This window comes from Eurypyga helias, unplaced genomic scaffold (genome assembly GCF_000690775.1).
Source record: "Eurypyga helias isolate BGI_N326 unplaced genomic scaffold, ASM69077v1 scaffold1389, whole genome shotgun sequence".
NCBI classification, from domain to species: domain Eukaryota; kingdom Metazoa; phylum Chordata; class Aves; order Eurypygiformes; family Eurypygidae; genus Eurypyga; species Eurypyga helias.
Genome location: NW_010273698.1, coordinates 1 through 64,012, shown reverse-complemented (window position 1 = coordinate 64,012; position 64,012 = coordinate 1). Strand labels below are relative to the sequence as shown.

The 64,012-nt window shown below is 42.3% G+C and overlaps 1 protein-coding gene across 1 annotated transcript; it reads right to left on the bottom strand.

The window, feature by feature from the left end:
• Positions 1-32,920: 32,920 nt before the first annotated feature.
• Positions 32,921-62,307, bottom strand: ADAMTS5 (ADAM metallopeptidase with thrombospondin type 1 motif, 5; the record flags this gene model as incomplete). Its single annotated transcript, XM_010159549.1, has 7 exons — positions 32,921-33,500; positions 37,064-37,239; positions 38,142-38,317; positions 38,729-38,912; positions 41,258-41,541; positions 47,613-47,780; positions 62,175-62,307. Coding segments are annotated over 7 exons (1,701 nt in total), but the record flags the coding sequence as incomplete, so codon positions are not given.
• Between the last annotated feature and the right edge of the window lie 1,705 nt (positions 62,308-64,012).

The following is a 64,012-nucleotide window of genomic DNA, read 5'->3' as shown; positions in this document are numbered from 1 at the left end:
AGGGAGATCCCGGTCGCGTCCCTGGCTTTTCCGTCTCTCCTGTTTTCACTTCTCCTTAAGCCATTCCTGCCCTTTCGCGGCCCTGACGGCTGCACTCAGCCGTGCACCTGTACTTCTGGGAAGCGGCCCCTGCTAAATCACTTAAACACAGACATTGGCGTGGGTGCAGCCAACATTTTCCTTTGAAGCCATAACCCACCGTAGAGGTACAGCTAATCCACTTAATTCTTCGTATGCAGCAGGCTTGCGGTGCGCGCGGCCCCCGCGACGCTTCCCTCTCCTCGCTGGGGCCTTTCGGGAGGATCGGGGCAAAGAACAGCGAGCGAATGCGTAAGGCAAAGAGGAAGCGCTCTACCTGCTGGGCACAACCCCCTCCAGGCTGCCACATGAATCCAAGATGCTTTAGTGTTGGTCGACACTGCGCTTTCCACAGGCATAAAACTCGGAGGTGGAAAAGAGAAGTAAGAAAACACATCATCCTTGTGGCAGAGGGAACGTTTCTAAAATCTTGCGTACCTGCCATTCCTGCCACTAAATCTAAACCAAAGGGTTTTCCGCCTAATTTAAACCACATCAGATAAACTCGGAGCCACGCGTCTGTGTCATCTGCACGGCCCCATTGCCCGCTGAGTTCCGGTAATGCATGCATTTCCCATAGCACTCAGTTCACAAGTTTAGGAACACATGGTTTTTGAAGTTGGGCAACAAACGTGTGTAAAGATGAACCCAAATTTGCAGTTCCTTATTCCACAGAAGTGCTGTTGTCCCACGTAGCCATGAGCAAAACCAGCACTGGACCTTCAATAAGGGATATTCCTTGGCATACAGCAGGAAATGCTGGGCTTCACGAGAGTGTCTGTGCCTGGGGGACGCTGAGACAGCCTCCTGGTGACAAGGCAGGAGAGAAAACATCCATTCAGTTACAGCAGGGGCCTAATTATTCTCTTGAGCTGGAGATGTGTGCCAACCTCTACCCTTATCTTTGAGGTCTGGTAACATGCAACCAACTCTGCCCTGCTCTTCCTGGGGTAGAAAACCCTCAACAACGCTACGGTTGCTGTTCATGTGGTGTTACATGTGATACGCACCTAGAAGTTGTATGTGTTTTGAATGAACAGGGAATCACAAGTTTAAAAGTCTAGAAATATGATGTACAAAGCCTAGAGATGAAAGGAAAGCTGTTTTATAATTGATTTTTGAACTTAGGTTCCAAACAGTTACACTGGCAAGGATACTAATTAGAAATAGGAAAGCCAGCTCGCCTGTCGGCGTAATCGGCGTAACGCACAGGTCGGCAGTGCCTGGAGCGAGGCCGGTTCCGTGCCCGCCGTGGCCATGCCCACCCCGCTGAGGGTGCAGCTTTGGGCTAACAATTTTGCTGTCACTTTCGGGTTGAAAATCAAGGATTTGAAAAGGCCCTGACCACCTTAAATCAGCCTTTTTTTTTTTTTTGCTGTGAAAAGTCTTCCTGGTTTTCCAGCAGGTGGCACTCGCCTGCAAAAAATCCGTCTCCACGGGTGTTTCGCGGTCCCTCTTCCAGTTTTCCAGCTGTGCTCCGGCGGAAAGGCGTACCTTTTAGTCCCATTCCCAACAGTCCCGTGCTTAAGTCAAAAGTTTTCCTGGCCTTGATGTACTACCCAAGGAAGCGTTTCAAATAAAGAACGGGGCGACTGCCTTGTCCCTCTTACTGCTGGCCGCGCTGCTGTGGAACCCGTTGCCCTATGGAAAGGCTGTGAAGGAGCACGTACAAGAGGTTTGCTCCGCCGAGAATTCGCGTGGAGTTGCTACACACCGCCCATATAGATCTGTGCATCGGCCTCTTTCTGTGAGCGAGCTGAGCCGGGCGAGTTCAACTGGATTATTCAAGTCTAGGATACGCATATTTGCAGTTCTTACGGAATCTGACCCAATTACACTTTATTATCTTTATTATTATCTACTCCAATTATACTTTGTGTAGATCAAGATTTACTCTGTCTTCAAGGCCAGGCTGGATGAGGCTTTGAGCAACCTGGTCTAGTGGAAGGTGTCCCTGCCCATAGCAGGGGAGTTTTAACTAGGTGGTCTTTAAGGCCCCTTCCAACCCAAACCATTCCGTGATTCTATGATTTAGAAGTTTAAACATACCGAACTTTTGCAGGATTTCAGTTAGTGGGGTAAAAACCTAGAAAAGACATAAAACTTGTGTTTTTAATAAATTTCTAGTACTTCTTGGGAAAAAAAAAAACCCAAACAAACCAAACCCAAACCAAAACACTATCGAGATACAAAAGGTTGTAATGCAAGAGTAAGCCACCAGATGGAGCAAATAGATCATCGTATGTCAGTTTGCGGTGCGAGAACAGTTTGTTGTGGATAAGTGCTACTAGTATCTAAGCAGTATTAACCACGGTTAAGTTCAAATTTCTTTGCCAGCATTTGTATAAACTGCTGTTTCCAAAGTTAAAACAAACGCCCGCAACCCCACGCTTTTTCAGCCCATTTGTTGGAATGCTGCAGAACTAGAGCTGTTCGCCAACTGTTAGAATTTAGAATTAAACCAGCAGGTGGCACATTAGGCCCGCTGAATAGGGGCTGAAAGACCTGGTGCTGTTCAAAAAAATCCTCAAAAGAGGGCCAATAGCCTTAAACCCGTTTGGTTTGGTCGGAAATTCATCTGATTTTGCAGAACGCTTTTCCCATCGTTGCTGGTGCCTACTGAAAGGTTTACCCATGATCAACACTTCTAAGCGCTCCCTTAGTTGTTGAGCAGCCGGAGTGGTTTGGCTTGGTGCAGAGGAAGGGCATCCGTTGTCATTCAGGGTGAACGACTGTAACGCACAACATTGTTTATGGAGGTCGTTCCCCTGTGATGCCTTTTGTGATATGCATTATTAGCTTATTGTTGCTTTTCATTCATTTATTAATTTCGATGTCATTAAAAGTTGTTTTTTGTTAAGCAGGATAAGAGAGAAAACCTGTAGCTTTCCCTAAGTGTTTTGATAATCGGCAGTAATGGGAAAAAGCAAAACAATGTCCATCGTTACTTTAATGAGAAGTATGCTTTTTAATTTTTTTTTTTTTTTTTTTTTTTTTGAGGAGGAGAATCATGTGGTTTAACGTTGTTATGTTTCCAAATAATTGCTTCTTTTACACGGGCTAACTAGCAAAGCTGCTGAAAAAATAGATGCAGAAATTTTTGAGGCACTCAGATTTTATTCCTAAATAGCCTACATAGGCCTGTATGCACTCAGAAGGAAGCACTACCAATTGTTTCTGCTTTCCATTAGTAAACTTCTATTAACATTGCATTCAGTGGGAATGTGGTCTACCTTTGGCTGTGTGCGTCAAACATTTTATTCTTCAGCAAATATAATGCACTGGACTTCGGGGTTCAGGATTTAGATTAGTTCAGTTTTAATACAGTCACAGGCATTATAACTGATGGCATAATTTGTCTCTGACAATTTTTTACGTGGCACAGGTAGGTGCAGATCACCTTACGCGTCTCCTGAAGACTGTGCCACCAGCTGTCAAACTATCTTTCAGCTGATTTTCTTGTGGCTTCTTCATACAAGTTTTTACATCTGGTCTATCCATTCACTCCTGAAATAAACATGGTGAAAAATGTGGGGAGTTTTGTCCACAATAAAATGTTTTCCATCATTTTATCATTGGCAGGAATGGAATGAAATGATAAACAGGCAGCACAAAAGTCAGCTACAGAGCATAGGGACTGCAGCTGTGGGTCTTATCACTCCCTTACTGTTTACTGGGCAGCAGTAAAATCCCCCCCAGCCCCCTGCGGCTCCCGGCATCCTCCTTGTGTTACAGCCATGAGCCATAGTGTTCTCCTGACACCAATACAGGAGAGAGATGGTGAGGAAGAAAATGATGTGGATTGAGCTGGGACGGATGTGGAGCGCCTTTCCTTCTGTCGCTGCCTGCATCCAGCGGAGGATGGCCGTGCATCACTGATGGTCTGCGCTGGCTGGTGCGCCTGAGCTGCACCTACGCTGTCCCGAAGGCCGGACTTTGGTCTTGACTGGGAGTTGGCTGCGTCCATAGCCACGCGTGTGACTATCTACTGTAGCATCCCTGTCTGATCCGAGACATCAAAGGCTGTTAGCACCTCCCGGCTGTTTGTCGATTGATGTGCTTGTTAGGACCTGCGAGCTAATGAGTTTTAAGTGATATGTTCTAAGACTACCGGAGGCAGAGCTGTGCATATGTTTAATACTAGTTTTCTGGCTAGATCAACAACTAGGGGATGGCCTAGCATTTAGTTTTACATTAACCTCTCCCCCCCAGCGATTATCAGTCACATACCGTAGCAAAGGTCTGTTATCACAGCAAGGTAAGCCTGAAGAGGGAGGTTTGCGTAAGGATGTGCATTCAGACATGAGTCTGTCACACATAAATCCACAGGCAAGTGGTCTGAAAGTCTGTTGAGGCCTGACGTGTATCCCACTTTCTGGTGCTGGAAGTATTCTTACTGAAGAATTTGTGCCATCCTCTAAATTGCTTGTGAACAGCTGACCTAAATCCAAATTTTCATGGCCAAAACAACTGCTAGTGTCAAACGTACAAAAAAAGCTCCCTGGAAGGAAGGGATCAAATAAAAGGAATCAGGCAAAACAAAACGTTGCATTACAGTACGCCTGCAAAAGTGTTTCAGAAGTTAAATATAACTGTAACGTTGGCTGCAAAGTCCCTCGGCAGCTGGCAAGGAGCACGTGCATGCATACCCTGAGCTCCATGACATGCTGGTATTTTTATCGCGCTGCCGTTTCAACAGATACGGCACTTTCTCCGTGTACTTTGGACAGAGGATTTCTCAAGTCCTGCAAGAAGTGTTACAGTTTCCGTGAAAGTCCTCATAATGAAAACTCATCACTGTACCTATTAATAGCATTTTACCTTAGGGATGTCTGTGTGAGGTAGGAGACAATTACCGCCACTTCGCAGGTGTGGGCATTGGCCACGCTGGTGCCGGGGAAATTTCCATCTTGCTAGTCAGTGCTCTGCTTATTGCTGTCCCGGTCCACCCGGACACGTGCTGGTCATTCTCTGTGACCAGGGCCTATATAACGATGACACTCCCTATAAAAAGTATTGGGAAATTTGGACGAAAACAACAAGTATTTTCTATAGCATTATATTTCATGCCAAGCAGTTCCCTCACCTTGGTTCTAGCACAGCCTTGCCAACCACGGTGTCGGCTTAGCAGAGGGCCTGAAGCGTCGCAGCAAGCGGTGGGAATTGGGCAGCTCAGCCTGGAAGGCGAGGAGGGCAGGAAACGCTCCGAGCTGGAGTTTCTACCCGACCGTTATGGGGTTTGGTGGCTTTTTGCAGCACTGCTTCCAGGCCTGAACTGCCACATACGCATCCTGTTGTACTGAGCTTAACATGCATGAGGACGTACTAACGTGAGGATCCGTTTTACTAACCTTCTTTTTCTTCTTCACATTCTTCCCGTATCATTTGAATAGCCTTATTTACATGCTTTACCTTATATATATTTTTGTTTCATCCCCTCTTACCCCACCCTTCCTCCCTATTATGCTGGATAATCAGGAGTTGGCAGTAAGTGCATTTAACAAAGGGCGAAAAACATGAAGGAAAGTGATTAACCACTCTCCGCTCCCCAAACAATTTATGTACATGTTTAGACTAATCTAATCCATACTTTGCAAAAAGCTGGATTAGATGGGGTTTCCTCTTGGTTTGCAGGGATGGGGCTGGCTCTCTCAAACTGCAGTTCTCAGCGTGCCTCTGGATCTCAGATTACTTGTTCTGAGGGTTCTTCTCCCTTTCCAAAAAGCCTCACCTTTCCCAAGTGTTTCTGAAGATGGCCGCTGTTGGATAAATGGTCTTTGTTGTAGCATTTGTGTGAAAACTTTCTTTTTACCTGGCACAATTCTTTTCCCTCTTGATTAACCACGACATCTAGGGACAAAAATTAGACCTTTTCTAACTGTGGTTATAAATTCATCTATTAGGGGTCAGTGTAATGTCTGCTCTCTTTTCTCGTGCAACACACTTCTTGAGGTTACCTAAAAACACAGGTTAAAGTACAGGCTTGTATTCATTATCAGGTTCTTCATCACCTATGAGAGATATTACACTAATCAAAATAATCAAGGTAGTGTTCATAATGTTAGATTGCCATTTCCCCCTTTTCTTTTTCTTTAGACATGGCTCTTGCTTTTCTACACCTTGTGAAATGGTTTTCTGCACTTAGTGTAATGAAAGGGAATTCGTCAGACACTGGTCCCAGTGGTATTTGTTATCCTTTATAAAAATTAGATATCTTGCGTTTTAACATCCAAATATCTTAGATCACTGCCACATTTGCTGATATTAAATCATGTCCAACTGGTGCCCCGCTGGTGTCTGTCACACAGTCAAAGCCCTGGTCAGTACAGCCAAGGGTAGACTTTGCTGTACGAGCAGGCTAGAAGCCCTCCACCACCTTCTAGAAAGGGTGAAAAAGAAGAATAATTCCAATTGTTTCAAACATGTGAGCCACCTCTGTGGTCCTCAGTATGCCGAGGACATGGCCTTCGAATTTATTGAGGCACTGACCTGTCTTCCTTTGCTTTTTGATAAAATGGCAATATGTTCCTACCTTTTTGGTCCGACATCTGGATTACTAAAACCAGGATATCTGCAGACAGTGTGGGACCAGAAGATGCTACTCTTTCCGTCAGCATTGGCACAGAAGCGGATGTTATGAGCAATCTTATGCTTTTTTACATGCATTTTGGTACCTACCCTTGCATACTAGGTCACAGTTGGTATTTTCCATCTTAAATCCTGTTTTGATTTTAAATAAGATCCTGTATTGTCTGAGCAACCACTGACTTCCTTGAGACATGCGTCAGAAATGGAAAACAATGTTTATAGTCTCCTCAGCTTACTGTTGGAACTCTTTCTCTGAAGAATGAGGCTTCAAACCACCATAAAACAGTAGCCACTTGAGAAGTAAATAGGCAAATGCCTTTATTACTCAAAAAGTAGTGTGGAACTTTGGGGTAGAAAAAGTACAGAATTGAGTAGCAGTTACGCATTTCTGCATCAAGCCGTTGAATAAGCCTCCACAGCTCTGAGCTTTCCTCTTGTAAAGAGTGGGTTTTGATATGTCAGTGCTACTTTTTTAAAGCCAAAAGAGCTGCTAGTCCCAGCATTTTCACTGATCTCTGCACTGCCTGCAAGCAATTGTAATGGAGATCGTCCGTTAGCTTCTATCCTGCTGCCAAGCTGGACCTGTATCACAAGTGGAGGAAGTGCTAGCCAGCCGAGCGTGAAGTACTCTTGCCTGAATCTCTTTTATTCAGAACTGATGGAAATAACGTGTAAGCAAGGAAAAATCTCAGCAATACATACCTCAAGAGAGAGAACCTTAAAAGGCATCTTCACTTTATAGCAAATTTGGGGATTTGCATCAGGATCTTTATTTAGATGCTTTAATCCAGGCATTCATCAATTTATCCCGTGACCTAAGCAAATATTTCAGAAATGCTCTAAGAGATTATAATGCGCAGTCATGGTTTTAAGTACAGTTCTATGTGTCTTTCTTTAATACATGCTCTATACCAAAATAGGGTGAGATGTCTGTAGCTTTTGGGAGACCAAGCTGTGCTACAGACTCCTTTTGAGACAAGGAGCAAATCACTGAAGCTTAGGTCCAACAAAAGCCATAAATGCATAAGAATCAGCTACTGAATCCAGTGGCTGGGTCAACTTGGATTTTTTTAAGAGCTTGTTAGCTTTCAGGAACCCTCATTAATTACCTCCTTCTAAACATTCTATTTTTGACTCCCTCATGTTTATACGCCTCTCAAATGGACAATTTGCAGTCATTGTGGAGTATCTCTTCAAAAGCCCATAGCAAGCGTTATTTTATTTAACATGTAGAAAACTGCGGTACAAAGATTCAGAAATTTATCAGCAATAAGACAGAATGCCTTTGGTACATCAGCATAATTCACAGACATTTGCAGAACCTCTAGCTCTGACATAACTTGTTTCAGCTATTTCATTACAAAGCTCATGATGTTGCTAATCTGTTCTTGCTTTTTGACCATCTTATCCGCATTTTGAACAGGATGGGGGGATGGCTACCTCTTACTTTTTTCTGCTTTTGATCCTCCTTGTTTTTTAGCGTTAGACTGGAACTTCAGATACTTCTTTACACTTCTGTATTCAATGTTAGGGAAACAGTAAACCAGAAGGCCTTGTTTAGTCTCAGGTACAAGGGCAAGTAAGGCATTAAGACTTGTTTGGTTTGTCTTGGGATAGAACAGACACCTGAAAGGTCTTCTCAGTTGTGGATATGTCTGTAAGTCGACGCTGACATGCTGTTTTAATCACAAGCTCAGCTGAGCTGGAGGTGAGGCTTTGCCACAGATTTTGTCTGACCCATCAAGATGCTCATTTTATCAGTGAAACAGGTAAAATACGAGGTCATAACACCAATCTTAGGCAAAGAACCATATGGTATTGTGGGTTGACCTTGGCTGGCTGCCAGATGCCCAACCAGCTGCTCCCTCATTCCTCCCTCTCAACAGAACAGGGGGAAGAAAATAAGATAGAAAAGCTCATGAGTTGAGATAAAGACAGGCAGATCACTTATTAATTTTTGTCATGGGCAAACCAGACTACACTTGGGAAAAATTAATTTAATTTATTGCTAATTAAAATAGAGTTGGGTGGTGAGAGACAAAGACAAAACCTAAACCCCTCTCCCCTCTCCATTTTTTCCCTAGGCTCAGTGTCACTCCTATATTCCCAACTCCTCTGCCTCCTCCCCAGGCAGCACAGGAGGATGGGGAATGGTCAGTTGGGTAAGTCCATGACAGCTCCCCTCTGTTGCTCCTTCCTCCTCAGATAGTGTCCTGCTCCAGCATGGGAGCTCTCCATGGGCTGCAGTCCTTCACAGCAAGCCTGCTCCAGCGTGGGTCCTTCCCACAGGATGTGAGGGATCCCTGCTGAGGCACTTGGACCACCTCCTCTCCCCCTCCCCCTGTCCCCTCAGGGCTGTTTCTCCCACTTTGTCCCCCACCCTTCGCTGCCAGTGCTTTGCCCTTCCTTACAGAGGCTTTCCCGGAGGTACCACTGTGGTGGCTGCGGGGCTCAGCCATGCCCTGCGGTGGGTCAGTCGGAGCCAGCTGGAACTGGCTGTGTCTGGCATGGGGCAGCCTGGCTTCTCCTCACAGGGGTCACCCTGCAGCCCCCCCGCCAGCTCCTGGGCATCCTCACCCCATACAGGTATTCAGATTAAAAATGCTGCAGAAAGGTGCTGCAGAACAATATCCTGTAGTTCTCCCTTTCTAGCTCATTGTCTTTTTGCCTGGCTTCACTGTCTGTCACCTGCTGCCCTGTGCCTCTTCCCTCCCTCTGCTTCCCTCCCTGTGTATGCACCTGCTGGTTTCCACCCCCAAGGGGCTGGACCAGACTGATAGCCCTCATCAGGAAGAGCCTGGGCCTCCCTTTGCTGCTCCTTCCAGTTTTTGGAAGGTTTTAAATCGCTGTCCTGGTTCACTGTGAGCCACCCCTCTGGCGTATAACCTCGCTTGCACAACTCAACATTACGACTATTAATACGCTTTGCCCGCGTGAGCAACCCTTGTCGCAGCGATGTAACACATAGCTCAGTTCCATAAAGTTAACAAGGAGAACAGGAGCAGACATGTAGGCCCAGTCCTGGAAATATTTATAGTTAGGCTTAACTTCTAGCATCTTGCTAACCCCTCGAGTATTCACAGGATTGAAATGTAATAAAATGTTTGCTAAAATATTCTGTTTACAAATAGTATCAAGAGGAAGTGTGTGCAACGGCTTAGACAAGAAAGAAAAGGTTTAACTCAAAACACCTTTCCATCCATCTCTGTGTCAGTTTATACCATGTAAGAGAGCACGGCAAGAAATAAACAGACACTAGTAAACCAATACCTGGATTAGCATTTTCACTCTTGTTACAGGTACGTCTTTTGGTAAAATATCATTCCTGCTTAAGACCACACACCAAAAAGCCAATCAACAAAACTTTCCTTTTTAACTTCCATTCAGTATCACTAAGTTTCTCCCCTCGGCTTTAACACACAAACACTTATGCCAAGTCTTTGCTGTTGTGGTGTAGACAGGCTCCTTGATTTCCAGTGGGTACAAAGCTAAGCATGTGAACACCAGTTTTCAAGAGATGCTCAGGACCCCTGCTGATGTGCTGCCTCTGTTGTGCCACCAACTCTTTCTTGCATAGTGTGGGACAAGGTATGTTACTGTTTTGGGTGATAAAGAACTAAAACCGGGGAGCATGGGATGTTGATGAGACCTTTTCATTCGGTCTTATTGCCATGAATGTCATGGGGAAGTCACAGTGTATTTGACTGAGTGGTTCAGGTTGCCAAATGTATGGTTTAAAGTTAAAAGCTATACTTAAAGCAAAAGTAGAGGTTTGAGTATATGATTAAGGTTGATCAAGGAAAAAAAATCACAGGTTTTGAAATGATTATTCTAGGAATATGTGGGTCTAAGAAGAGAGGGAAGAGGTAAACTAGGCATGGGGAAGGCTCTTCCTGATATTATTATACCTACCAATTAATCTCAATATTTTGGCTCATTCTCTTTTTTTGCTTTTTTTCAGCAGAATAATTAAATTTATTGCCTGCACAAACTGAGCCGTCATTTCTGATCACGAGCCAGGCGTGACTGGAAGGCAGGCTCCATATACTCTTACCCGCTGGCAATGCCCTCTCCTGTTGTGAAAGAGGCCGGGGCCTGATGCCTAGTTCAGCTGCCGGCTCCCTAGGATCCGTGGGGAGTACAGCTGAGGCAACCCCGAATTCTTTGGGTTGCAGTCGCTTCTGCAAGCCTGAGGCGCACACTGAAGCCTGGGCAGAGGGCCATCTGCGTGTCCCTTGTGAAATAGAGTGGGTGAAGAGGCGCGAGAGGGTCGTCCAGCGTCAACCCAGGCTGTTTCGGGCTCTGCAGAGCTGCAGGCCGAAGCCATGGGGGCTGCTCCTCAGTGGTGCGCTGGCAAGAGCGGGGCGGTGCTGGGCTGGTCCAGGGGCAACCCGGGATAAACCCGTGGGAGTCAATGAGAAACATGGACTGGGGGACACTTTCTGCGCTTCTGAGGCTGACATCCCAAAGGGAAGCATGGTCTGGCTACACATTATGTGGCTCCAAAGGCATAAACAAAAGCAACTAGGGAAACCCCTTCCCTGAGACCTCCAGCATCCCCACAGGAAGGCTCCCTCTGAGGCTGGACTTCTTCTGAAACTTACAAAGTAGAACAGCAAAATTCCTCATCAGCTGGAAAGAAGAAAATCAGTGTCATTCTGTGCTGCTTCTCTCACCAACACTTTCTTTCTTGATTATTTAAAAAATCTCACAGGTTGTTGCTCAGTAACATTTATGAGAAGGATGTAGTATAAAAATCCTAGCTACAGCGCAAATATGCACAGCCGTCACATGTAACACACCTTTTAAAACCAAAGCATTGTCAGGTATTTTAGCAAACAGAGAGGCAAAAAAGTTCCACTTTAAAAAAACCATGTATTTACATAATTCTAGTGATGCCAACAGAGCTGTCATTGCTTTATATGGTAAATACATGAGCTAAAGTGGGCTGTGTAAAGAAATTGCTAATAAGAGGAAAAAAGTGAAACCAAATTTAACTGAGAGGGCCCTGCCAGCTTTATTCATTTGGATTTCAAAGCTCTCCAAGAAAAATGTTCTCTTTTCACCTGTTCAAAAGAATTCAAACTCAAACATAGTATTGGAAACAAGCCGAAAAACTATAAATGCTCAAGCTATGACATAAGCCACTAAAAGCTCAGAAACTGTAAGAAGCGACAACATTAACTCATGCTGTTTGCTTCAGGGAGGGCAGAAAAGCAAGAGTCAATTAAGGTGAGGACATCCGCTGCTAAAACTGCCAGTGTTTGTTGCTTTATGTTAACCTCTGCGGCCCCAATCCCGCAGTGTTTTTCACTTATCGGCAGACAGCTGTGCTTGAACAGAGGCCCATTGACTTCTTGTCATTTGAGCATCTCTTTTGCATTCAAGGGCTTTGTTCTGTGTGGCTGGAAGTCTCCTCTTAGGCTCTGTCTACAGCAGCGTCCCAGCACGCACCGGCCACTTTCCCAGCACAGTGCAATTCTCCTTGACTACTGCCACCTCTGCGAAGAACTACGGAAATACGTTGTGCGTTTGAGTCCCGTTAGATCGTTTGATTGTACAGTTAGGATGGGAGAAGCACCACAAGCTCTAGCTGCGAGCAGTATAAACGGTGGTTGTCCACAAGCCAGGCATTTAGTTATTAGTGCCAATAAAAAGAGACCAAATTATTGGCGTCGGAATCCGCTGCATCCGTAGCCTACGTGGCCTCTCACGGGTGCAGTTTCATGATAAGGACTGTTGTAGGTGCTTTCCAACAGGAGGGATGGAGACAAAGGGCACAACAGCTGTAAAACTGAATGTAATGAATTTCTGAACTGAATGACACATATCTATCTCCTACCACGGCAGAGGAAGGGATGCCCCGATGAAGAAAGGACCTTCCAGACTCATGTCCCTAAAATGCTACAAACCATACACGTATAAACTCCCCGCTTGGGCTTGTTTCAACATCCAGACAAGCTTGCGAGCAGGGGAATGCAAACCTTGTGACATCTCCAAAAAGCCTCCAAGAAGCACTTGGCCTAGGAAGCGGTGCCTGGGGAACGCTTCCTGCACAGAGATAAGTTTAATTGCAGACATCAGCATTTTGTTGGGGAGGCTGCCTTGTCCAAAATTCTGCTCTGTGTGCATGTGTGTTTTCAACCCTAACAGCTAGCAAAAAAGGATCAGCTGGTGCTTTAGACTCCAAGGCCAAACACTGTAAATGTCTACAATAAATGCTCTTCCACACATGAGTAATTCCTTTGGCTCTGTCTGTGCTGTCTCTGGGACCATGAGTCAGGGAGCACAGTGCAAACCTTGACCTGCTCTTTGTGTGCCTATATTGCTGGCAAGGGGGCATCCAAAGCCCAGCTACTTTCCAGCCCTACTCTCCCTACCACACATGAAATTAGGCTTTGCTAGAGGAATTAGCTCGTTTGTTGTGGGGTATAATGGGATAAGAGGGAAGAAAGGCCTCTCATCTCATTAAGGGAAAGGAAACCCTGCTGAAGGCATAACCGACTTGACTACACTGAACTTGTTCTTGGCGCAGGTGAAACCAGTTGTCTCCCGGCCTTTTCAAAGGGACGTTGTAGTCTAGTCCTGTTTTAGACCATCTGTGGAAAAGGCAGGGTTTTATGGCTAGATTTGGTTATTATTTACCATGTACCAGGTACCATGGGCTTAGTATTTCATGTATGCTTTTAATTCTGTGGCATCAGTGTAGGTGTTAAGTTGGATTTTTTGGATGCTTGGGGCTTTTTTGGTTTTGACATATGATCTGTTCTTAGAGCTAGCAAGGAATACAGAATAAATGCATAATATAAACAACCAATTTAATGAATCTAACTGTTGGCCTTATGTTAGGAGTCAGAAGAAAGAAATTTGGTGACATAGGGCGTGACAGGGATAAGTAGATAATTATCTTATAAAATAGCATGAACATTGGCCAAAGTTGGAAAAAACCCCAGTGTTTCTAAATAGGAAAATATTTTGCTGCTGGGGGATTTGGGGATTTGTGTGCTAAGAAAGGGCTGGGGGATTTCTTTATGCAGCATGGAAACACTCCCAGCAATTCATCCTCACTTGAGTTTCTTTGTCATCTGACTACTGCCACTCAGCTGCATAGGGTCTTCACTTAACTGTGGCTGTGGGGAGGCCTGGAAGCATTTTGATGTTGGAAGAAGACTGGAATCTCATAAAGGCACATACCTTTTTTAAACGATTCTCCCTGAAAAATGAAAAAAAAAAAAACAGGAAACCTGAGCTGTTTCCTAGGTGTCTGCTGCCTATCAAGGTAGTTTGCAATTATCAGAAACTGCACAGTGTAATCAGAGGGTGAAATTCGACTGATTTGACAAGTGTGTGTGCACGTGTACTCCTGCACCACAGGAGTGCCCTCAAGAAACTGCAGTGTCTGTCCTGTTTCAAAGGGCTACTGCGGGCAAGGTTCTCCCAACACATTTTCCATTCAGTTCTGAAGGCTTCTATGAGATTGATGCAGGCGCTTCCCGTCCCCAGCAGCTCCGCAACAGCCTCCTGCCAAGCAAGGGAGGCTGAAGCATGTATTTTCTCAGCCAGCTGTTGAGCATCAGACTGTCTGCATGGTATAATTACCCCTGCTGTCACCGGTTGTACCTTCTTGCCTTCATGTCACTGATTCGGGTTGGTCCCGCGGTGGCAAATAGAGCCCCGGTTCCTGCAGAACCGGCTGGCACAGCCTGGAACCACCAGCGCAGCCCCCGGCATCTCGGCCCATTTGGTCTTTAGGGAGCTCAGAACAGTAGGAAGCAAAATATTACAGGGAGATATAATCTAGGATCAATCCCTCAAACTCTAGAAACAAGTTCAGGGAACTGGTAACACATGGCTTCTCCGCCACGTGAATGATGGCAGATGTGCAGTTGATTTGATTAAGCTGTTCTGTAGTATTAGGACCACCCAAAAGATGGCACTAAACAGCCTTTAGTCACACACACACACACACGAGAAATTCGCTAATAATACGCAAAGAAGTAGTTCACTACCTTAATTCTGTAATTTTGTGTGCAAAAGTCAGAGTCAGATAATTTTGTGTCAGACCAACAGGAAAACTGAGGACAAAAATTTTTATATAAGCAGACAAAATTTGTACTGTAAATATTACTTTTCTAGACCCACATGAAAGCATTCATATTTTTGTAAACACAACACCGTGACATTTGGTGAGCAGCGCAAATGTGTTAAAATTACCCGGAAGTTAGGCGCTGCACCTAAAATACTTGTTTCTTTAGGAGCGACTGATGCCAGTGCTGTATACTGACCTTGGTAAATCTGTGGTTACTGGGCCAGAAGTGCTTTTATTTATGCGAGTGCAATGTGGAGTCACTCCAGCAGTGCCCGCAGAGCTGCATGGAATAACAAGTGTTAGCAAGGGGAAGCTTCGTCCCATTGTCACTGCCTTTTCTGATTCTTTAATTAGCTTAGTTGGTTTGTGACGGGAAGAATAAGACACGTTTCTAGTAGTCCCCTTCCATTTCATCATGGAATAGTTGAAGGGAGAAAAAAATCACTTTCGTATTTATAACCTCTGAAAAATCAGTGATGGGATCTAATTTATAATAAACTCTAAAGATGAGAGTGTTCAGGGAAAGTGCCGGTGAAGGAATCCTCATATCCTCTACGAGTAATATTTTTATAATGACTTTAGTTTCGTGATTTTAATCAAATACCACATGTTAATAATAAACGATACAAATGAAAGAACACCACCTTAGCTTAGAGCAGAAACCATCTGGGTACCAAAAGGCATTGAGCGATCTGATGCCTTCCACAAATGTTAGATTCCCCTGCCTTTGAGCCTTCTCTTTTGAATGTGGTTGCCCGCAAACCTACAGCTGAAGTAGAAGGATAAAAAGAAACCTCCCAGGAACCAGGAGAGATGTAGCAGGATCAAGCAGTTAAAGTCTGCCCGGATACAAAAACTTTTCACCACTTTTGCCAAAGCTTGTCCCCTTGATGAGTCTGGTATTTTGCCCCCTTCTGCCTTTCTTAGTGTCACAGCCAGCAAGGATGCCTTTGGAATGTTGAGCTCTCCAGTTCTATGTACTCATGAAAATAAAAGCATTTAGAACACTTGTGTCAGCTCAAAAGGGAGTCAAGGTTTTACATTTGGGAAGGGTTTTTTTTTTGTTTTTGTTTGGTTTGGTTTGGTTTGGTTTATTTTGACAGCTCAGGTAAGGCATTTGGCTCATATAATATTTTGGGTATAACATGATTAAATTATAACCACTATTTGGTTATAATCAATACAAGAAACTTGGATGTCGAGGTGACACTTGCGGAAAAACCGTGCACAGACATGGAAGCACCAGCTGGCCTGTTCACATTTATTCACCACGGGGTAAAGAAGCCAAAAGAGAAGAGACAACGGAAGTATACGCACAATGAATGGGCGAGGAGCTGGGCTCTCTTTGTGCTTGTAGCACAGCAACGAGATCGCTCACGGAGAGATTCTGCACAATGCGTGGCATTCAAAGCCACCATACATTTCCCAGTTACATTTTGGATCCTATGGTCACAGCTTGTTGAAGCTAAAGGCTTACCAATATTAGATGTGTAATAGGGATACTGGGTTGTAATAACCAATGCTAATATATAATTCAACAATTGACTTCAAAAGCTCTGTAGTAACATGTGGTTTTAGCAGTGTATATCAAGGCTTAGTGAAACCAATACTTTCACGTCTCCTTCCTAATTTGATTTTAAACAACTTCATATTAGTAAAAACAAATCTGCAAATGAGTCTTAGCATAAAAATGAAATAATTCCACAGAAATATATTGAGGTTGGGGGGAGAGGAGCAACGTATTTTTCTGACAATCATTGAAATATGTATAACCTTCACATTCTGAGGGTTTTTGAATTTACTGCAGGTATTTTCTGTACCAAAGAGGATGTGCAGTTTCTTACTCAAGCTTAAAGATAACTTTGCAATGAAGTAAGAGCTGGAGGACGTAAAGGGGAAGGATGATAGGGAGGGAGAGAGACCGAACTGAAACATTACTAATTCTCACAATGGTAGCTCAGTGAAAAAAAATGCTGCAGAACAAACCTGCCTTCATCCAGTCAATTTTTGGAAAGAATTATAGCCATTTGGAACTGAGTTTTTACTTGAAAACTCTTTGGAAACAGGATACTGCTCCCAAGCACTTTCAGCCCTTTTGAGACCTGGAACGAGATTCATCTCACTCGGCTTCAGACATCTGCACTGTAGCTGTCTACAGCTGAACCCTGTGTCCCTTTGTCGCTGGAAAGAAATACACATGCGTCATGTGCGATCCATCCGACCTACTGGGGATGGCTGCTGTCAGGTGAAACGAGTAGCATGCGTGAAGTGCCCATTTGCTCTCTGCTGAAGCTAAAAGGCACCTATAAAGACTGTTTCAGATGCAGATTCTTAAGTCCAGTGAGAGGAAACCCCTCCCCAGTGTCAAAATATTCCTTTTAAATTTTTGAAAGACTGTGAAACTGTTCCTACAGTTTTATGTATTTAGACTTAAAATAAAGTAATAAGAGGAAGAGTGTAATGCACTCTTGGCAGGCAAACTGCCACTGGAATAGCTTACGACGGCAGTGTTTGTCTTCATGGACCAACGTGCATGGAAGTCAGCCATGGTACCACAAGGCAGCCTGTGGAGCAGTCTGAGGCCAGGGGTGGGTTTGTCTGGTCAAAGGTGGGAGCCTTCTCCACATCTCATAGCCCAGACACCCTCCACCCCCTTTGTAGTCAGCAGAGAGGAACAGGAGCCTGTGGCGCACACTCACCTTATCCCAAGGTCAAGGGCAAAACCCCCAAGTCTCGGACCTTTCAAGTGCTTACTTTCCTCTGTCAATTAGCAGAGGTGCCTGGGTTGGCTAATGAGAGGCACTTCAAGGGCTGCTGTAGGCAGGACCAGTGCTTCTGTCTGCAGTGGGGAACTGCTTCCATGGATGCAGCTGCAGGAGGGGACTTGCATGAGAAAAATGGGAACGTCAACCTGATGCTGAAAGCAGCTGTAAAAAATCCTGGTAGAAGAGGAACAGTTGTTTTATATCACTGTTTTGGAGCCTAGAAGCCCACGGTATGTTCCTGGCTGTGCTTCTGCTCACTGTGTGACTTAAAACAGGGTAATTATGACTTTTATGTCTTCCAGTTGCTTCAGCTGGCAAAGAGGGATAAGGATATCTTCTGGTGCCGCTTTGCTTGTCACCGCTTCACTTGACCTGCGGACGCACAGGTAAACTCTGAAACCTTGCCGCTCAACTTCGCAGTTAAAGGAAACTTGGAGATATTTGATGAGGATTATGCTTTGAATGGCGACGCTTTCTTTTAGCCAGCTTAGTCCTGGATCAGCCCAGCGTAACTGGTTTGGGAGAAAGTCCAAGCAATGAATCAATCAGTGAATCCTTGGAGATACAAACTTTGTTTTATTTTGCGGCATCATGCGTATATGGCTTGCCTTTCCTTCTCATTTCTTGTCCTTCTCCTGTTGCTGCAATGCACGCTGTCTCAAGTTTGGGAACTGGAGACGAGAGCAGGGAGCAGACGGGGAGCAGAAGGCTGCTGATGTGCAGCCTTCCTCCTTTTTGGAACTGCTCCTCAGAGAGGGCTCGGGTAACCCCACCATTAGCCACACAGCTCACTCCAACACCAAGGACGTGCGTGAGGGGGCCACTTGATGGCTCCTGCCCTTGAGCTAACCAGCGGGAAGGGCTTTTAAAGTACTCTGAAGTGCTATTGTAACTGCTCCCTGTGTTTAGAAAAGAAGCTAAAATGCCTAACAGCTACACAATACATCACTTGCACGGAGACAGTGAACATCATTTTGAAGGCAAAAAATCTCAGTGAGGTCGGTACCTCATGGGGAGAAAAAAGGTTTAAATCAGTGAGGACTGCATTGACACCGAATACGAGGTGATGCAGTCCCGTTGCTGAGCTTGGAAGGAAAAACCTTAGTAACACTGGCCTCACGATTTTGAACTGGACCTGTGTCTCTGCTGTTGATGTTACATTTACTTCCCCTCTATTTTTCATAATTTCAGAGTTGTGTACTATGTAAGCTTTTGGGTGCTCATACTGTCTACACCGTGTTTCTGGAATTTGCTTAAAAAAATGTCTTGTAGGCTGAAGCTACTGTAGTGGAAATTATTAATGACCGCAATGTGTGCAATGCCTAATTAGTCCTGGAACTCGAGCCTTATCTTCTTCTCATACCCAGCCAAAAATCTCACAGTGACCTGTATCATGATGGTTGGGTTACATTTTAATAAAACTTATAATTTCCTGCTGTGGAAGTGGCTATTTGTCTCATGGCTGTCATGACTCTTGACTCATTCCATTTTCTGACATTCCTGTGTGTTTGTACTCATTCGCTCTACAGGGGCTTGAAAGAGCAGCACATGAGGCTGTTGGCTGAACTGGTCCATTAGAATGTTTTCTCATAATAAGAGAGCATGAAATCATCCAACTGTCTGTTGGAAATCCTGCTGTGGAAGTGGCTATTTGTCTCATGGCTGTCATGACTCTTGACTCATTCCATTTTCTGACATTCCTGTGTGTTTGTACTCATTCGCTCTACAGGGGCTTGAAAGAGCAGCACATGAGGCTGTTGGCTGAACTGGTCCATTAGAATGTTTTCTCATAATAAGAGAGCATGAAATCATCCAACTGTCTGTTGGAAAATGTGCTAATTATTTTCTGCGTGGGTAAAAGGTCACAGCCAATGGGGCAAGGGAAAGGCAAGCAAGCTCCACATAACTGTGCACTGGAATTACGCCTAGGGAGGGAAAATAATAGTTATGAATACAGCCCATAAAAATAATTTTGAAGCTTTTCTAAAAGCTTTACCATGTTGTCAAACAGGAAATCGAAGAACTATTCTATGTCAAGACCAGAAAGGCCTACTCATAGAAGCAGAATTTTGGTGCTAGCAAAGAATAGGAACATTTTATTTTTAAATTCATAAAGCAAACTTTGATTTTTGTGCAGGAAATATACCAGACTTAAGAAATCCTGCCACTGACCTCCATGGTAGAATAAAATGAAGAGAGAAGGGGAAATAACTCATCAATTTTTTAATTACTATTATGCCAAGACTTTAAAGAGAGTTTGGATCCCAAATCTGAATTCCAAGAAAAGAAAACATTTTCTTTCACTGAACAGCCCTGAGGGGTGACTGGCTTTTTCTCCCCACCCTGCATCTTCCCAAGTGGGTTTTTTTCCCTTTTTTCTTGCATATACGTGTAAAAATACAAAGTAATTTATAAGAAGTTCACTTAATTCCTCACTCTCAGCTCACATTTGTTACAGATTTTGTTTGGCTTCCAGTTTGCCAGAAGGGCAGAGCGTGCTCCAGCCAGGGAATGCTGCTGTCCACTGAAAAATGTGTATGGATGGAGGAGCTCTTTTTCATGGATGGATTGTGGCTTTTGGCAGCAGAGGTGGCAGGAAGCAGTTGCCATAACTACGATACCATTAAAAAGAAAAAAAAGAAGCTTTAAGTAAAGAGGCATTTTTGAAATTATGCTTTTATTAACAATTCTGGTAGAATCAATCAGTCCAGTGTGATGGGTGACAGGATACTGAATGTGGTCTCTTGGATGTATGCTAAGGATATGCTTTGAGGGCTATATTCAGGCATTGGCTTGTAAGGTACATAGGGGAGGAAAATATGTAGACAGCCAGAGACCTGAACATAATCTGCCTTGCGTGGGATTTCAGGGCTCGGCTAAAATCATGCTGTGGTGTTAAATAGCAGACTAAAAAAAAAAATTAAAAAAATACATGTTTTTCAAGAAGTTTAAGGATGGGGTTTACAAATTCACGGAAGTTATTTAGAAACATGAATTACTTTTTAAGTCAACACTAAGGACTCTGCCTTAAGTGTAGATGTAATTTATCTGTATTTGAGTGATAGACGCTACTCAGATAAAAAGCCCAGATACAACTGGTTAACACTGGATGTTACTGGAGTCGACCCAGGGATGGTTTATGCTGGGTCAAACCCAGCCAAAGGTTTTTCATCCTCAACATTACACCACACATTATTGTCATTGGCAAATTGCTTTGGCGTTTTTTAGTGTGCTGTTGGAATCAGAAAACACTTCACACTGCTAAAGTAGCCCTTGTCTATTGCCATATGGATACCAAAGTAGTTTTTGTGGTCCTCTAGCTACTTTCCTTCAGTGTTTTGAGATGTGTCCCAAATGACCGAGCTATTTATTCACTCACAGGACCTTTACTGAACTAGTCAGGTGAATTGGACTCATACCCCTGCTGAAACACTGGTTCCCAGACAGGCTTTATCCCTTCACTCTCACAAGTTTCTGGGGTCGGCACCTATGAGACTGTCCCTCAAGGAGCCTTTGCAACCCACAGTCATGGTGCACCTTCAGCCAGGACTCCCGCCCTGGTGCCACAGAGAGGAGAAGTGCTCCCACGTTCCTATTTCGTTCAGCCGGTGACTTTCTCACGTGTAATGACACCAAGAGCCTTTGGGACATTTGTGGGTCAAGGTTAAGGCTAAACCTCTTGTCTGTGAGGTGCATTTCCTATGGTGCATCTCACAGTCTACTAACCCTCTGCTTTAAAAGCCAGTGTTACCTTGGGAAGTGCATTAGGAATGACCGATTCACTCCCACACCTTTGTGAGCTGTAATGTATGTTACAGCTACAATTGCTTCCACCCAAGAGTAGGAACCTCCTGGCCTGTCTAATTAAATAAATCAACCAGGAGTTTGTTTTAAGCTTTGAAAAGGCGTAACATGATAAGCCCATCTGGGCTGCATATTTTTAGTAACAATACCCACATTCTCACAAATAATTGGGCTATGAAGTCTTCAGCTACAAGTTCTAATGGAAATCCATATCCACCCTTACAGAATCAACAATTTTTGTTCCTTACATTTATCTTTTTCATCTCATATGAAATTACCCTAAACTGTCTGAGCTCCCAGTTACTTCTTGCCTCTCACTTTATCCAACTGGAAAGTAAAGCATGTCTTCCTCTATCGATACTCCATTCTCTCATTTGCTGCTTTGAAGTTTACCCCAATATACAGATTTCTACAAGATTCAAATGAATTCCCTGAGTATTCCAAAGTGTTTGGATGCTGCCTGGTCATGGCTTACATCCAGATTTGAGATAGAAGAGAGACTGTTCCTTCTTGGAGATTCCCCCCCCCCCTCCTTTCTCTTTTTTAGTTGTAAATGAGAAGTAACTATAGATTTTTTGACAAGGTCTTTTGTTTCCTAATCTACTAGGTCGTTACCATCCTCTTTTACATATTTCTAGAAACCTGACTAGCTGCCAACCAGGTGATAGTTTAAACATGTATTATGAATGCAGCCAAAGGAAGCGGCTCCTGAGTTGGAAGATGCCAACTTGGAGGAAGAAGAGCCTGAGACAGGAGCCATACTGGAAAGGCCTTCAGCAGGCTGAGGCAGGCAGAAACCTTTTGGAGGCAAAGTTGTTCCACAGTAACTTCACAACTTGGTTTTGGTCCTGACTCGGTCTCTACCTTGTCTTAAGAAACTGTTTTGGGGAAAAAAATAGCCAAAAATACACAATGAACTCATCCCAAAATAATAAAAATTTTGATGGAGAGGGGAGTAAAACATCCTTTGCTTCTTCCTCCTCTCCTCTGAAGGTGAAGTTCTTCATGTACCCTACTTCAGTCACCGTTTCATTCTAGCCCGAGGAAGAGCTATCATTTTGGCAGTGATGTCCTGCACACACGAAGAGGCTGGGCCTTCCACGAAGTCCTGCAACTTCCTTTCTCCCATGGAAGCGGAGCTGAAGACCATTACAGCGTGCCTGTAGGGCCCAGAGCCTGACTGTGTGTTTTGGCACGCGAATGCCAGACTGGTTGGTAATTTCCCCTTAAATCCTGCCATAGCTCAAAGTCCCGTCGAAAGAACCTGTGCCGCTGTAGCTGCTGGCTTACCGTACGGAGCCTGTCTCCGCTCTGCTGTTGGGGTTGCCCCTTGGGTTTGCCCCTCGGAAGGGATGCCGTTCCACGCACTTTCATTTGGTTGTGTGCAGCTCATGTTTTAAGTGGAGCATTGGCCGAAAGCCCCTGTGGATGGCTGTCAGATCTTAGCATGCCACATAAATATCAGTGTGAAAACATTCCTCCCAGCCCACACAGAACGCATCGAACACTGTTTTTTCTGGACAGAACCAGCCCTACGCACAGCAAGGCCTTCAGCAGAGGTCCACTTCCAGTGGGCAGGACCCTGTCTTAAACTGACCACTTTAAAGTGCTGTGAAAGTTTCCAGTATAATTTTTTGCTGCCCTGTAGTTACAGACCACCTTTACTAGGTAACTGAGCTTGTTTGCCAGCCCGCTGGGTAGCTGCCATCTGAGCAATCGCCGAGGTGGCCCGCTGCCAGCTTTCAACTGTTTCAAGATGTGAGTTACCTGATGCTGGCAGGCACTACGGGACCGGAGCGATGCTCGCTGCGCCGGTGCCCTCCTGCTTACCAAGCAGATGTTTCTCTGTGGTACCTTCCTTAGGGCTGCACAGGGTGGGTTTCCAATGGGCCTCTCTGCCAGATTGATCGTGGAGGGTAATCCACACTTTTTTTTGCATAGATGTGCACTTTATGTGCAGTAACACCTGCGTATGGCCCTTCTGTGGTTACCGGCACGGCTAGAGCAGAATTTACGTCTGGAAACCTCACCGGGGTGTACGCCCTTCCATCATTGCAACAGATAAGCAAAACGATCAGTGGCCGTGAGAACAGCCAGCTCCCGTCAGCAGGGAGCTCGGGCACACCACCTGCTGCCGCAGCAACTTAAGGCTTGAAAAGCACTAAGTGCCTCCAGAGCAAAAAGCGTAACATCCCTTTTGACTGCGCCCTCTCAAAATAACACCACATATGTGTGAGGGGGAAGAAAGGCGACTAGCAGAGCCAGCGCTGTAAAAGAACTCATTTCTGACGCACAGCTGTGTGAAGTGTGGAGCTAGCGATAGGCATGTCCTTGTGCATACGCAGGATCTGAAGGTTCGGTCGGCTTCAGCCCTCGAATCGATGCCAGCAGGCTCTGGCACGCACCCCTGCCCTCCTCTTCGCCTTCGGTGCAGCTATTTACTCACCATCCACTGGAAGCGTCGCTACTAACGTCAGCCAGTTTAGCAGAACCGGGGCTGATGCAGAGACGTGCCGGCGGGGGGTTGGCTTTACTCCTACAGATTCATGTCTTTCAGGTCAAGTCTTACTGGGACGGAGGAACGGATGGAAGAAGTAAAAGAAAGACACGACACTGACCCAAATTAAGGGTAGGCAAAGGTACATGCTTATGAGTTTCCTGTGGCAAAACGCATTAAAGCTAATGAAGATTATGGAATGCAAGGCTTCTTACCCCTTACACCTTGAGGCCCCCCTTCCTTTCTCTCCCATACCTAAATGCACACGCATTCTCCAGAATTTCATCCGACTATCCTGTCCTACTGTATTTGTTTAGAAACACTCGGAGCAGCGAGACGGTCATGGCAATAGCCACAATGGCAGTTTCAATGAGCTCATCCTGAGGTTGCACGTGACAGCTACAGCAAAGCTTCCTTCAGCAGCTGCTAAAGGAAAGGTCTGTGCGCCTTCACTTAGCCGTACTTTTCCCAGAATAATCATGGGGAAGCAAAGAGATTGACACCCTGGTCCTCCGTGCATGGAAGATTATAGCTTTTCCTTGGCTTTTTTGTTAAAATACTTTTCCCACACATTTTCTCTTCAATCCTGTCCTTGGGTAAGTAGAATGCCAAGTGGTCTAAGCATGATGAATTTATTACTTTAAACGTCGCAGAGCACAGCGTAAGGAGCGTGAGGTAACGGTGTAAGCCATGTGGAAAGACTTGAATGTTCTCTAGTTTACTTACTGGATATATTTTGAGGCTTCCAAAACCTACTTTTTTTTTAAAAAAAGGAACAGTTTGGCTAAAGGACTGCAACTGGATCAAATCCATCTTGCATCCCCACCCAAAAATGAGATTTGGGTCTACAAGTTGAGAGTCTTGGGAACAGAAGTCTCCCTCCTCGCATGTAATGACGTACAGTTTCTGAAGAGGTGAAATGTCACATTATGAAGGGATGGAAAATACATTAAGAGAGAATGAGTTCATCTTCCTGATACAGAACAGTCCCTGCGCAGTAATGGGATTATGGCAGCGCTGGACGTTTGAGAACGTCTGCACTGCTGTCTCCGCTCTGTTTGATTTGTATACAAATGGTTTTCCGTTCCCAGTAACGGCTTTCTCCGAGCTACCACAAACTCTGAAATGGGAAATAGAAATGGAATTTTGGGAAGATAGGACCTGCTGTAATCGCTCGGTGACAGTGCAGCTGACTACGCAGACAAAAACACAGAGGAGGTGCCGCAGTGTCCCTGAGGGGGTGACACCCCCGGAGCTCTCTAGTGGGCAGAAAGAACTGGGCAGGAGGGGACAGAGTGGTGGCACAGTTGGCACGGCTGCCATTTCTACCTGCAGGTGGGCGGGGGGAGACAAGGAGCTGGTGGAGGTTTTGCTCTCACCAGCTGAGGAAAGATGCAGGGAGGGATGAAAACCTGTTGCTCAATTCTTAGTGAAGAGAGTGTAGCACATGACTCGTCTCCCTAAAGCCTTTAGGCAGGACAAACGGTAGAACTGGCCTCCAGCAGAGGTTTTCACTGCCCCTTCCTCCGATGTTGACCGCTGTATTCTTCCTGAGGGGCAGCGACCAGTTTACAAACAGCTACTGTAAACGAGCGAGCAAGGTATTCTGAAGCATCTTCACGCAGGCTATATACAAATACGTAACGTTGTGCATATACGAGGACATACACCGTACCAAGCAGTAGCAGGACAGCTCTCTGGCTATGTGGTTCAAGCAGATTTAGACACAAGAGTAACAGACCATGAGACAAGGTTTTTGGAAGACCGTGGGCCCTTCTGTAGGTACTGGCAGGTCTGTAAAGCTTCACTGCCATCGTATGAACAACCTAGGAAGAAAAGCTATCCCTAGGCACCTATAAAAAGTGTCCGTAAATAAGAATCAATTTCGTTTACAATTTGTAAAACAAAATAAAGCAAAAATTCCACATTAAAAAAAGGCAAAATCAAAAGGTCGTAACAATGCCAGCAATCGAGAGTAGACACGCACCCAGGGTAAGGTTTAGACAGGATGAGTTTGCCTTCGCTGTTGGAAAGAAAGCCTTGTTTTCCAAGGCTTCCAACGCCAACTTAGTGCTGTGGAATGAGAAAAGATAAGCAAGAAATCGGCATGAAAATTGAATTATAATGCATAGTAATACGGTTCCATTAGAAAAGTAAGCGGCGGGAATGACACACTTCAGCTGGAGCATCTGTCCCACCAAGCCAATCCCCCTTGCTGCTCTTGCCTTTCCTGCGAGGCCTATGCTGTACCACCGCTCCTGCGCTCATCGAACACTGGCGCTACCCCTTCCGGCCGGCTTTTGCTCCTCTTTGGCTTATATGGCTAATTATGGATCTCATTCCGAATGTCTCAATCCGCTACTTCTGCAGGGCGCTGCTTTGGACAGACCCCACGGATTTCATGGGGGCATTGGGGAGGCTCAGGAGATCCCATCTTTCTGAATTACAGCACACAGGAGCTTTATCTAAGGCTCCGGAGAGGCACCGAGAGCTGCTTTCTGCACTGCCCTGCTGTATTCCATGAGTCACGGAACCGCTTTGACAGAACTCCACCCCACCCCAACTAACGTGCGACGTTTGCATATAGAAAGAGTATGTACGCCTTAATGCAGGGATCAGCTCCATCCCTTTTAGCTCGTCTGCCTCTAGTGGGACACAAATGGCAAGCAGCAGCCCACAAAGATACCATATGGAACAAATATTTTGGACCTATGATACAGTTTGTATTTATTACTTTTACTGAAATCACAGAATCAAATCTTTTAAGCTTACAACTGGTAAATTATACATACGTCATAGTTTACAAACCAAAATATTGGCCTTCAATGTGTCAAAGTTCAGTGTAGACCTTGTACAATTCAGTTCAAATTAATTTATATTTTGTATAACATATTATTTATGATGTAAACTGGCTGACATAGTAGTGCTCTAAAAAGGTTAACTCTCTTCGATCAGACACAGACTAGGATGAAAAGAAGTTGTGTGACACATCTTGGTTTTTCAAAGGGTACTGGTGTTTCAGCCAAGCTATCCGTAATGCACAAAGTGACACTTCCCGGAATACGCTGACGCCAACAGAGTGTACAAAGAGGCGCGTGAAATAAACTCAGCAAAACCAAACATCGTGCTTTCCCCTTAAGCCTTCCCCACAATACCTCTCTCACTTTATCTTATCTGATCTCAGGCAGATGACCTGGCAATCGCGATGGAATGGATTTATTGCTATACAGGAGAGTACGCTGCCTCCAACTTGGATGAATTCAGTATACTATTTCCTATGCCTGATGGGATTTTAACAAGGCATGTATGTTTATCACATGAAACACACTCACTGGCAATCAAACTATCTGAAAATTTCACAGTTCATATGATAAATTGTGTAAACCTGTTCCTATAAATTAAAAGACAAATTATGCTGTCACTTAAAGTGGTATAAGTCTGAAGAAGCTCCTGCAAAGCCAAATGATGTAAAGAAGTTACTCTGAATTTACACAGGTATAAGTAAAACCGGTGTAACTGTTCTGCCCTGTGAGGGGGAGTAACGGCGACCCAAATATTCGTTTGTGGATATACACACATTTGTACGTGTTTGCATATACACAATTACACACAGGCACACACGAAAAATACGCATTTGCACTTAGCCACAGTTAAGTTCTACCTGTGCCCACGTATGTGTTTCAACATGGGCTCAGCAAGGCCGATGCCCGTGGAAATGACTTTAGTGTCCTTACAGTGAGCCTGAGCCTCTACAGACAACTTGCAGGGCAAACGACGTCGCGAGGTTCGTTTTGGACCTGCAGCTCTGCAGGGCAGAAGGCCCGTACCAAGATGCTTTGCACGGCATGTCTGGCGGTAAGTTTTTACACCACTCGCCTCCAAGACTGTGACCGGAGTGTTTCAAATTTTGTACGCTGTCACTGAAAACTTGCACTAAAATCTCTGAAACCCCAAAGCTACATTTTGTGGTGCCAGCTGAGGCCCTAATTAATTCTCTCACATTAAGAGACAGTGCATGTGATAAACCAGAAACACCTGCATTTGCAACGTTATTCAAAACAAGAATGTTGAACTAGCTCTACTATACAAGCCCGTATCAGTGTACCCGCAGCAAAAAACTCTCTTGAAAACGTTACCAATGACAAGGTATCAATGCAATGATGTACTCTAGCAACTCTATAAAACCTGATCACTTGATTAAAAAAAGGAACAAACCCCTCTAAACCAGCAACTTTTGTTCTGAAAATTGCAGCCCATGCTCAGAGAACCTAATTTTGCCTTGTACCATGGGCTCCATCTTCCTCAGTGACAAAGAACAGCACAGCATTCATTGGCACGAGGAGAAACACTCACCTAAACATATTGCTGAAACCCCACAATTGCTAACGCTTCATCCTTACAAATCCTACGTAAAGCCAGCCCCAGCCATCATCAAAGTCAAGGTTTATAGTCATTCCCTGGCATTTTGGAGCAGGTTGTAAGTGAAGAAGCATCGCCCAGCGGCCATCACAAATTCACCTAAGGCTTTGCACCTGGCTCTGGGTCTTTGGGAATGCCTGGAAGGCAGCAGACACTGGGCAGGGAGGCTGAGCTGGAATTTAACTCATGTGAACGTGGGCACTGATACATAAGATCAGGTTGAACAGCTGGAAATAGATTACAGCACTTCCTTGACAGTGAAGCGGCTACAGAAGTCATTTGGACTGTTAAATAAACTGATTGCAGAAAAGCTGCAGGTCTGCCTGCATTGCATTTTTTTTCCTTACACTGGGCCCGATACAAGTTCCCTTGAGTGCAGCAGTAGTTGGACTGGATGAAACGTGGAAGCAAACAGATATTGTTATTGACGGGGAACACAGGCTTGGCTGGCTATTTTTGCATCTAACTGCCTGAAGTGGTGCGAAGAGCTAGATACAGTGGAGTAAAACATTGAAAAGCCTTCCAAATCAGGCTTTTGACTTTTTATAGCCCTATATACATATTTATATATGTATACAAATGGTGGAAAAGCTGAAAAAGTAGCTTTTTAATGGCTCAGTCTTCACAAACCAAATCATACATTGTTTCAGCTACAAAGAGGCACACAGGAGTTTCTCGGTAGTGTTTTCACTTGAAGAGGAGCAGCTGCCCAAGAGACGACTCGCTTGCTACCCTGACAACTCAGAGAAACTTCACTGCCCTGCAAAGGTCTCCCGTTTGCTCCAAGCCCCAACCTGTTCCCGCTGAAGCAAAGGGTAGGAGTCCCACCAGCTTTGGTGGTCAGTCACCGGGGCCTGCAGCGGGAGTCGCGGGTGCCTGTGCGGAGCGAGTCTGATGCCTGACCGCTGTAGGAACTAGGACGGGGGGTCTTTTGGTCCACAGACCTTTACGACCTGCTGGTGAGAGGTTTTCTAAGCCAAGTGTAACAAGAAGCTTTGAGCATGAGGTGCCACAAAATTAAAAACTCTACAACTTCTCTAAGAAAAAGATAGTAGATGGTAGCAGAAAAAGAATATACATCTATACAGTGTGCACACATGTATACACATATACTCCTGTTCCATGCAGAAAGCTTTCTAAGTCAAAACATACAAAAAATAACCAGTGCCATACATTATGTAAACTCACAAGGCGTACTTTCAACACAAATTTGAAGCATAAATTAAAAGAGAGCAAGAGAGAGACAGAGATGATAGCAAAACATTTTAAATATAGAATTTGCACAATTGTTTTTTTTGTTAAATAAGAATAAATAAATTCATTACATCCGTTCACATACCAGTTGTAAAAACAATAAATTATTTTATTTTTTTCAGTGCTGTGTTGCTTTTTTTTTCTTTTTTTTTTTTTTACAATTGTGATTAATCCACAAGATTATTCCCTCTCCCCCTTGTGATAAAACTGTTTCCACAGGAGGGCAGCTCAATTTAATTTCTTGTTTACAGTCAAGCCAAAGATGATTAGGCTTCTTCCTAATGAGAATGCCTCATCTGAAAAGCAGATGCTCTAAAAGCCACCAATGCTTAGGGGTCCAGCTCCAGCTAAGAGCACGGGAGATGTGTCCCAAAAAGTCAGCAGTGAATTTAACACTGAGAACGGTTTCTTCCTATGCAAAGACCAATACTCCGCTCTTCTATCCCCTGGATGTATTTTATGAAACCTGTGTGGCAACACTCGTTAGTAACGTAAACAATGACATAACAGTGTGAGTGACAAGGAATTTAGCTGAGAACAGAATCTGAAATGACAAAGTCATCCTTGCACCAGTTTTTCATTCATCAGTTACATGAGATAGCTGTGCCTGGCAAAAGCAAGGTTTGGAATCGGAGTCTGGGTAGAAGGAACATCCCTAAAGCAAGAGCTAACTAGAGGAGGCTGACAGTTTATCTTAGGCTGCTGGGGTTGCTTCCCTTTGCCCTACAACCATATAAATGCAACTGCTTTTTGCTCATGCTGACTTGCTTCATGACTACACTGGTGAAAAGGGAAAAATCACCACAGTGATTCTCATATTTCTTTCTTTTTTATAAATAAACTCTTTCTATGAAAAAAAGATACTCTTGATCTAAAGAGGCTTTAAATTTATACCCGTGCATGGTATTACCCTTCTGGAGCCTGAACAAAAGCTTTACTCATTCTGTTGAATATATAATAAATTATTACTAGGATGAAAACACAAATACTTGCACATTCTGTTTCTGTCATGATAAAACACAGGAAAAACAAATGCCACTTAATACGGCAGCTGTATGCTGAGGCAAATATTGTCTATGCTGAGAGACATTAAGTCTCCTTATTTTTCCTCTCATGATGGTTTCTATTTGTTACAGACTTTTTTGAGAGGTTCTAGAACATGTGTAATACACATAGAAATATAAAAATTAGGTTACTTGAAAGGAAAATTAAGACACTTCAAAAGGATCTTATGTTAATAGGCAGAGAAGGCATAAATCTTAACTTTCCAAATCTCTGTAAATATTCAGTTCTTAGGGTGGGATCACAGATTAAGTGGGGAATTTTCCTCAAGATCCACACTTTTGCATAGGACTACTCCTAATAAGAAGGCCACACCATGTTTGAAAGCTGAAGATGACTAGCAACATTCACTGGTAATTCATTTTGACAGACGAGGCCCTGCCCCTATTACTGTTTATTTAGAACAGGTTACAAAACCAGATAATTCGCCAGGTTTCATACTTGTAGATGTAGCAATGCTTTGCTGTTTCGAAATCATCACATGCTTTCTAAGAGTTCATACAAACATGCCACAGTTGCAAAAACATGTTTGTGTCAGTCTGGAGCAAGACCTGCCCTTCTTGCTACACATATCAACACGTTTTCTCTGCTGATTCCATGACTGGGGTTTTCAGAAGAGCCTGGGGTATTTCAGTGCTTGAGTACCACTGACTTACAGCTGTGAGGCTCGTCTGAAAATCCTCCTGCAGTCTCATACTCTCTGTGGATGAACGGAGGAATAAAAGACAGATGGGTTTCTATTTTCATCAGCATATTATAACCATTTCTTTTGGTACCTGTTATTTTAGGGCTTACTCCAGAGCCTGCTGATGTAAAAGGAAGCAATTTTAAGAGGGTTGCTATCAGGCCTCCACCTGTTACCTGCATAAGGTGAAATGTCCATCCTTGGTGACAGCATTTCTGCCAGACAATAAGGGGATTCAGAAGTTGCTGCCAATGAAAATTACTACCAGCTACTGCCTGCACTGTGGAAACAGTCTTATTGATACTGGGAAAGCCCTCCACATCCTGATGTGGTTTGACTTCCTAGGGACCCCTCTTCCTCCCAGATGTGGTAGATATACAAAACATGAATGCCTTCTATAGCTTTAAAAATAAGAACCCAAAACACACACAAAACAATCAAATAAAGACAAATAGTTACAAACTTTTGCTGGTAAGATGAATACCAGAGTTAGACATGATGGACAAAACAGTGATAAAATATTAACTGCTTGCTGTGTTTTTTGACCTTTATAGCCTCTTCAGAAGATGTAGGTACATTACACATTGTTAGATTCAAGGTGGAAGCCATAGAGAAAATAACAGAGAAAGCAGTTGAACACAGCCTCAGAATATCTGAGTTAGAAGACACTTGAATTATCTTACCTGTAATTTTTGGTTCTTTAACTAGTTTCTACAAAATACAGTATGCCTTTCTTTTATGGAAAGAAGAAGCTAGCAGCTCTTGTTCATCGACAAGGACCCCAAGCTGTCACACAGCTGGAACTGGTGGAAGGTTTACAAGCAAAGCATACACAAATTCCTTCTAGCAGCCAAATCCTCCTCCTGTGCGCGTCTGACATAGGCGCGGTGAGGAGCCGCTGGTGGTGCTGGTATTTGAGCAATGTACATGTCGGGGGAGGATCCCTGGTCTGCAAGCTGCTGCAAGTGCTCCTTCTGAGAATTTCTTGGTGGAAACACAGTATTTGTCATAGAATAATGATGGGCTGTCAGGAAATCCCTAGCATGAAAATGTTTCCTTTTGTCAAAACCAAAAGGTATTACTTTTTAAGACCAGCAGCAAGCTCTTCATTTTCCAGTAAAACATCTGCGGCCCTCTCTGAAGAGTGGAGCGAGTCCACAAGGCTGCAGATATACTTTGGTCAATCACTCTGCTTATGGAGCTTGTCTTTTGATTTTTTAATAGAACCAAGTAATATAAAGTGACATGCCAAATGAAAGATATTTACAAAACAGTATAAAATAAGCTACTGTGGTATCATGGGTCCAGGTGACGTTTTCTAAGGACATACTGTATTAGAGGTAGGTGAAAAAGGGGAGATGATTCTGTAACCTTCAAATATCCCAGGATCCTCCATTCACTAGTTTTTCTTCTTTTGCATTATTTTATTTTATATTTTTGCAGACACAGAGGGCTTATAACAACTTTAACGCTTAGTTTTTTGACATATTAAGATCACCCTACTATTATTTAAAGCAGTGCACATCTTCATTTGGTCCAAATAGGCAGATTCTGCCCGTAATTTGAGACTGTATGTAAGTATATTGAAGCCTTTGCTTCTCTCTGTCTGGGCAGACCTAATACCAGTATGTCAACAATGGCTTAATCAAACCTCTTTTAAAGAAGATCACCACCACAGGTTAACACTTTTTCAACAAGCACTGTTTAAATGCTGACGGTCTCTGAGAGAGAAGACATCCCTTAGCTAGTTTTCCGTGCCCGTCTTTGCACTGGACAGTCCTGGTGTGCCATCCTGTGTCGCACGTTCGAGAACAAGAAAGCCATGGCCCCGTAACCCAGCGGGGTTGCGTGAGCTGTGGAGCTCCTCTGCTGCTGCTGCTGCTGCTGCCACTGCTGGTGATGGAGTTAGTAATTTGCCCTTGCTTCTTCGGCACGAAGAAACTATAGCGGACATCCACTGGCTGAGTTGGATCCGTCGCAAGTATCTGCACAATAAGAACCTCTTTTGTGGCCGAGTGTCCCATGGCGTGCAAGAAATCGTCTTTGTGACTCCAGCCGCTGTAGTTCATGACAGTCCCATTGATGTCAATGATGGTTTCTGAAGTGGAGATCATGTACTTCCCATTGACAAGGTACTCACCGTTTTTCTTCTTCAGGGCCAGGTAGGCAGTGAATCTGCTCTGGTCTTTAGTCTTGAACTGCCGAACTTTGATGTGGGTTGCTCCTTCTGGGATTTTCACTATATCTGTGTAGCCCTTGCTGAATGAGGGGAAAAAAAACCCCAAGAGTATTCAGTAGCTGGTGGGAAATAAGCCTCAAGTCTTACTGCAAAGTCTAATGAGGACACGGGCATGACACATTTTGCTTTGCTTTAGTTCAGGCCCTGAATCCATCTGGCTTGAGGCTCATCTAAGATTAATTTAACCAGGTTCCACAGTTTGTCTACTGTACTTTTCTTTATGTTCTTAAAGAAATTTCTACCGCATTTACTTCAAATTGCCTAATCTTTAGCTTTAGTAATGATTTTATGTGAGTCAGACACAAGAGCAATGAAAAATAACAGATAGCTCATATATTTCAGCAAAGGGTGGGATATATGAAATACGATGCATGCTTTGCCTGCCAAGGAAAGATAATGAGACATGCATTGGTTACAGCTGTTTCTTGCTGTCTTTGCTGTAACGATGATTAAGGAAAGCATGAGCAGAGTTAGCAGCTGGATAGAGGTACCTTGGGAACATTTAAAAATAATCTTGATTATTGAAAAAAAATTTTGTTTACTTTGAAATTCATAAAGCCACAGATTAATTGTCAAGTGTCCAATATGAGCTGTACCCAAATGTTTAATTTGTACCATCAGAGTCCTCTCAGTTGCTACTTATGAAGTTTCTCAATTCAGATTTAGAAAAGGATGTTTAACTCTTCTACCGCAAGTGACCAGCCTTCAAAATCTGCAGGTGTGCTGGAACGTATCACTGTCGCGAGTATGTCATTTATTTTAATCTTAACTGATACATAGAAAAATCTCATGACTATACATGGCTACGAGCTACCAGCTGGACTTCGGAGACATGAGTTTCCATTTCTAAACCTGTGACAAAACCATCCGGCAAGTATCTCATATCTGAAAAATGTAGTGCTGAAACTTCTAGAACTAAGGGATTGAGAAAATATATTAAAAATATATAAAAGTGAAGGGGTCTCGCTTGCGATCGTTTAAAGAACAGACTGATAACTTCGAGAATTTTTGGCTGCACAAGCAGACACTGCACAGACTACAGATTAAACGCTGTGCCATTTCTCTGCTGTTTCCAACAGTTACGGGACAATGACTAAAAGTATTGATTTAGCACCTCCATCAACCTGAGGGAATACGGTGCGAAAAACAGGCTGCTGGGACTCTGCTCTACAGCACTGCACAAATATTTTTACATAACAGTTGCCAAGATAACTTTGTTAAAACATGTTATCAAAGCCACAAAATCGTTTGTTGAAAAAGGAAAAGCAATTCCTGTCGCCTGCACAAAGAACTGTAACATTCCACAGGCACAAAGAAGCACTTGCAGCCTTAAGTCTCCTGTTTCCCAACTTCTGACTATTTGATATTACAGCCTTTTAAAAGAGTTCTGAGGAAACGAGTTTTCTCTAAGATCATGTTTTGACTGCTTTAAAAGAGAAAAGTACAGACCAATGTTGTTACGGCAACTGCAATGGGAAATACTAGTTTCCCCTTGTACGTTTAATAGTTTCTCTGTACATTTAATGTACAGGTTGCTGGAGTTGGGTTTGTCATGAAGAGCAGTGCAGGAGCTGCTGGTTTTCATTGGGGGAAAGTAAGTGTTACGGCATCCACTGCCCTCTCATAGGTGAAAGCAGTCTACAGACAATTAAGATTTCACTATGGTAATGAGAGGTTTATCTTAAAGTCAATTATTCACATGAGGGAATTGTCTCAAACAATATTTCCAGTAAAAATAAGTCCTTGTCACCCCAAAATTCAATCAAAATCAAGTTAGAACATACCTGTTGCTTACAGGTTAACTATTACTTTCTAAATGGGACAGGTTTTTGAATGCATTGAGTTGGGTTAATATTTTACTCTCTGACCAGTCTCATTTCTGTTAAAGGCATGATCGGAGGTGTAAGATGGTAACTTCATAGGCATCATTTTAATAGAAACTCACCATTTCCATGTGTATCTATGCTAAAAATCCAGTCTCACTGAAATTCACAGAGTCCTTTCAACATTTTTGCTGGTCTGGATTCCAGCACAAGGATCATTACTGAATCCCATGAAGTGTATCTCACACTGTCGTCTTCATTTAGACATCCCAGACATTTCAACGTTTACAAATTGGACAACATTTGGTTTATATAATTACTAATTTGGATGGAAACTAATTCTTTTTGGCAGAGACACTTTGGCATCCTTAGATGAGTAATCATTGGTTTACCAGGAAGAAGATTAGTTATGTTTAGTTTTAGAATAAATTCACTCTCAAAGCCACTTTTGACTGCTATTGATCAATATGCTGAAATGTATAGAAATAAAAGGTTGTTTCAGGAGTCAGATTTCAACTTCTGGTAGCTTTCAGTATACTATGTAAGAATTTGGAAGAGAGAAACCAAAATCCAGTTACGTACATTTGAAAAGATGGTACACTAATGCAGTCACAGACACTGAATAGAAATTATCTACTCTTAGAAACTTTCAGTGGACGACAACAGCAGTCCTGTGAGAGCTTAGTATCTATATAAATGATGATTAAAAATCCTAATTTTTCTCTAATCATAGAATCATAGAATGGTTAGGGTTGGAAGGGACCTTAAAGATCATCTAGTTCCAACCCTCCTGCCATGGGGGGGAATCTTAATAATTGAAGGAGGGAAACGAGTTCAGACAGAAGGAAGACTTACTTGATATTTGTATATCAGTACAAAGCTTATAGATGCCCTCAGTGTGGTCAGGGAAAACCACAGGGGCGATTCCTTTTATTGTATTAAATCTTACTATAGTTAAAAGCTAAACTCGGACAGGAAAATGTCTTACGGATAACTCCTATAAATATTTTGATTTAAACAAAAAATCCATCTGGAGATTGATATTATGCCAATGGACATGAAGGGATAGAGCAAGTGCTACGTTCAAACCTGTGTTTGCTTCTGTCATCTCATCTAGCCATCTAAGCTCCACATACACTCAGCAGCGTGAAAAGTATTTTTAGGGTATAATCCCTCTCAGCTATTAAGGAAGACTTTTACAGCTGTGCTCTAATGCTGTCTGCTTCTTTCCACCAACTACACAAGCAATCCGTGTCACTAAATCAGGTGGGATGTCCTCATTGTCACTGCAAGCTAGATGAGATGTTCTCAGCACGTCACTTGCTAACAGCATCGTCTGGGAAACGCAGAGTTTCAGAGATACCCAGATTATTCTAACCCCAACCACTTTCTGATTCACTCCTCTCTCCTCTAGAAAACACGAGCCATCTGACACAGCAAGACTAGCAGGTAGCACAAGATGCTGTCCCTTATTTTAGGCAGACTTCCTATTAATGGGGCGCTCACCTTTATCGCTGGCACTGGGTGTCAGAAACGAACTGGGTACACTGTTTTGCCAGTAGATTATTTGCCAGTTTTGGGGTAATGTTAAGAGGCCAGCTGTAAACATCTGGAAAGTGCAATAAAGCACACACAATACACTTTTTTTGCTCAATCTTCACGTGAGAGTAAATTGCATTTAGAGACAGAAAGCAAGCAAGCACATAGCAGAGTCACTATGAGCAGAGTAAGATACGTTTACGAATATTCAAGATCAATACCTCTTTTTGGTAAAGGTTCCCATGACTTTTGTGCAGCTGGAATTGTCTCCTCCACACACCCCACATTTGTCATACTGGAGCTTTGACCCGATGATGCCGTCGCAACCGGTCCGGATGCATTTTCCCCGGACGCAGACTGAATTACTGTACGGTCGACATTCGGTGCCATCAGTTACCTAGGCAATCAAATGGCCGTTAGTTAAAACTATCATGGAAAAGGTTTGCTTCTGTGAATCCGACTGGCAAACCTCAGTTACTCACTTATGTCACCCTTGCAGAACAGAGGGCCTACCCTGACGGCCCAGACTCAGTTTCTCTAACAGTCCCAGCACAAAGGCAGGTGAAATTTAGCCAAGTGTTGAACACAACAACAGGTAACTCCACCATAAGACACGAAAATGTCCCTGGCTTTAATGAGGATCTCACAGCTTATTAATATAACAGTAACAGTACTGGTAGATAGCCTTGCATCTGAGCTATCTACATCTATACGTTACCTTCACAACATGGGCAGAAAACTGCAAGTATAAGCATGGGAGACATTTCAGTTCGAATTGCCTCGAATATAACAAACTGACCACAAGTCACAGGTATATTAACTGGTTAATTATTCTATATTAATTGGCTCCATAAGAGTTGCTCTGAGCTCCCTTAATAGAATCCAGGGTAAAATGTATTCTTCTACTCACAGTACTCTTTCTCCTCCAGAAAACCCCAGAATGACAGATGACTCTCCAGGCAGAAACCCCATTATCCACTAATGAAAACAAACTAGTGCAGAGTGCACAGAGACGCCCATATTTTTCATGAATCCACATGGAAAAACTTATTTCAGAGGCCAACGCTGATCTTAATGTACAACCGATGGATCAAACCATTAAATCTAATCACACAGTTAAATCTTGGAATCACATGATTAACTTCTTTTCCCTTTGTTGTAGGGAATGATCTCTAAGAAACAGGACAAGCCGGAGCATGAAATCATGGCTCAGTTAAATCTTGGAATCACATGATTAACTTCTTTTCCCTTTGTTGTAGGGAATGATCTCTATGAAATCATGGCTGGAAAAGCCGTTACCTTCTGAGAAAATACCACATAATAGCCGGTTCCTTTGGCTCGGCAGGTGAGCTTGCAAACGTCTCCAGGAAGTACTCCAGCATACTTGGGGACCCATTCCACAAATGTCTTGATACCCTTTGCGTCAGACTGATAGCCGTTCCTTGCTTCACACTGCTCTTGTCGAAAAGATTTAGCTGTAAAATTATACACACCATTAGTGACCATTTCAGACCATGCTACAAATATCACTATGCCCACTGACTGTTCCAATTGTTTTTTTACATAATTTTTAAGTTACATCACTTCACCTTAGAACTGGCCTACAAATCCTTTAAATGTTTTAGCCTGGAAACCTTCCCATGACATAAGCATTGAAGTACTAAATTTTGCATTACGATTCATTTTTCAGGACTGAAATTTCTTTTAATTCGAGTGTCCTTTCTGTATGGTGTCAGGCTGAGGATGGGGGAAGAATTACAGTATTGTATTAATGATGAATGTCTTGCCTTGAAGGAATTTTGAAGAAACTACAAGGGACCCCTGTTGTTTTCTTTCACAGCAGATATTCAATATTTACATAGAGGCTGGAGCACGAAGGCACGTACCATTTGCTGGGCAGGGCGTGACGTTGCAGGAGCGGTAGATGGCCCTCTTGCCAGTGCAGTACCGGCCGTTGTTCCTAGGAGCTGGGTTATTGCAGTGACGATAAGCAAACTGAACTCCTCCACCACAGGTACGGGAGCACTGCCCCCAAGGTCCCCAGGAGCCCCAGTTACCATGGCTTGAAGCCTGAAACATATGGAACAGTGTAAGGTAAGGACATCATCCACATGTGCTACATCTCAAAGACACTGCTGTTGTTTTCCTCAACTGAAGGCACTTCCTTGGTCATTTTAATCAGGGATAAAAGGCCTTAGGAGCCTTCTTTCTCCCAGTGGACTTAATTTCTGTCTTTTGTCTGCACATTGATGACATCTCACTTGGCACTGTCCATGCAAAGGGAATACTAGGCCTTGCTGTGCGCAGCCAACTTCAGCCTGTTTCATGGAGGACACACATGTACCAAAAGGAGTGTCCATAGTCCCACGTGCTGCTCTCTTTTTTCTGCTGTCCCAATAGGCTCCCTTATACTAGTTCCAGGGGATTCGGCTGCCAGGATGCATTCACAAGGCTAATCTATGATTAATTAAATGCAATTACTGTGATGTGTAGGTATTGCTCTGAATTACTGGCAAGAGATGGAGTTGTCAGATACAGTTTGCAACTCTAATTTGGCTCCCTAAGAAGAGTATTGCACCAACTTACTGGTATTGCATGAAGAAGCATATAATACTATAAAAAAGGGTGTCAGAAGGGCTGTAGCTTGGTATGAATGAGTCTCCCAGTTTATAGTATCTTCACAAAGCTCTACCAGTCCATACGTCGTCTCCTGTGCATGTAACAGAAGGGGCAGTGCTACTGTCTACCCAGTAAATTCAGAAGTATCTGAACTGTGCAGTTGACAGTTCTCAAGAGCCTGGAGATTCTTCTGGTGTATAAAGATGACAGAGGAGACTCTGTCACTGAAGGTACGAACTTTTCTGCTCCAGAAATTATTACTGGATAAGTTCATTGGTCTTTCTCTTCACTAGACTCAGGGCCCTGGGGACTACTGGATAAGGGCTTTAAATTAAATTTAAAGAATTAATTTGTCTTGAAGTCCATTGCCAAGAAGTCAGGAAGCTATGAATAGGTTCTTGACAATCTGTCTGTATGTCCTGAGACCTGACTTACTGAATGGGCAAATCCCCCACTCTGAAGGTATGCTCCTAATTTTCCAGGAATGAAGACTTTCATACTTATAATCATAGAATCTTTTAGGTTGGAAAAGACCTTTAAGATTATCAAGTCCAACTGTTAAGCTAATACTACGAAGTCCACCACTAAACCATGTCCTTAAGCACCTCGTCCATGTCTCTTAAATACCTTCAGAGATGGTGACAACCACTTCCCATTCCAATGCCTGACAACCCTCTTGGTGAAGATATTTTTCTAATATTGAATCTAAACCTCCCCTGGTGCAACTTGAGGCCATTTCCTCTCATCCTAGTACTCGTCACTTGGGAGAAGGGACCAACCCCCACCTCTCTGCTCCCTGCTTTCAGTTAGCTGCAGAGAGCGATAAGGTCTCCCCTGAGCCTCCTCTTCTCCAGGCTAAAGAGCCACCGCCCCCCACCGGTGCTGTGCTCCAGACCCTTCCCCAGCTCCGCTGCCCTGCTCTGGACACAGTGCATCACCTCAGTGTCCTTGTAGTGAGGGGCCCAAAACACTGAACACAGTATTCGAGGTGTGGCCTCATCAGTGCTTAGTACAGGGGGACAATCCCTTCCCTACTCCTGCCAGCTGCACTGTTCCTGATGCAGGCCAGGAAGCTGCTGGCTTTCTTTGCCAACTGGGCACACCGCTGGCTCATATTCAGCTGGTGGTTGACCAACATCCCCACATGCTGAACATCATAGAGTTGGCCTCTTCCCATCGATCCAGCCTGTCCAGATGCCTCTGTAGACCCTTCCCTACCCTCAGGCAGATCAACACTCCCACCCAACCTGGTGTCATCTGCAAACTCACTGAGGGTGCACTTGATCCCCTTGTCCAGGTCATTGCTAAAGATAATTGAAGAGATCTGGTCCCAGTACTGGCCCTGGGGAATGCCACCTGTGATCGGCTGCCAACTGGATTTAACTCCATTCACCAACACTCTTTGGGCTCAGCCATCCAGCCGGTATTTTTACCCAGTGAAAAGTAGACCCATCCAAGCCATGAGCAGCCAGTTCCTCCACGAGAATGCTGTGGGAAATGGTGTTAAAGGCTTTACCAAATTCTAGGCAAACTATATCCACAGCCTTTCCCTCTTCCACTAAGTGGGTCAAGATAAAAAAACACTTCAAGAAAACTACTTCAAGAGTAAAATATGCTTCCTGAAACTCAGCAGCATTTTTCCTATATCCCTCACCAATAAGACTCCAATTACACACTAAAAAAAATAAGGCAGCTTTAAATCCAACTTCCATGAGGTCTGTTTCACTCTCACAAAAATCAGCACCTTTGAAGATCATGCCTTCTAGAATTTCCTAGGGTCACAGCTGGTAACTTACTGAGTAGTATTTCTTCTTGGTTTTGTCAACACATTTTCCCTGGAGACAGATCCTCCCTTTTCCACATGGCGTTCCCTCCACAGCAGGGAGCTTCTTAGTCAGACAAACCATCTGACCTTGGCGCACAACTGCACACCAAAGGCGGGAGCAGACATCCATACCGGGACACACTGTGTATTCGGGTCCAAACGCCAGTTTGCACTGACGAATGGCATCGTAGGTTTGCCCCGGAAGCTCCTCAGGGCCCAGGATCTGCTTTCTTGGTTGGTCCAGCAAACAGTTACCTAAAAGAGCAAGCCAACCTATCGTTACTCATTTCCTAGGTTTCTCTGCAGTCTTGCAAATCTTTCATTCAAGTTAGGTAGGCCAACAGTGACAGCAAAACACATTCAAAGGATGCTCTCTGAGGTGTCATCAGGTTTTGGACAAGGCCATACTATTGCAACTGTTCACACCCAGCAGCATACCAGGTGTTGAGCCATCTATTTCCAATCTAAGGGTGTAAATGAGTTTTACTCAGGTCTCTTTGGCCTTTCATTCTGGTTTTATTTCAATTGATTCTGAACACATTCCACTCTATTTATCAATGTGTGATTAAAGGAAGGATCAAGACTCATGGCAAAGTAACCAAAGTTGTCATCTGAATTTTGAGACAGAACATCAGAAATGGTAAAGCTTCTACAGGGATTCCCGAAAAATCACAAAAACCAGACTTGTAGCCAATGAGGCACTCAAAAGAAAAAAAAAATAACAATCCAACAGATCAAAGGAAACATATAAGCTGCATATCAAAACTAATGTTGGCAGTAAATCTGGACTGGGCTTTCCTTGTAAGAAATGATACTTGGCTGCTTATGGCATTAGTTTGAAGAGGGCTCTCCATTTTATATAAAAATATATAACAGAAAGAAAGGAAAAAATAGCATTTACATAAAGAATTGAATATGTGTTTTGAGATATATTGCAGAGGTCAAGATTCGTCTGGCACACTCTAAACATGAGCATTCACATTTAAGTTCTAGAGAATCTACTGATAGATTTTTTTTTTTACTATTGAAAAACTTACTTGTTGACATGCAGAACTCTTTATTCAGTGTATCCTCTTTTACACTTCATGAAAGGGATATGTGGTCTGGGCAGGCTTCACTTAACCTTGGCCAAAATAACTTACCACAATTTACCTCAATTTGGAACCTACACCAGTGTCCTTCAGTTGGATCGTGGGTGAAAAAAGTCTATCTATAAAATCCTCATTGTTTACACAGAAACGGAATAGAATTTCAAGCTATGGCAGTGAATTTAAACAAGCCAAATACCCCATCGCTCAATGGCTTGTGTTTTCCTCCAGAACACACACTTACTGCAGCTGTTTGTTTTTTCCTCTAAAGACTAAGGCCAATTAGCCAAATCAGCCAAAAACTCTTTCTGCATCATCACTTACTACCAAAAAAACTGTTCCATTTGTCCTTTGCTGACCCCGATTTACCCTAGCCTTATCTTTAATCTGGATGATGCTGACTTCTAAAATGAAGACAAGGTGTGCCAATGCTAACTGATGAGCTGAGTGCCATGAGACAACAATAATTTAAAATTACCCGAGCATTCAAAGCCTGTTGTAGTGTAAATTGTAAAGTCAAGGTGAAGAATGAGGAAGCACAGATTTTTTTTTTTTGGGGGTGGAGGCGGTGGGGGAGCATTTCTGAGGAGGACATCACTGGCAAAAACTGATGTCAAAAAACACTCTTTAAAACCAAAGAACAGTGGAAGTCCTACTTCATACACTGTGTGATGAGGGAGGATGCTAGTCCAGTGTTAGGGCAGTGATGGGAAGGCTCTAGCGTGCCAACATTTAGTGGTGTACACCACTATTACGTATGTATATATATATACACACTGCAATGTTTATCAAATGCCCAAGTGCAACCATTATTCTATATTTTAAAACATTGTAATAACAGATAATTTCACCATGACAGACACTGCTGCCCATCACTGAGATCTACCGTGACTGACATGGCTGGAAATATAAATTCAGAGAACAAGGGGAAAAAAAAAAGTCACATCCTTGCACATACTTGATTTGTCAACCACTTTCGTGAACTCCCATCTGAATATCTTTTGCATGTGAGTAACAAACAGGTTTCACAAGCTCACATAGTGCATATAGCATTTTTTCCCTTTCAGAATACAGATTAATGAGATCCAAAGTTCTCCTCAACTGATACTGCTCTGAGGAAACACATGCAATGTCTATAAAGCCAGGTGTTCCAGCTGATCTCACATGATAAACTTGAAACTATATTTATCAGTCCCCTAAGGCTTCCCCACAGAAAAAAAAAGAAAGAAAAAATCTTTACATTTATAGGTAGTAGCAGTGGTAATTTATGTTTAGAGAGGTTGCCATGAAGTGCAGGTTTTTTTTCACCAGCAGCTGGTCCAACCTCCTACTTGTAATGGTCAGAAAAGACGGAGTTAAGAAGTTGGAGAACGGTTTGCCCTGGCCCCCCTGGTTGAGAGGAGAAGAGAGTGCTTCCATTCACTACATCACACTGCAACACACAAAGCATGTAAATACTGTTATTCCCATTTTTTGTCCTGAGTATCAAAGAACATCTGTGTGCCCTGGAACAGAGCACCATTGTTGTCTGACAGCAGTGTTAATTAAGCCATCTCATTATCTCTCCTCAACGTTATATGCAATCTATCTAGGGGAATAAAGGCAGAATTAGATCTGTGCAGGAAGCAGATAACCAGGATATAAATTAATTAAAATGGAAGTAGTCCTGGTTTCAGGTTGCACAGAGCACTGAGAACTCTGACAAACACAATAAATCGCAAGCAATCACACCACAGCCTAGTGGTTGGCATGACAATAAAGGCAATTATACCTTAGGAGAGGGTTGGCTAAAAGCAGATGGACATAAATGTCACTGTCTTTTGGACACCAACTCAGCCTTTTCTTCCTAAATGTCAAACTACTGTCTGGGGTCATCTCATGAGTGTAAAACAAGTGGTGATATCATGACAATGATGTTTATAGTTCTCAGAGTGGGCCTCAGGAGGCAGGGAATCAGCACCTTGATCCTCCCCAGACCTCCTGGGTGACCCTGGACAAGACATTTGTATTGGGATTTATTTATCTGACTTTAACTGTATGTAATGCTGGTGCCTGCCATGCAGTCAGCTGTCAGATGTTTCACTACTCAGGCAAACTAGTTTATGGTGTAATTCAGCACCATTAATGCAACTCATGAGGTCAGTCAAACCCCTGATGCCATTGATTAGACCCTCTGTACTATGATGGGAACTTAAATTTAGGAGTAGCTACCTACATAGTGAACACCCACGTTTTATGAGTCTGCTCTCCAACACTGCTTTCCAAATTTAGAAAATAGGAACATCAGTACTTGAAATTAAGTGATGTTAAGGAATTAGAGTCAAGACTGTGATGTTTGCTGTTACAGCAGTATGGGGTGAACATCTAAATCTACAGGGGAAACTTACTTAAAGCTTTGATAGGACACTGTCTAGATTTTTGCCGAACACTGCTCACAGATCCAAACTTCTGGACTTCATTCACATTTCATTAGGCTCAGCCATAAGGAGCAGCAGATGATGCACTGTATTTATCTCCCCACACCAATGCTGCTAGGCCCTGTTTGTCACAAAGCCCAGTTTATACACTCACGCTTACTCAGACCAAAAGCCCTGGTGCAAACTGCTTATGCTGCCCATTAGAGAATGGAAGAGTCTCCTCTTGTTCAGTGTTTCCCACATAAGCTTCCTGTGACTATGCAAAACCTGCTCACAAACTTCCTAAAAGAAAGCCTGCCATATGAATATCTGTATTTTTTCATTGTAACTGCTATTTTGTGCCTTCCTCATCAACATTATGCCTGCAGCATTGCTCAAAATCACACCTGGATGGTAAAGGTTTTTTTTCTCTGCCTAGCAGCACTTGAAAGAGAGAGGATTTTTTTCTTTCTGTGGGAAGACTGCAGGGGAGCACCTTCTTGAAAACAAAAAGGGAAGGAAAACACTGCAACTACACAACAGTGTATCTGTCCCAGCTAAGGAAAAAAACGAGCAACCCAAAAAGCAGACACATGCTTATTCTGAGGGAAACATGGAAATATGGCACGTTTGTGCTGTCTTATTATCAGTCTAAAGCAATCTGAAAGGCAGCGTCATGCTCTAGGAGGATCCTGTGGTTTCTGGTACATTCAACGTACATCACTAATGGGAATTATGGAGCTATGGATTCATTCACTGAGTGGAAGAAGAAAATAAAACCAGAAGTTCCCTTCCTAAAATAACACATGTCCTTTCAGCACAGTAATTTGAAGAAACTACAATTTAAACCACTGACTTCATTTTCACTTCACAGAATTACTTCACAGTGTTTGTGTTATGTTCAGACAAATCTTGGATTTAAGATAAGTAACTGAAAAACTATAAACTTAACAGAAAAGGAAGACTTACTTAGAAAAGGTCTCTGAAGGCCTGATCTATCAAAAAACCCCATATTCCTTAAACACTGTATATTTGAAATCACACCAATAGCACCAGTAATAAAATTAATTCCCAGAGGACTATGGACGAGAGGTTCAAATTTTCTGTGAATTACTTCATCACACAGATAACTCTTCGAGACTATGCGTCTGAGTGATAACTGCTCATGAGTTTTAGAAAGGGCAATGTACCCTAAGCTATCCATTAACAGACTGACTGATCCTAAGCCCTTTACATGCAGCAAAGAATACATGACCATGAAAAGTGTCAGCAGTTAAGGACTGCTAAACTTTTTGCACAGGGAAACAGCACTCATGCTGAACAAGGAGACCATAATGCAGCTCTGAAGCACCTGAAGCTTCTACCTGCTTTTACTAGAAAAAAAAATGGCAGAGTTATATTCTTAGACCTATAGGACTGGCTGTTACAGCCCCTACCTACTTCCACATTGAGACTGGGTCCAGCTCATGGGTAAGGGTCCAAATTTCAAGCATCTCCCCAGGTACAAACAAGCCAAAGGTGAGCTGGGTGGCAGAAATACTCGCTTTGTTTTCTTTATTGTTGGAGAATGTAGCTAGCTGGATACACGGTAAAGAGAGTAAGTCAGGTCACAAAAAAGGGAAAAAAAATGAGAATCACTTTTCTACTGGCCTGCAGCAGGAGAGGAACAGAAGAAGAAACATAGTTCAGAGTTCCTGGGGCTTTCTAACAGGTCATGGATGGTGAGGTAGGTCCCTTTTACTACCCCAGTGAACTGTACTGTGCCGTACCTCGGTAACTAAATTCAAAAAGGAAAGTTCTCTTCATATGTGGAAACTAACTGGGTAATATTAAGTCAATGCCAAAGCAATATGGACCATAAAACAAGACAGTACAGATTAATGGATCTAATAAAATTGAGAGAAGAAGTGAAGTAATTCTCCAATAGAGGAAAACGGGAGAAAATATTTCAGAGAACTGAAATTAGCCGACAAAATATTAAAAAGCAAACCCCCCTTTACATTCAGCAGACATACCATACTTTTTATCCATAAGCATTTCAGTTACCATAACAACTTGATCCATTCACGCAATTATGTCATTTTTATCTCAGCATTTTGGAATTTGAATGGTTTGTTTAAGAACTGCAGTTGCTTTGGGAGCACAATGAAGACTTTAAAATACATTAAAGAGTGAAGACTATGCGTTTTATTACTACTTCTGGAAAATGAAAGTTTTGCACTTATTCTCCAAAGGGTAAGTGACATACTTAACAAATATTAGTTACATGACTTGGAAGGTAAGCTCCTGGGGCAGAAGTAATCTTTTACCATATACAGCACAGAGGAGTCTTAACTCTTGCTCACAGCCCCTCTAGATAATAAATACAATGTCATTATAAATGCAGTAAGTATAATGGCATTATAAACATAATAAATGTTGTTAATGGTATGAAGAACACATACACTCTGCTCCTAACTAAGTAGACCATATCACCCATTTTCATTTCTGTGAGGAAAAAGTCAGGTTCTTGCGTCTTCTGTTTAAAGTACTCTCTGAGTTCTTATCTGTGGCATTTGGGAAGACAAGACTAATTTCATGCTTTAAAAAAACCTCTCCATGTTCCAAACCAAATTACTGCCCACACACTCCACCAACTCTTTCTTTTCTCTTGCATTTGAACCATGCAAAGGGAGGGTGAGACTGTCAGTCTTTTAGACATTTGCCTTGTTTCAAAAGCACTTCCAAGACAGTCATGAAGATGAGCAAGGAATGAAAAAGCTGGCATAAAATGTTCTTACCCGAAAAAGTAGATCACAGTAAAAGCTAACATGTAGCTGACACAAGGTGTGATTCTACATACCGTGACCATCATCGAAAAACTCTGTTATAGTTGCTGAAGTGCATTTGGACCAGGGTTTTGAAGCATCGATGCTAGTCAGAATGGAGGACATCAGGCGTTTATCTTCCATGGAGCCAAAGTTCTCCTCACAAAATTTGGAGTCATCGTGGGAAAGCCCAAGCAAGTGCCCTATAGAAATTAAACAAATAAATGCAATGATATGACCATCCATAACAGAGTTGACCAGGTGGAGCTCACAGTCAAGGTAAAATGGACCGTGTAATTCCTTCTAAAATTCTGAACGACAGCCCAAAGCAGGCCACCTGAAATGTGGTACCTCTGCTTGAAGACAAAAAAGCTGTGACAGTTTACACCATTACCTACAGCAAGGAAGTAATGCTATCAGCTGACATGTCATCGAACTGTGCTAACTGAAACCTGATGAGGACTAATGTGAACACTACTCATTAATGTCAACATTTTAGTTCTTAAATGTTTTTTTCAAATAATCTTCGGCAAGAAAGACTAACACTTCACTCTGTAAATGTGTTCTGCAACTGTCCAGAAAGGTGCTACAATATCTTTCTAAATGAACAAAAATGCTAGTATTTATGGAGCAACTAAACAAACTATATGTAAAATCTTAAAGAACTGTATGTAAAATCCTTAAAGAACTTAAAGAAGTGGAAATACCCTCTACAACACATCAAACAATCTGAATAATGTTTTCAAATGTCTCTTCCATGTAGAGATTCTTGTTTTGTGGGAGAGTGCTTTTTAGTACTGTTTTGGTTAAGGTTTTAGTTTTGCTGTTTTTTATTTTTAAATGTATATGGTATTGGATATTTATACTCCAGAACACAAAATAATTTGGAACTTGCAAAAATCCTGAACGCCCAGGGGAGTTCAGTACAGAGCTAGATGAGTTCTTGTATGTGTGACAGCAACCTTTTCTTTCGATCAGTGACCATCCTCTTCTCTAGTCTCTGGGCAACAGTACTAGATTGCAGGCAACACACTTTGTTAATCTGTAAACATCGGGTTCAACTTCAATTTCCATGCTCACGCTGGATTATTACACAGCCAACTTACTATCCAAGAGGTAGAAGACTGAATGGGGACCAAAGCCGCAGGGAGCTCAAGTCTGAACATAACACTCAGTATTCAACCTAGGCCAGGAGATGTGACACTTCTACCACTCCTAGCTGTACCTGTGATGAATGAGAACAGCAGCCTGTCTTCTGCAGCTACTGAATTCCCACAGCAGGGGAGATGGGCAGGAGAATGAAGAGGGCATTTCTCTTTTTCTCTCTCTGGTGTGCACACATTCACCACCATCATTCAAATACAGCTACTGTTTGGGTAAAAGGTCCTGTTGTATTATAAATGCCCATAAGAATTTATTCAAGGAACCTGGGTTAACAGTGATGAGAGTTAATAGTCCGTTCCCTGTTATGACTGTCGCTAATTGCTACTGCAATGCTGTATCACAAGTACATTGCTACAGAAACATAATGAATCAAACTTTCATACTGAAGGCATGCGTAATTACTGCATATAAAAATATGCAAGATTTGGGCTTATTTTTTTATGATAAGTAAAACCAGTTTCCTCTGGCAATACCTATTATGTATGGGCCAGATAATGTATTCTGTGCTGAGACACAACTGACTATCAGTAGGTACATGTCAAGTTTCAATCTGATATAGCACAATATAAGAGTCTGGAGAATATGTCTTATGAGGAGCGACTGAGGGAACTGGGCTTGTTTAGCCTTGAGAAGAGGAGGCTGAGAGGAGATCTGATCACTGCCTACAACTACCTGAAAGGAGGTTGTGGAGAAGTGGGTGTTGGTCTCTTCTCCCTAATGACAGATGATCGGACGAGGGGGCATGGACTCAAGCTGCGCCAGGGGAGGGTTAGATTGGATGTAAGGAAGAAGTTCTTCACCGAGAGGGTTATCACACACTGGAACAGGCTGCCCAGGGAGGTGGTGGAGTCACCGTCCCTGGATGTGTTTAAGAGACGGGTGGATGAGGTGCTGGAAGATATGGTTTAGTGGTGGACAGATACGGTTGGACTGGATGATCTCTAAGGTCTTTTCCAACCTAGTGATTCTATGATTCTATGATTCTATGATTCTAATATAAATACTTGCTCTGAAGAGATGACACCTTTGTTTTATTTAAGCCAAATGCTGGTGTTGAACAAAATGATTCATTAGTAAGATTATGATTTCAAGCAGAAACATTTCCCTGACAGAGTAACCAAATACTCAGTGCATCCCTTCTAACCTATAGAACAAATTCCGTGGAAGTGTCACAGGCTTAGCCTTTAATGAATCAGCAGCTTCTGTGCCAACAAGGACTACCTCTGACCTTGCCAAAGCCCTAGACACTGACAACAAGCGTCTTCAGGAAACGCAGAGATGATGTTATTTTTGGCTGCCGTTCTGTACAGTGATATCGCAGTGCTTGTATTCACGCTAATGCACCGAATGGCACCAGGTCACGCCTCATGCCTGAGAACCACGAGCAGAGCTGACAGGTTAATGAACCTCAACACATGCCTACCAGTAATACAAGTAGAACCATTTTCTGCTGACATTAAATAACTCCTTGTAGCATGTCTCACCGGTGTTCTGCTAACTTAAGCAAACATTTACTAGAGAGGGCTTTAGCCCCAATCCCCTTAGCTTTTGTTGACGCACCCCTCAGTATGACACAGCTCCTCATTTAAATCAGAGCCACACACACTGCTCTGCAGAGCTCTTCAGGAATTTCAGCCAGTTTCTGGTAGTTTACTTGAATATGCATACATTACAAATTAATTATACAGAAATATTGGCAAAAAATCAGCCCAGCAAGCATTAAAACACCATCCCGATTGACCTAGCAACCTTCTCTGAGACAACTGGTATGCTTAAAGGTTGTAGGAAGAATGTTTTTTATATTTAATGTCCCAAGACTGCTCATAGTTGTAACACTGCAAGAAATTACTTCACTGCAGCATGCTTGTGAAATAAGGTAATGAGGTTCTGTCAGTGGAAAAGGAGTTTCATTTCTAAGGGACTAAACAGCTCTGGGTGAATAACAAAAGACAGAGGTTTGTTCAAAAAGTCCGTCTGAATAACATCACAGGTTCACAATGCTTGTTCACTGTAGGACACAAATAATAGTTGGGTACAAACCAGCAATTTGAGCACTTCATTTTTTGGAATGCTCAACATTTTATAGCACCATTCAGAGCTACCCAAAACTCTGTGATGTGAAGGATTCAGTCTTGCAGGCCAGAATTCAAGTTTCTTAACCTTAACACCCTCTGATACGGCTCTGCAATATTCCACCCATTTAAGTTACAACATCACTCTCTATGGGAATCCCCTTCTTCCTTAACCATACCTCACCTTTGGTAACTTTGTTCATCTTACATCATCCCGCATCGGCACACAATAAAAGACAGTATGAGCGCAGATATGCACAGGCACTGTTAACGCTGGTGCTTCTGAACGTGCAGCCTGGACATCTATGAGCTTCTCTGCTACCTATGACATTCTTTTAACACAGTTTTTGTGTGTGTAAGTTCCTCCTTGCACCAACTTCATCAGACCTGGCTTCAGAAAGACCCCTTTGTCTTGTCTTGTCTTTCCATTTCTTTGTCATTGTATTTTTCAGCTGCCCCTCCTCCTGCTATGCAATTTGTGAGCAACCTCAGCTTAGACTACCTACTGCCAGAGCAATGTGGTCACACCACATCAAACCATGGAAATCTTACAGCTGGGCAATGCAAATGACCCTGGAGCAGGCCAGGGAGTATGTTGTGCTTTAGCTTGCTCTTGGCTTCCCTGCCTAAAGATGGTATCATTTCCTTCCCTCTCTACTCTGAGACACGTGCTGACTCTGCGGAGAATGTTGCTGAGCTGTGGAATGAAGTTGTTGTTCTTCCTTTCCTTTTTCCTCCTCTATATAGCAAAAAGAAAAAAAATATCCTTCAGATATGAGAAAGCTTGCAGCCAAATGTCAAACTCTTCACTTTGAGCAGAGAGACTTCAAATTTTTCCATAGAATGACTGCAAATTAGTCTCCCTCTCAGAAATGGCTGGACAGTCTCTGTGGAGAAGTTCAGAGTAAATAAATAAAATGAAATGCTTCTCGGGCAACTATTCAGCACAGAACATTTCATCCCAGATACTTTGGCACAGGAAACTGAAACAGGGTCATCTTCTGGAAAGTGTCAAGCTACGGGCTTCACCTTTAATTAGTGTAGCATAACTTCTGTACTTTACAATGATAAATGTGGCAGACTGAGGACATACCGCATGAACAGTGCCTACTCTGTCATATAAAATCAGGCAATTGTTCTAATGCGCAATGAGAACTAGTCACTTAGTTGGCATACTACAGCTTTTTGAGGAGAAGCTTCCCAAAGTATTTGTAAGTCTCTCTTGCTATGTTTTTAATTTTTCAAAAACAATTAAAAAAATTATGACAAGGAAAGAAGTAGTAAGTAGAGAATAACTTCAAAAATACACAACTCTCAGTATTTGAGCTTCTAAATTAGCTACATTAGTTACGTCAGTATCTGTTCATGGCATTAAATATATGGATTCTATTTGTACATACTGACTGGCCAGTTAACTTTGTATGTATGCCTACAAACCCTGCAAATGCAACTTTCAAAGAATTTTATGGAACTGAAATTCCTAATTCTTATCACAACCTAAATCTCTCTCCATCCTAACTTTGCCTTTTAAGGCATTTAAGTTCTGACCAGACTTAAACCAGACTAAAACATGTGACAAACTTCCAATGACTCTTAAAACTGGTTTTCCCTTTTATTAAAAAATAACCAAAATTGAAAATATCACAGCAATCTCTAAACACTGCCTCCAGAAGTGAGAACAACAAAGCAGTTCCACACCTGAGCCCTTCATCCTTTTGCATCCAGGAACTAAAGAGAGGACACTTCCTTTCATATTTGAAGTCTCCCCCACCTACCCTCATATCCATGAACATGCTGGTATTATCACATATTGCTCAGGACATTAGTGGTTTCTGGCATTTACTGGTGAGGTGCTTCCTTTCATAAAAACCAACGTGAAAAAGTGGCAGGTGATCCCTCAAGTGATCATGTATGTAAGCAGAATTCCAGTGAAAGCTTTGGGCAAAAGCAAAGGCTTAACAAACAAAAATCTTACAATGAAGGTTATTAAAAACCATGCCAACTTTAGCACCACAACATTTTGTACTGCTATGAACTTCAAACCAAGCCATTGAAAAAAGCAAGACTCCCAGCAGCTGTATAAAATGATGACTGATTGAGAATGGGTTAGTAGATCATGTGATGTTTTCTACTTAATGAAGCATCTTACTGGTGTTGACAGTTCCCACTGAGTGAAAATGACATAATATAATTTTACCAGCAGGATGGTGTTTAGTTAAGTTATGCTGTAGGAATGCAAAAAATGGTAAAAGAAACAGATGGCGAGGAGGCAGGGTTTACCCTCGTGCAAGTGAAGAGAAACTCGCCTTCTTGTAAATTGGTTCCTGCCCAAACGGCAAAAAGACCAACCAGCTAAATGGACTGACAGCCTCTCCTCACTGCCTTCCTTCTCCCTCTGAGGTAAGACAAACTGTGACTACACCAGCGAACTGCTGAAAGCAGTATGAAAGCAACCCGCAGACTTTGGACCCTAGTACATTTTGGAGCATCATCTGCAAGGGACTGAGCACAGCTCAAGCGTGTTTAGATCCTTAAGCAAGGAATGAAGAAGTCAAAGGCAGCCATCACCCCTGCATCCCAGTTTACCTGTACCTGTCTGCATTCCTGACAGTGGACCTTGCACCACACAAGCTTTCCTACCCTAACAACTGCTGGAGGTCCTCACCTGCTTCACAGCCCAACAGGAAATAATACCCGCAAGGGGTTCAGAAAGAATTCCTACACCTTGTATGGAATCCCATTCCTCTTACGAACGGGGTCCATATTCCTAAAATAAGGTGGGAATTATGACAAGTCAGCTAAAACTTACATCCACTCTAAATATCAGGAGACAAAGAGCTCTGCAGGTAAATCAGGAGCACATCATGTTGGATGTGTGGTGAAGCACATCGCGCTGCAGCTATTATCTTCCCAGAAGCGCTGGGAATCAAACCAGAATTTCGGGTATCTCTGAGTTTTCTTTAAATACATTACCAGACTATCATAGAGGTTCTCTGCGTCAACAGCATGCAAGACTTACGCTAATTGCATTTGTTTTCCACTGGTATCTCAAGTATAGGGATAAAGAAAACAAAAAGCACCTCTAATGCACAGCAAGTAAACCCCAGCTTTTGCTGAAACACAAATCATGGCAGATCTTGCTTCTGGAAAAAAACCCACAACCTTGTTTATGGACATACACAGATCTCTAGTACTTGAACAGCATGTCAAACTACAGCTCTTGCACTGAATTTGACCATGGGACACATGCAAAATGACACAGCACAGCATGCTGCAGGCATTGTAATTTGTTTTCTTAGAAAAGCTCAGCTCCGATGAAGCATGTGTTCTTTAGTGAGGTCATGCCTTTCACCTAATTTTCAGTGGGGATGACTGGGGTATAAAAGAAGGTCAAGCGATTCGCCCAAGGTTACCCAATGAGTCACTGGCTCTCGTGGGATCAGGATTCAGGAAGCTCCTGGCTCAACATTCCTTGGTCTAATCACCAGCCCATACCTTCTGCATGAGCCTCTCGCTCTCTCCTTTGGTAAACAAAGTTTGCGTGTGGAAACTTTTTAAATAAAACCATTTCATTCTGCATATACTGTTTTCCTAACCTGTGCAAGTACTTGGCTCCTCATTAAGAACTGCATACTGATATCACTCAAATCCTCTTGAAGTCATGGGAATTTTGCATTAAAAATTATGGACCTAAGCAATAACAATTAATGAAGTTGGGTCTTTTATAAAACAAAAGTGTTTTGAATTACACAAGCCTACAAAAAACAGGCATAGAATGTAAAACTGGCTACCCCTCTTTCTTCATATTTGAACTTTCCTTCTGATTTTCTTTTCTTTGACTGTTTTCCATCACTTATGAAAGAAAAAAGAAAAAAAAATCACTGTCTCTTTTAAATCTCCAGCCTAGAGGCAGTTTCTAATATTTCTGGTTTAAAAGAGTTCTTCAGACTGAATGAAACAATAGTCTGAAGTGCAGCTTCTTTTCAGGAGCAGACATAAAAAAAACCCCACAATCAGACATTCATACACCAGTCCTGCAGACTTTACACAAAACAAACTTCTGCTGAAACGGCTTGCTGTAACAGACTTCTGTGGGAGATCACAGATACATCACCATGTCAGACTGACAAGCGGCAAGCAAGGTTCTGTCCAGGCAATACGGACTAGGCAATCAGAAACCACCATGTCCACACAGACTCAAATAATCATTAAAAAGATGTAGTCTTGGAGGTCCACACTACATCTGCTATCCTAATTAATGGGGCATGTAGAATGTAAATAATTATTTTAGTGAAAAAGTGGGATTTCATGACACCTATCTCACATCTGTTCAACTCAGAGTAACTCGCAATGAATATAATTCATGGTAGCTCCTGGTAAATAGATGAACTCTGGGAAAGTAAATAGTGCAAGAATGTAAAAATTGCATTGCCTGCTGGCTGTTTATCGGGTAATTCTGCCTTCCTCTCTGTACCTGTAGTGCTTTCCACATAAAAAGCACATAATCATAACAGCAATATTTACCTGGCAAGGAGAACAGTAATCCCTACTTTCTCCTGCAATCTGGAACATGAGGCGTTCAGGCACACACAGCTGAAGGGGGCTTCTCTTGGAATCACAGAATCATTTAGGTTGGAGAAATACCTCAAGATCATTGAGTCCAACAGTAAACCTAACCCTGCCAAGTCCACCACTAAACCATGTCCCTAAATTAATTTTTGATAATGACTGCTCAGAAACATTAGGCAAAATCCAGTTTCATTCTCAATTCCCTTATGGTTGCAGAAGTACTGATATTTCGCTCTATATATTTGGCTTTAAGTTACGATGTTTCACGATCTGTAGGATGTTTTCAGAGCATAGCGCTTGTTTAAACTAATTCTTCCTGTAGTTACCTGTACACAAAGATCAGCACAGCTCTAGAAAACCTCTGACAACTCAGGGAATGCTGCTGTTCTAAGTCTCTTCCTGTCTGAGAACTTGGCCCTCCATCTCCTCACCTCTCTGTCAGAATTGCTTCACAGACACCAAGAAGGCAAAGATCCCCAATCTACTCAGACTTAAAAGCATGTGGTAGATAAATAAAAGCTAAAACACATTCAGAACCCGAGGATTCAATTTTTATACGTCATATCAATTTCCTCCTTCCATCTCTCCACTTTTCCATACAAACTGTCTCAGTTTCACTAAAAAAAGGTTTTCTCTAAGCACCATGTATGCTGCAGGTGGGACAGCTGTAAGTTACACAAAATATCCTTGGGCAAGCTAAGAATTTTTACCCAAAACTTTAACAAACAACCTTTTGTACAGCCAATGTTTGTGTTCTGAAGTATCAGTTAAGTTTTCTGCCCCACTCCTCACCTCTTGTGAAGGCTTAGTTTTGACTGCCCATCTTTTCTCTTAACCAGAGGGGCTATGTTTATGAGGGCTTAATTCATGAGTTTTTGCAAGCAGAAGTTCAGACAGAACCTTGAAAAAGGTTCAAAGAGAAGGAATCAAGCAATTTTCCTGATGTATGTCATCTGAGAAGACTTGGATGAGTGTACCGTCTCTCTCTTTTTGTTGTTTTAAGAAAGCAAATCTGCCTAATTATCATTATCTGGATATTTGCCTAAACTTCATCTGTCAATGAAGGAAACATAATACAAAAGTCAGATGACCTTCACCATTTTTTCATGGGCCTATGAGATTCTGTGCCCCTGGCAACATATCCCCCTTGAAATGAAAGGCTACAAAAGATTTGTACCTGTCAAGTCTGAAGCTTGTCTTTATCTGCTTTATCTTGACAGTCTTGAAATCAAAGGGTTACATGTTCAGCAGTGGAAAAGAAAAGATGACTGTATTTAGTTACTTTGGGGGTATACAGAGTGGGCACATACAGTAAAACACGGAATGAGAATATTTTTTGACTCTTCTATGTACATCAAAAGCAAGACAACTATTTAAATTTCACACGTGCTGTTCTTGGTTTCAGTTTATTCTGAAGAAGGGTCAGAATCATAGTTTGATATTAAGGTTATGTAGGTTAGACATGGTGGACATGGCCTTCCTTCCTACAGAGGCCTACAACTCAAATGCAGGCTCAGGCTCTGAATAAATACTTCCAATCTACTCAGAATCCAGTAAAATGGTATTTGGATGTATTTCAGTTAACCGCCTGAGCAGGGACTCCAGGAGTGATACCTCACTTCTAAAATGGCTTCTTTAGATAAAATTATGCTCTCTAATAAAGCTCTGCACTTTGCTGACAGTGATCGCAATATTTTTGTCCACAGTGGTGGCAGAATGATGGCATGCTGGAAAAGACTTAGTATTAAACACGCTATTTTTCTACTTTCAGTTTCTGTACGGTTTCTTGATTTTAGGTGTTACAGAGTACAGCTGTGGAGGAAGTTGTGATAACTTCACATAACCACAGAAAATGAGGTTGAGAGGAGATCTTGAAAAGCCATCATGGGCATCCCTCTGCCCCAGGGTAGGATCAGCATCCCCTAAGCCACAGCTCGTTTAGCCAGCCAGCCCCTGCAAACCTCCAGAAATGGAGATTTCACAGCCTCCCCAAGCAATTCCTTCCTGCCCTTAACTGTCCTTCTGGCTAGATGATTTTGGCTAATGCTTAAAGTAAATCTCCCTTGGTGCAATTTAAGGTCATTACCCCTTGTGCTGTCCCAGGTGGACATGGGGAATGATTTATTGCATAAATTTTCGCAACGAATCTTTTAATATATTTGAGGACTGCTTTTATGCCCCCCTTTGGCTTACCCTCCTCTAAAGTCACATGTAGAAGATAAAAGAAAACTAATGAACAGAGGTTTAATTAGTTCCATGTAGCAACTTTAAAGCTATATTCTAAAAATATAATACTTGGAAAGAACATCAGTAAACCATGTTACTCAGGAGGATAGAAGGAGTAATAGCATGCCAGCGTGACTGCACAACAAAGAAATAGGAACTTTTAAAAAGGTCAAATGAACATTATTGCTGAGCAAAAAGGCACAACTTCCTCTGTATTGTTTCTTACCAAAAACAAACAAACAAACAAACAAAACCCCCAAAAAACCCACAACCAAAAATCCTGAAACAAAGAAAAGTTCTTCAAGATTGATGAAAAGAATAAAGATACATAATTTATTAGACCCATGGAACTTTCACTGAACTGAACTGGAGCTTTGCCTGTTTAAAGATCGCAGGAAGGATGCTTCTATATTTAAGTAAATACAAGAGACATTTTAATCCTTGGCTTTTCTTGAGACTTCCTTTGTGATTCTGGCATGACCTATTGATAAAATGAGCAGTAGCTCTACTTATTTTCTCTTGAACTCTTCTCATTTGTTTTTGTAGATGAGAAACCCTTCAGAATGGTGGGCTGTCTGTACCAAAGCATAGAATCATAGAATGGTTTGGGTTGGGAGGGACCTTAAAGACCATCTAGTTCCAACCCCCCTGCCATGGGCAGGGACACCTTCCACTAGACCAGGTTGCTCAAAGCCTCATCCAGCCTGGCCTTGAACACTTCCAGGGATGGGGCATCCACAGCTTCTCTGGGCAACCTGTTCCAGTGGTTCACCAACCAATGCATACAGGACTCCAGTTTAGGAGGAGCCAAAGTCAACAGAAACTTCTGACTGTGACTTCATCACAAAATGCAACACCAGGCTACTATACAAAGAATTCTCATGTACTGGCTATATCCCAGTGCAAGAGATGTTAAATGTAAGCTGGGTCATGCTTATCTTCACAGGATGCACAGGCTGGCTTATAATTCAACACTAAAAGCAGTAAAAACTCCAACCCAAAAGTCCAGAATAGTAGAGTGAAAATCTAGTTATTTTTGTTTCCCTATGTTTTTTTAAATAAGGGATACATGGAGAAGCAATATGGTAGTGCTGACCTATGAAAAACATCAAATAAATGTTGCGATTATGAGCAATCACAGGTTCCCTAGTGCTTTTATGCAGATGTCTCTGCAAAGCAGGGAAGTGCATGAAACATGGAAACATCATTTTTTTACAAGCAACAGGCTTGGAGAATGTCTACATACTATGCCTAAGCTAGCTCAGATATCACTGCAGAGCTACAGAGGTATAGCTGAAGGAGTTGCTTCAAGTCAAAAAAGACATCTATATGCCACAACATGGAGCTGAACCGATTATTTCAGGCAAGAATCCAGAAGACTACTTCTGTGAGAGCAAAGCTACTGCTATCCAAACTGATAGCAGCAAGTCCCCTTCTAGAAAATAATCATATATGGATTTACCATAAATGGATGGATGACTTGACAGGCTATGATTTAAAAATTACATTTATGCTATTAGCACTGCTTTTTTAATTCTAGGGAGAGACTGGGTTATCACATTCAAAGTTACAAGGTTTCCTCCTGGTATTTTGCTGCATTATCCTCATTTACTGCATTTGACATTGGAGACATTATTCCTGATTTTCCTACATACAAGTAGGACAAGATTTAGGTCCTACCTCATCAATCTTTATATATGGATCCCCATCCCTGTCAGTTCATTAGTTGTAATAGGAATTTGGTTGCATCTATTTATTTCTGTGCTCTCGTTTACAGGTTTTTGGACATTTTGCCTGTTATTGCTGCTTATTCATACTCCCTCCCCCTCAAAAACCACTAGTCAAAATCTATCTATTTTTGATAAAAGAAATAAAATAAACATCTAACACATAATGTAGTAGAAACCCTGGCAACAGAGGCAGCAGGCTATATTCTGTAGCAGGCTGCTTTTTGGTTTGCTACACACATATCCAACCTGAGTCCCTGGGCTGTGCATTGTCCTATGTGGCTGAGCTGCAATTCCATTTACTTTGGTTCCTTTCCAGAGAAAGAACATGATCCTCAAGAATGCTCTTGGTTCCTTCAGAGAGGAAACAAGAGCATTCAGATCCCCTTGAAGTCAAAGCGAGGACACACAGCCATTCTCTGGATCAAGGCCATGTTAATGATGCTGCATCTGCTACACATGCACACGCAGCAGGCTTATTTAAAGAACTGCAGACGATGACTCTGATTTGCTCACCTTGTCCCTCCTAATGACAGAAAGAAGCATCTTAGCTTAGAGCACTTAGCATCCTCCCTGTCTTGCAGGGCATTTCCCACATTGCCAGGTGAATTCCACTGAATAACTAAGCTGCTGTAAAATTAAAGCTACACCCTACCCGCAGGACTGAGGGGAACTTTAAGACTTCTGAACTGTAGGAAGAAATCTGGTCTCCAAATAAAATAAAGCCAGGTTTTCCCCAAAGTGCTTAACTAAAGGGTATCCATGCCACACTTGTTTTTAATCTTTTTTTGACCTTTAATTTAACATAAGTACTCAAGCAATTTTAGCTGTGTTTTCTTCTCAACTTCTCCCACTTTAGGCCACACACACAAAGATCATTCTGTGACTTGACACCCCTCCTTTCTTAAAATCCTATGGTAAGGAGGAAAAAAAAAAAAAGTTATTTTAAACAACCTCAACCTAGAGTTTTTTTGTCCATTAGGGCACTTATTTATTCATTTCAGTTCATGCCTTTTTTACATTGAAAATTATAGCTTTTAAAGATTCCTGTAAATGTTTAGGTAAGAAAATGGCTGTTTTTCAAAAATGTGCTTCTAGATTACTAAAAATAATTCATTTGTGTTTACATTTTCTTTGTGTGGAATTCAAAGTATTAAGATGTATATTTACTGCTCATCCCTATCTTTATTGATCTATGTTATTTCATTTTCAATCTATCTAAACATGTATTTACTACTAATAAAATGGTAGTCGAGACACATTACTCACCTCTTCACACATCAGATCTATGAACACTGCCATGACAAGGAGGTCCCTCATCCAACCTCACCAGTGCCCACTAACCTTCAGCAGTAAGCACCACTTCTGCATGCCAGAAGACACAAGAAATCTCTCCAGCAGACTGGCCTCTGACTGACAGGCTCAGTTTGCCAATCTATCTACTGATCCCAGTTCTAGACCAGGTTTGAGACGGATCGTAAGCTTCAGAGCCTCCAGGTTTGATGCCACTAAACTCACCTGATGTGAAGTTGTATTTAATGTATTGCTGTGCTTACAGCCAAATGCTCTGAATTAGTGATTTCAGAGGGTTTTTTCTTTTATAATTATATTTTTGTTTATTAAAATAAAATCTCTGGTCTGGGGACTCATTCTGCCGCAATACTTTATGTTTTCATGCAAAATATTAGCCCTCTCCAGCCACTACTGATTACATTTCTTTGTGGCACCGTAAGAGCAGTAGAGTTAGGTTCAGTAATTGTTGAAGGGTCAAGGCACTGACATGCCAGCTGCTTTTTCATCCTTGGTGACCTCTGGTTGCTGAGCCAGGTATGTATAAGGTACACAACTCCTAGGCTCTACCTGCTAGCTACTTGAAAATTGAACTGCTGCAATGATACTCCCAAAGCAAACTGTACTTTGGTTTGGCATGAGGTACAAGGCAATTCAGAAATTGGCGCTGTCTGAAAGTTCTCCTTTCCTTGTTATTCCCTTCCAAGAATGTAAAAAAAAAAAATTGTCCACTTTTAAATTGCTGTTCACTCACCAAAGTGAACAGCCTTCATACCGAATATACTTCCAGTGAACATCGCTCACAAAACATTAGCAAATTAAAAATAATCAAGATGGCAGCAGTGTCTCTCAAGGAATATATCATAACAGACATAATGTCCCAGAATATGAACTTTTTTGTCACTAATTCTATCTCAAATCCTTCTGAAGACTATATGGAGGGCTCTTACATTAAATTTCTGTCCACTGAGGTAGAAACTGAAACAAAGTTAAACAGACTTTTGACCAAACCTTTATCACCTAAATACGATTTCACTTATTTCAGGATTCACACATTTTACCATAAAGGTGGAATTTCCATACACTCAGAAAAATATTAGAATCCTGATTTAGCACGAAAGACTTTTCTGCAGGTATTACACTGTCCCAAGAATAAGTTTCGTAGCAGCAGGGCATACAAGCAGTTCAAAAAAGTGAGATATTTTCCACTGTGTATGCAGTAAATGTATGAGAATTACAGTAGATGGGCCAAATCCTTTCTCAGGAGGGACACACACTGACATGTTTGGACAGTAGCAGCAGCCTTTGAATTTTCACTTCAACTACTGCTTAGAAACGACACTGTCAGAAAGGAAACACCTACTGTGCGCCTTCACTTGCCTTCTGATCCCTTATTAGTTAACCCTGAAGTGCATATGTATACAGCCTTAATCCCCAAGTGAGTATCTGGACCAGGGGAAATCTGGAATTAATTGCGAAGTATTTTGGTTACTAATGCAGCTGTTACAAGTGTTTGATTTGGCAAGGGAACAGAAAAGGCACTGCATACCAATTTCGTGAGCCACTGTAAAAGCTGCATGGAGGCCGTCATCTTCAATCACTGCACAGCTGCGCTCAGGAGAGCATATGGTCCCAACGTCTGCCATTCCCAGAGTATCACATGAATGATGCCCACATAAATCCTGCCCAGGAAGGAAAAAAAGAAAAAAGTCATTAAAATAAAGTTTTACACCCATAGGTAACAACAGGTTAAAGTCACCAGCCCTTTGCAAACAGCAGAACCTGGATAAAAATGTTGATATAAGCTTCCATCTAAAGATGTCAATGCTTTAGTTAAAGCATTTTTAAAGTTAAAGTCTTAAAGTTAGTGGGAATATTTTCACTGACTTTAAGGATTTGTACACATTCTGTAATGAATTATTGTTATTTAAATTTGTATTTCTGTAATGCATACAGAGGCTCAAACTTGCACTGACCTAGGTACTCAGAATACATCTTGTAGAAGCATTTCTTCAATGACAACTGAAATAGAAGAAATACTCTATTTACAGAAGGTAAACCAAGGCATAGAGAGAAATCTTCAGATTCCTGATCAGTCCTTGAAGCAGAGATCACTTTTCTTTTCAAAAGGCAAGTCTTGTACTTGCACTTAAAGAAATGAGATTGTTATACATTCAACCTCATGTCACACCTGTTGAGCACTACAATGTTTAATAATGTATTACCCCATATACCCATTTAAGCAATTCTCAGATGTTGCTTAAAGAGTCAGTGATACGACAGAGCCTAAAATCCCTGGTCTTACTGGTGCAACATCTTGATCACCTGCTTCCTACTTGCAGATATGGGGTGCCTCCAAAAACCATGCAGGTAGCATTAGGTATTTTTTTTCCATTCCAGGTTTATGATAATGATGAAGGTAGCTTTAGTCAGAAACAGTATTTTAATCACCAGCAATAACTTTTCAGTGCTTCTACTGAAGCAGAGGCAAGGATACTAGTCTGAATGTACATGTATATGCCTTTATAGCTGAGAAGAAAAAGTAAGTATCATGCTCTATGGAACAGTCTTAGACATTTCATTGTGGCTGAATGAAAAAATCATTTCGAAGGCAAGACAGTATTATCAAACGTTATTATCATGATGATCAAAGACTATGGTTTTTTCCTTTCATTTTTAAGACTCTCTTATTCCCTTGAGATCTCCCTTCATAATGACTTTCTTTCATGAAGCCTTGCATAATTAATCCATGTGAATAACAGATATCCTGTATGAGGCTCCAGGTCAACAATGTTCACTGATTATGATAGTTTCAAATTTAGGCAAACTGGAAAATGCAAAGGATTCAAATACCACTGAAGTCAAAGCAAAACACTGTGAGTTCACAGAAACTGTGAACAAGCATCTCTTCACAAAAAAAAAAAAAAAAGTAGTGTATTTTTTTTCCCTGAAGCTGAAATAAAGAAATTTTCAAGATAAAATTATACAGCAATGTTACATATATGGAGCAATAATTTTGGGATCAGTTCTTTTGGCTTCCAGGTGTCTGGGAACTCTTTTTGGTAGGTGCACTCCTGGTGCTACTTCATGTCAAGATTTAAATGCTGCAGTACCAACAAACAAAACAGTCTCACAAGAAGAGAAGGAATAAAGTTCAAAAGTACTTCAATTCCCAAATTTTCACAGGTATGATCCATGACTTATGAAGAATTTTCAGTCTGTAGCAATGCAGATAATATGGAGGGAACTTTCTCTCTGACCCCACTGGCTCATATCCATTTAGCCCTTCATGTATCACTTCTGAATCTGGCCCTTTCAGTCTAAGGGTGCACTTTACACAGAGAAAACTCCATGTAAATGTAGATGCAGCCCTGAGGAGAAGGACTT